Raw genomic sequence first — 70632 nt, forward strand, 5'->3', positions numbered from 1 at the left:
TAAACATGATTGATGAATACAATATTCTTGCTAAATCCTTTCGAAGAGTAAGAGACATGTCTCTTCAAGATAAACCATCATATTTTACACTCCGATTATTTAGAAATTGATTGAAAGATCAAAGAGTGTACAACACCCCGTTATCAAATGAGATAGCTGCTTTAATTGTGGGAGATTTCGCAAACACGGATGTAGACAAAGATATAATTGTGAATAAGGTATGTGGTGATTTATCAAGGCTTCATGAAACACACACTGCTTTCATCCCACTATAATATCCTAAGGAGAAGATGGTTATCAATAAAGTATTCCAATAAGGGATATTTATTGCAAGTAGAAAAATAATTTGTGTTTCCTTAAGGGAATTTATTGCATTCCTTATTCAAGAAAGACATTGTGAGTTTGGTAACATAGTACATGCACGTAGGATTTTTCAACAATTTCCGATTGTTATACCATGATTGAAGCACAACGTTTGTCTTTCATTAGGTCAAATTAGGAAATTAATTCGGTCTGAAATTTTGAATGGCCTACATGAAGCAATTAACAAAGAAGAGACTGATCCTTCTTGCGTTGGTAGACGTGTTGTTTTGCCTTCATCTTTTACTGGTGGTATGCGTTACATGTTCAACAATTGTCAAGATGTTATGGCTATCTATAGAAGATTTAATTATCCTGATTTGTTCATAACAATAACATGCAATGTCAATTGGCCTGAAATTCGTGATGTTCTTGGACCAAAAGGATTAAGTCCGTCAGATAGACCTGGTATTGTTTGCAGAGTCTTCAAACTTAAACTTGATCAAATGATGAAAGATTTCAAGAAGAATAAGTTTTTTGGTCAAACAACTGCAGGTATTCTTCAAGATGAAATAGTTTTAGTGAAATCTTTTTATAGTATTAAATTCCCATAATTAATTTGGAATATTCTTTTCTTTTTTTCAGGCATGTACACCATTGAATTTCAAAAAAGAGGTTTACCACATGCTCATATACTATTATGGTTGGATGGATAAAACAAGCTGCATAATGAAACAGACATTGATAATGTCAAATCTGCTGAATTACCTCACCCAAATTTGTATCTCAAATTGTTCAAAGTTGTTGCAAGCTACATGATACATGAACCATGTGGAGTGGCTAAATTAAATTCTCCTTGCATGAAACAAGGTAAATGTTCAAAATTCTTTCCAAAAAGGTTTACAGTTGTAACTATTATTGATTAAGACGGATATCCAATGTATAGACGTCGAAATAATGGAATTTTTGTGAAAATGGTATCCAAATGGATAATGACAATGTTGTTCCATACAGTCCCCATCTTCTTATGAGGTATCAAGCACATGTGAATAAAAAATATTGCAACAAGTCAAATTCTACCAAATATCTTTTCAAATATGTTAATAAAGGGCATGACAGGGCTATAATGAAAATTGGCAATGGTACTTCCAACGATGAAGAGAAAATGAATGTTGAAGAAATCAAGAATTATTATGATTGTAGATACTTATCTCCGTGTGAAGCTGTTTGGCGAACTTTTGGCTTTGACATATATCATAGATGGTCAACTGTACAAAGGTTCTCATTTCATTTTCCGAAGCAACAACCAATTTTGTTTAAAGATGATGATAATCTTGATCAATTGTTGGAAAAGAATGAATCTATGAAGACCATGTTTCTAGCTTGGTTTGAGGCCAACCAAAAATATGTCGATGGAAGGAATTTGACATATGCTGAATTTCCAAGCAAGTTTGTATGAATTGCTCAACAAAGACAATGGAAACCAAGGAAGCAAGGTTACAACATTGGTACACTAACCTATGTAGCACCTAGATGTGGAGAACTTTATTACATGAGGATATTGTTGACTATTCAAAAGGGTTGTGTTGACTATGCTAGCACAAGAACAGTAAACGAGCAAACATTCAATACATATGAAGAAGCTTGTTATGCGTTAGGACTATTGAAAGATGACAAAGAATTCATTGATGCAATAAAATAAGCAAGTGAATTAGGTTCTGACCATGAACACAAGCATTTGTTTGTTTCATTATTGTTCATGAACGCAATGTCCAAACCGGATGTGGTTTGGAAAGCTTCTTAGAAATTACTGTCAGACGGAATTTTATACCACAAAAGAAAATAGTTGCGATTGCCAGGTATTGAATTTTTAAAATGCTATAATTAATTACATATTTTGACTATAAATTATGAACGTGATGCATGTGGTCTTAAATAATGTTAGGTCTACAACTCGAGGAGAAACAACTACATGATCTTTGCCTATTAAAAATACAAGAGTTATTAATGGCAAATGGGCGGTCATTACAAGAATTTGTCTGTTTGCCTCAACTTGATCTTTCTCATTCATCTTTGTTTCAAAATAGGTTTATTATGGATGAACTTAACTACAACAACGATGAAATGGAAAAAGAGGATATCTCATTGTTGAAATGTCTCACTGAGCAATTAAATGTTTATGAAGAGATCATTTCATTAGTTGAGTCTGAAAAGAATGGTTTCTTCTTTCTATATGGTTATGGTGGAACTGGCAAAACTTTCATGTGGAGAGCATTATCTGCTGCAGTTAGATCTACAGGAAAGATTGTTTTGAATGTAGCATCAAGCGGAATTGCTTCTTTACTACTACCTGGAGGGAAGACAACACATTCTAGATTCTGTATTCTTATTCTAATAAATGAAGAATCAACTTGCAATATACATCAAGAAAGTCATCGTGCTAAACTTTTGATTGAAACGAGATTGATTATTTGGGATGAAGCATCGATGATGAATCAAATGTGTTTTGAGGCCTTTGACAGAACTTTGAGAGATGTTATGGGAACAGTTAATGAAGGAAATAGTCAAAAACCTTTTGGTGGGAAGGTTTTGGTTTTGGGAGGTGATTTCAGGAAGATATTGCCAGTTGTAAAAAAAGGGTTAAGATATGATGTTGTGAAGTCAACAATCAACTCTTCTCATTTGTGGCTAAGTTGTCGAGTCTTAAAACTCTCTCAAAACATAAGATTAAACAATGCAAAATCTGATGTAAGCGCAAACGGTATCAAAGAATTTGCTTATTGGATTCTCAAAATTGGAGATGGCCAAATTGGATTGAATGAAAATGGTGAGTGTGTAGTGGAAATCCCACTTGATATATTGATTGAGCCCACATAAACACCTTTGTTGTCATTGGTGAATTTTGTTTATCCTAATTTGTTGACTGACATGACGTGTTTTGGGTACTTTGAGGATGGAGCAATACTTTGTTCAACAACTGAATCAGTAGAGCAAGTGAATGATTTTATTTTATCTTTGTTAATTGGTAAAGAAATAACTTATCTTAGTTCGGATACACCTTACCAATCAAATATCAGGAAATTGAAGGTGAATGGTTCACGTCTGAGTGCTTAAATGATATAAAATGTTCAGGGATACCAAATCATCGGCTTCATTTGAAAATTGGCGTGCCTATTATGCTTTTGAGAAATATTGATCAAGCCAATGGTCTTTGTAATGGAACAAGGTTGCAAGTTCTTGATTTGAAGAAAAAATGTTATCTATGTAGCAATTCTAATAGGAACAAATATTGGTGATAAAATCTTCATTTCAAGAATGAATTTGATCTCTTCAGATTCAAGTACGCCATTCAAATTCCAGATAAGACAATTTCCAGTAGCTCTATGTTTTGCAATGACAATCAATAAAAGCCAAGGTCAATCATTGACTAAAGTTAGTTATATCTTCCACGTCCCAGTTTTCACACATGTACAGTTCTATGTAGCTATTTCTAGAGTTAGAACGAAAAAATGATTGAAAATTCTTATTCTTGATGAATATGGGAATGTAACCAACAAGACAAAAAATGTTGTTTATACTGAAATTTTTTACAATATTTGAAAGCAATGGAATGATATGATAAACCTGGAATTATAGTTTCAACTTAAATCATAATGTGAGCTTCAATTTATATTGAAAAATGACAACATGGATATGTCCCACAATTTTGACATCGCACAAACTGTTTATTATTATAATATTAATTTATGGCATAACATAATGTTTTATAGATTCTGTGAATTCTTTATGATTCATTAGGAAATAGTATTATATGGAATTATGATAATCACTAGATGTTAATATACCAAATGTAAAAAGAGTTGAGTGACATCTATTATAATTGTTACAATAATATGTGATTAAAAACTAATTTTACTTTTATAAAAAACTGTTATAATTAATATCGTTATATTAAATATGTATAATAGTACCGTTATATAATAAATCCAGTCTTTAGAAAAGTATACTACTTTTTTTATTCCTACTTCATAATAAATGTATATGCTAATTAATTAAAAATAAATGAAATTAATTTTCTAATTATAAAAGATAATTATTGTTAGTTTGAAATTAAAAATATGATAATTAAATAGAAACAAAATACATAAAATGTATACCTAACCTGGAGACCTTTTCAAACTCTTGAATTTTAAATCCATTGTTTATCTAATGTTTTTTTTATAGTTTTAGAAAACTATACTACTTTTTTTATTCCTACTTCATAATAAATGTATATGCTAAATAATTAAAATTAAATGAAATTAATTTTGTAATTGTAAAAGATGTTTATTGTTAATTTTAAATTAAAGAAATGATAATTAAATAGAAACAAAATACATAAAATGTATACCTAATCCCTGAATACCTTTTCAAACTATTGAATTTTAAACCCATTGTTTACCCAATATACTTTTTTATGGTTTTCTGTACTTCTCATTGATAGTGGAAAATAGCAATTTATTGAGTATCACTGTCATTTCCAAAAATTTAGAAAAACATATTCCTACTTCATACTAAATGTATATGCTAACTAATTAAAAATAAATTAAATTAAAATTCTAATTATAAAATATAATTTTTGTTAATTTGGAATTAAAAATATGATATATTAAAATGAATTTATGATGTGTACATGTATGTTCAAATATGCATCAATATTTTTTTTTTATGGTTTTTTGTACTTCTCATTCATAATGGAAAATAAAAATTTATTTAGTATCACTGTTGTTGGAGATCCCACAGCGACTAGAGATTAGAGCCTTTCATCGTATATAAGTGGGTGCAAACCTCATCCCATTGAGCCGGTTTTATGGGGTTGAGTTAGGCTTAAAGTCCACTTCGTAATATGGTATCAGAGCCATTTCGAGCCTATTCTAGCGAGTATTTGTTGGGCTTATCAGGCCACCCGCTATCGGGCCGCTATCGGACCACCCATAATATATAGTCCCACGCACGAGTTGGCAGTCTCGGCGTGAGGGGGGTGTGTTGGAGATCCCACATCGACTAGAGATTAGAGCCTTTCATCGTGTATAAGTGGGTGCAAACCTCACCCCATTGAGCCGGTTTTATGGGGTTGAGTTAGGCTTAAAGTCCACTTCGTAATAACTGTCATTTCCAAAAATTTAGAAAAACGTATTCCTACTTCATACTAAATGTATATGCTAACTAATTAAAAATAAATTAAATCAAAATTCTAATTATAAAATGTATTTTTTGTTAATTTAAAATTAAAAATATGATATATTAAAATGAATTTATGATGTGCACATGTATGTTCAAATATGCACCACACTCTTTATTTGGAATTCTGTTAATATTTTTTAGATACAAGATATGTGCGAATGAGTATTTAACCACAAAAATATTTATTTATTCATGAGGGTGCATTTTTTATGCATGCACTATGCTCTGCTGGATTGGATTGATGTGTTGCCTCATAAAAGTTTCTCATTTCACATTAAAACGTATACCTAAGTCCTGAAGTCTTTTTCAAACTCTTGCATTTTAAACCCATTGTTTATCCAATCTTCTTTTCTATGGTTGTTTGTACTTCTCATTCATAATGGAAAATACCAATTTATTTAGTATGACTGTTATTTCCAAAAATTACCATTCATCATTTCAATACCTAGAAATGTAACATTATTTATAAATTATATACCTTTCCACAATCATACCATTAGTTTGCATATCTAAAAATTTTCTGAACTCTAATCTACCTTTACTCTCTGTATACTTTTCTCTGGTAAACCACTTCAGTGCTTCATTAACTTTTAAACAAACAAAATCAACAAGGCACACTCAGCAAAAATCATAAGCAGGAAAACAGTAAGTGTTGAACAAGATGCTTTGATGTCTCCAAATCCAAGTGGAAAGCTTGAAGACCTTGCTGTTGTTGTTGTGTGTATGTGTGTCTAGTTGTTTGAACTTGTTAATTCACCCCTTAAGTTGATCCAAGTTCATTTGAATCTTTAACCTTTTGAAAAGATGGGTTTTATAAAAAGTTGTTGAAATTTCAACAAGTTAAAATTTTGAAACAACAGGTTGTTTTACCTTAGCAGTTTTTGAAAAGGTTTTGAAAAGCTTGACTTTGTTGTCAAGTCAATTTAACCGATTGTTTTGACAAAACAACCAATTGTTTTTCTTAAAACCTTAACATAATTCTGTTAAGTGGTTTTAATATGTTTTAAATGATTCTAACTACCTTGGCTCCTTTATTAAATGTTTTTGACCACTTAGTTGGTCTATATAAAGATGGTTTTACGCTCCTAATCTTGGAGTAAGAAAAAGAGTTTATCAAAAACATTTTTTCCAAGATTTGAAAGAGCTTTGGATCATTCTTAAGTGTGTGGAATATAATTGGGTTGTAATTCTGAACTTTAAGCTTTGTAATACCCAGGTGTATTCTATTCCCTTCTTCCTTGATTACTGTATTTCTAGTTTGTGTTGCCAATGAGTGTTGTGTGTTCTTGAGGGGTTCAAGATCAACACTCTTGGTGTGATTTGCCAAAGGTAGTGTGTTTCTTAAGGGGTTCAATTTGGTGTGTGGTGTTTGTAATATGGTTTTGATTGCATAGTGGTTTACCCAGTGGTTTTTGGGGACTGGATGTAGCTCTTGGTGTAAGAGTGAACTAGTATAAACATTTTGTGTGAATCTCTCTATCCTTACACTCTTTAAATTGATTTAAATCTGTTTTGAAAAAACTACTGATAAAAACAACCGATTGTTGCATAAAAACAACCGGTTGAATTTTTGCATCAAGCTTAAAATCAATTTTATATTTGGCTAGACAGATTTTCCACTTATTGATTCTTCATTGCCTTTCACTCTACCTTCAGAACTTTCGAAAATCTTTCAAAAACAATTCACCCTCCCTTTGTTTTAGCTCATTAATTCTAACCGTAAGTACGTTCAATAGCATCATACAACCTTCGGAGGTATGTTCTCATATTTATTCTCCATATGTTTTTTTTCTTTCCGTTTTAGGGTTAACTATTCTTTGTTTGCATTCTCATATTATGCTTATATTATCATAGTATATTTTGTTGTGGATCGGGCCTTTGCAATAATATTTAGTACGGAACTGGATTCTATATGGACCCTTGCGGATCAAAGAGGAAATATATTCAAGGTACGTTATAATATGGACCTGCACAATCCCTTGATCTCGTTCAAGGTTGCAATGAAATGTGTAAGTTGTACGCGTTAAAAGAAGGATCTCATCAAATTCTCTTTTGTTACGTGGGGATAGCTATTTTGATGTAACGATATTTGAGGTACGTTGTCCAAAAATACTGTCGTAGATTTTTTTCTAGAGATTGAAAGTTGAAGCTCACTAACGTATCATGCACTTATGCATTTTACACTAACTTTGACTGCTTCCCAGTGCACAACAAGTCATCTTATATGTTTTTATAATTGACTTTTGTTTTACATATATTAAATGAAAATGTTTTTATTGTCGTGTAGGATTTGCCTGTGACTTTCGCAGTTTATATGCGAAGAGATAGATTCCAAAAATGTCACTTTGCACGGTCCAAACGAACAGGTGCACTGCAAAGTTCTAATCTGAAATGTTCCCAAAAAGTCTGTCAAATTCAGAAGTGGATTCTGCAGGGAACACTCACTTCAGGAGAATGATAAAATTATTTTTGAAGCAGACGATGAGCATACATGACAACAATTTCGAGTTATCATTATGAAAATAATTTGATTGAAAGTTTATTATAATATATTTGGGAGTCGGGACTATTTTTAAAGTTTGATAAAAAGGATAATTTTTTAATTTTAGTTGGACTTAATGTGGGTAACCATATAGGTTGCTCAAACATTATTAATATTTATAATTATTATATTTTTGTATTATATTTTTGTTTTCTAACTTATGTTTTTTTTTTTGTGATTTGATATTTTGTTATTTTGTATAAATTTTGTATCTTTCTTATATTGTATAAATTTCTTTACTTACAAATTATATGCGATGATTGTATTAGGTGAAAGTATATATGTTGTAAATTTATTATTATTAAAACATTTCAATTTAAGGTTGTATAAAATTATTTATATAAGACACTTTAAGACATCTCTATGCATCTTTATTGTAACAAAAAAGGTTAAAATATATACCTACATAAATTACAATTATTTATTTATATATTAATAATATTTCATAAATAAAATCTTTCCCATTTCATAGAAAAAATCTTTTCCGTGCAAGGCACGGGTTAATAACCTAGTTTATATATAAACAACTTTGGTTGTTAATTCGGTGACAAAAATTAATACTTCCAGTTAGCCACCAAAATGAATTTGATCGATGGAAAATAAATAAATTTGGTCGCTAATTCAGTGACAGAAATTAGCACTTTCATTTAACCACCGAAATGAATTCGGTCACTGAAAAATAAATAAATTTTTGTCGCTAATTTGGTGATAGAAATTAGCACTTCCATTTAGCAACCGAATTTATTTCTATCGCTGAAAAATATATAGACTCGGTCGCTAATTTGATTGCGGATTTAACTATTTTTTAATTTATTCAATACAGTCACCAATTTAGCGATCACATTTTTTGTTACTTTCACTTTCGATAGCAGTTTCAGTTGCAAAACTAACTAAAATCATTAACAATTTATTTAATCACTATTTCATTCGTAGATTCGATATTGAGAATAGTTGGTGACTATTTCATTCGCAATTTGCAACGATTGTATTTCAGTCGCTAAATTGTTATTTTCTTTAGTGAAACCAATGCAAACAAAATGAGCTAAAAATAATATCTAAGGAAAAGATATGGTCGATGTAATGAGCAAAGATCAGATGAACTGAATTACAAAATTAAAATAAGTATGTACAATGAACACAATTTATTACTTCTAAAAGAAAATGAGTTAAAAATGAAAACAATGCATATGAAGAGTGCATTCATTGTATAATAAAGTTATAAATGTGTGCACAATGTCATAAAGGTTGAATTGTGCTTAAGATTTTTCAAAAATTTACAATGTATTGTCTTAAAATAAATGGTCAAACGATAATTTCACTTGATAGACGATTTGTCAAAAAAATATTATTTAAAGTTTGGTTAGTAAAGCTCTCATTGTTTTTGTTAGTGCATTATGATAATATGGAACGAACAAAGATAAAGGAAATAAATATTTACACTATGATTTTTATACTAATTTGTCTGATAGTGCATACTACGTTCAATTCTTAATCAACGTATTGAGTTTCACTATGCAGACTACTGTTGTAAGTTAAAATTTGAGTATTATTTGGAATACAGTCATTCTTGGCTAATAACTTTAGTATTATTTGGAAAAACAACAACTCCTAGCTAGAAACCTAGAACTCGACCATTCTTGACTAAACAAACTAAATATATTTTGGACCTTAACTACCCGTGTCTAACCAACTTAGTATTGTTTGGAACACAACAACTAGTGACTTAGACAAAATATTTTTTAGATAACACTCACTGATGACTTTGTACAGCAAGTGCACCGCGTTGTTAGAAGTAATAATTTGTCCCTAAGGACGAATATCGATCCCACAAGGAATAGTTGATTATTCAAGTACAATATTCGCTAAATATAAAATAGAACAATAAAAAGTTGGTTTGAAGATTGTTATAATGACAAGAATTAACAAGAAAACAAATCAAAGAGTAATTGCTTCAATTGAAAAAATAGGGTATGGGTTTCATATGTCTCACTCTTATGTATTTTGATTAGCATGTTAACATTATGTTCTTTGATTGAAATTGATGTCCGTATAAAAGTCATTTATATTGATTCCTCGCATATAAAATTCTTAAGAATGTTCCCTAAATATTGATCCCTCGCATGTTTATAAGAACAACTTAGAATCAAGGTCAGACGTTAATAACAATTAACATTTCAAGTCTATTCCTAGCACTCAAATATGTTAAGTATTGTTGTTTAGGTTAGAATCCTAAAAATACTTCCCAATCAGATTTAAGATCCTCAAACATGTCACAAATATTTAAAAGTAAAACAACAATACCAATAATCAATCAAGAACAAAATATTATATCATAGTTAAATATCACCTCAATACATAAGAGTTTGAACAGATTACTCTCAATCTTAAAGGGTAGAATTAACCACGCATACTTCTAGCACCTTTCATTCTCCCAATTGGTTACAATTCACTCAGTGGTGTTTTCCTCTCAATCTTACAGACTAGGGTTGAGCGTCTGGCCCCATATTTAACCTAATTTACTAAGGTTAGGTAGCTTCCTGTGTCGTGTTGATGGGCTTAAGTGATAAAAAATAAAAATAAAAGGTTCAATATGTTTGACGCATTCTCGCTTGAGTAAGGAATTCTCGCTTGAGTGAGAAAGACGTCGATTTTCAAAAATTGTCCTGGAGCATTCTCACTTGAGCGAGATACTCTTGTTGCAAAATTGGCTTTTTTGGCGCTTTTCTCTATTCTGGGAGTCCAGCTTTCTCTTTTTAGCTCAAATCATTCTCTTTTATTCCAAATCTTTAATCCTCCCTAAAAGCCTGCAATTAACACCAATTTGGGAATAAAATGCTCTTATTCAAATAAAGATCATAAAAAATGTAAAAAGGTATAAATTCATAAATTAGATTATTTTATATGTAAATTAACAATTAATACTCACAAGTACCTCTATTTTAATATGAAATATTACTTAAATTAGACACTTATCACTTACTCAAGGCCAAAACATCGAGTATTATTTAGAACATAGTCACTCCTGGTTACAACTAAGTATTGTTTGGAACACAATCACTCCTAGTCAAGACAAAGTGTTATTTTGAACATAGTCACTATTGGCTAAGACCGTAAGGTTTACAAAGATTGAGATCTAAAAGGTAATAGGTTCGCTTACTAGAAATAGGGGTAGTGTCTTGTGATGTACACAAGAGTTATCACTCCTATAGATCGCTAATGAACATGAATAATGTTCTTTCTCACAACAACAAGGCTTTGAAGCTTAAAATATTTTACATGTTCTTCTAGTAAGACTTTGTCAACCTTTCTTCTTCAAAAGAATCTTTTATATAAAGAGCTTGAAAAAAGAAGAGTTGTCACTCATCCTTTTATAGTCATTGTGAGGGTTTCCTTATGCTACTATTTCTTCTTGTGTATAAGCATGCTTTGAAGCTTAAAAATACATTAAATGCCTTAAACTTAGCCTTGAATGTGTGTAACTTATTTGACTACACCTCTTAAATGATGACAATGTTTCACAAGCCTGAACAAGTGACTTCTCTCCATCATTTGATCAAAGTGTAATATTCGACATATTACTGACTCCACAACACTAACATGTTGCTTGTTCTAGAAAAACTATTTGCATAAAGCAACCCTCAACAATTTCTTTGAAGATATTTTGATATGGTCAAGGCATTGTGAAACCTTATTGAAAGAAAGAATAATCATATAATCCCTACAAGCATAAAATAAACATTTATTGAAGTTTGACATGTATTATATAACTGCTTAAGGCCTACATCTCTCAGATTAATTATACTTATTGTCTTATTCAAGCAAAAATTTATTGGACTAACTTTACACATTTACTTATGTTCGAACAAAAGTTTACCAAACAAGGCATGTGCACAACACTTGTATCTATTAGACGATGTATGTGCATAACATTTGCGTCAGTCAGATGAAACACATTTTAAATAACACTTTCATCTGTCCACCTATACAACTTGCGTCTATTGAACTAGACTGAATCCATTGGTTTGACATTATCTAATACACATAAATTATGTTTTATACTTAGTTATTTAAGCAAACAATCAAAACCAAATAAAGGGCTTGTTGAACTAGGATCTAACATAACAAAATTCAAAATTTTGACTCCTAAATTTATTGGATTGTATTGGATTGTATAAGATTATTCAAAAGAAAAAATAGGTCCAAGTACTTATGAGTTTGCTTTACAATCTCACCTCATCAAAGTACATAATGTGTTTTATGTATCTCAATTGAGAAAATACATAAAAAAAATCCAGATCATATCTTAAAACCTGATGAGTTTTGTATCAAAGAGGATTTATCTTATGATAATAGGCTGATGACATCGAAGATCGTGAGGCAAGACAACTCAAAGATAGAGACGTCATAATGATTAAAGTGTTATGGATTTGTAGACTGATGATTTACATGAGAATTGGAAGACAGCAAACGAGAGAGTTTTGTTATATTTTCCTTGTTATATTTTCATTGATAAGTGAATTTTCGAAAATAACAATTTTTTATATGAAGGAAAAAGTAATATCTAGTTTTGATTTTAAAAAACTTAATAGATAAATAATAAAAACTTTATAAATGAAGTATAAACATTAATTTTTTATTTCATTAAGAATCTTATATTTATTTATGAAAAACTCATTTTCTTTAAAGTCTCTATAATTTTAAAAAAAATAGGATTCTATGTTCTTAGATTACAATCTTAAGAAGACAAGATAAAGATTATCAATTTTAATCGATCAAAGTTGTGATTTAGAAAAATTCTTACTTAAAATTTCATTATCTTTTCTTCTTTTTCATTTTCATTGTGGTTAATTTGTAAAACGAATATATTATTATAGGGTTTGATATTTAGTAGATTATCAATAACCCAGATAGATTTCTAAAAGTGTGATAAGAATACTTTTACTTGTATGTACACTACATCTAACTAAAAGATTGTATGAATATTGTGTTAATTAGATTATTATATATGTAAATAAAATAAGATTTTTTATTTTTAATTATTTATTATTATTACTATTATCGTAAAAAACACTTAAACCTATGATGTGGACTCCATGGCTGATTATAAGTTATTTTACAGCTTAGTTGTGCCTTCCACTTTTTTATGCACAAACCCACACATTTATTTCTAATTCAAATAGAAAACAATCTTGCATTTTCTACATAAATTTAAATTTTCACTATTTCTCTTAATCAAACAAAAATTTAAAGATATTTTCTATTTTGATTACAATTTGCAATTTGTTGAACTAGTATTATGGTTGCAATCAATTACACAAGGAAATAAACTTCTATCTTCAATATGATAATCTAATAAAGATTATAATTTTGAATTTATTATTTAAACTTAAAAATAAGAATAAAATGTTCATAAGTAAATAACTGTTAGCCTCTATAACAACATGCTCTATGTAACTATCTTGCATGCATGAGTTTCTTATATATTCTCTTGTATCTTGTTAGGAAGCTCGGACACTAAGTATCGGACACTGACATTTGTATGACACCTGTAAAATACGTATCCGTGAATGTCCAATTCAAAAAGTATTTGTTAGATTTCTGACAATTCTAGTACGGTTCTAACATAATTTTAAAAAGGAAAAATACATTAATTTTCTAAAAATTCAAACTTTATTGTATAAATTATTATTATAATTATAGAAATAAGAAACAAATCCTTGTAAACCAGTCATGAAAAACATTTTTCTGCTCCAAAAAATAATCTGAAACATAATTGTGCACATAAATCTTTATTGTCAATTTATATAATTCATAATTATATAATATATAGATTCGTGTCCCATGTCCTACATTTTAGAAATTTTACGTATCTTCGTGTCCGTGTCCGTGTCCGTGTCGTATCAGTGTATGTGCTATATTGGTATCCTGTAATACTTACGTTTTACAATAATATCAGCTTTAACTTTTCTCTCTCATGTGTCCCACTAATACCTAACATGGTATTCAGAGCCATTTTTTTGTTCTCTCTCTCTCATGTCTTCCGCTACCTCCATAGTCTCCATGACTTCTTCATCTTCCTCCTCTTCCCTCTATTTCTTCACCACACCGATCTCTCTAAAATTGTTTGAGAAATTTTGTTGTTGTTGAAGCAACAGGTTCTTGCCACAACAAATGACTTACTTTTGTCCAAATTTCTTGATGGGTCTCAGGTTCCTCCTTCTCTTATTCCTGTCGCTGATGGTTCTTCCACGTGGAGTAATCCTGCCTTTACCATCTACAAACAAGAAGATAACTTGCTCATGACCTGGATGATAGCATCTATGACCACATCGTTCTTCACCAAGATGGTAGGTGAGTCTTTAGTCTTATGTTGGAACGTTCTTCACATCTATTTCGCTACCAACACATGTGCCTAGATCAAGAAATTTATGTTGCATCTCAAGAATTCCTAAGAATAAATGATCTCTCACTAGCTATCTAATTTTTACTGATAAAATAAATAGTTAAAACAACTATATTCATTTTATTATGCATTCAAACTTTATAATTTATTTATTATATTTTTCATTAATTATATTTTAATTTTTTTTTAAAACTCCAGAAATATATTTTTTAATTTAATATAAATTAAAAAATTCAAATATTATGAATTCTTATAAAATAAATTATTTAAAATTCAAATTACAAAATCTTCATTGTAAAATTGTTTTTAAAAAAATCTTATAAACTATTACATTTCTGCCCAGTGTTTGAAATTTCACTGTCAAAAATAATATTTTAGAATATCGATATAATATATTCTTTTAATTTTTATTTTCTAGTTATACTAATGCTTTCAGTTTCCAATGAAATATTATTTTTCATTTTTAATTTGCACCTAAAGTAATTACATTACTATTTTATATTTACAGTAGATAAAACTAATATACTTAATGAGATATTGTTGAGTAAAATTGTCCATGACATTTTAATTGTTGCTTTAATATATCTGAAGAATCTTAAACTGTAATAATTTATGAACAACAATTTTTTTTTATTTACTAATAAAAATATATCCCTCTCACTTACAATAATTTTAGAGCAGGGAATATTATGTTTCCTCTATTAATACACAAAATATGAATCTCACTTAGAAGGGAATTGAAATATAATTTAACAGTCTGAAAACTAAACAGTAAATGTAATATCCTCTTTATTTGGTAACAACTTTTAATTAAAGCAATTAGTTTAACTGGACAAGAATGATTAAATTAGAATACTTTAATGAATTGATGTACACATTAATTAAATTTAATATATTTTATAATGAATTAAAGTTAGTTAATGAATCGTGTTAATGCTGGTTAAAAATCTTAATCCCAACATGTTTTCACCAGAATACCTTCATTTATCGGGCTGAGTTACCCCTGTAACTACACAACATAAATTATTATTGTTATTTAGATTATTAGTTGATGATCCTTCGTTACACGTGTTAACTTGCAAGATACTTCATGAAAAACGGCTGAGGAGGGCCTCCGTCAGATCCCAGCAATGCCACGTAGCGAAACATAAGAGGCCCAACTCTGGTGGGTCCCATCACGTTTATCCATTTGTCTTCTCGTCTCTTCCTAAAGTTTGTGTGATAATTTTTTATTTTAATTCTTTTGGACAGTTTCTTTCTATGAAACTCATCTCCTCTGCTCCCTCTGCTTTCCATAAAGTTGAAATCTCAACCGCGAACAAAGCCTTTCCCCTCAGTTCGTTGCCTCCTCACAACTTTCACTCTCTTCCCTCCGTGGAACCAAACCCTAACACTCTCACAAATCACTTCCCTGTTTCGAATCTCGTAAAGTGCAGAGCTCACTGCTCTTCGCCAATCTCAGATCTGTTATTTCAAAACTCGATTCATGGTGCTTCGAGTGCGGGTTTCGATTTACTTTTGTTTTTAGAGATTGGAAGTTGATCGGATTTGAGTTTTTTTTTTTTCCATTTTTTATTGGTGGTGTGGTTTGAGGTAGGTTATTCACTGTTTGTTATTGTCTTTCTTATTTATGTGTGTGCAAATTGAATGAATTAAACGGTTACGCGCCTTTTGTCTATTCACATAACCGTCTACCAACTTCTTCTCCACGCCCGAATTGGTTTCATGACTCTTATTGTCGATTTTCGTTGCCATTTTAGTGTTTTCTGTTGAGCATAGCCTCGAATTCATCGAAAACATTTTGTAAGTCTGAATTTTGTGAGTAGGCAATGTTTTGAGACGAATCTGGAGTGGGGGTTCAAGTTCGCTTTCAGTTTATCTGTGAATGCTGTGGGGTAGTGTTATTTTTTCGGTAGTTTCCACGATTGGATTCCCCGGGGTTCTGTTCTGTGATTTTGATGGGAGAAGAAGCGGTTTGTGTGCATGCATTAGATGAAGGAAGGAAGGAAAACAATGAGGAGTCAAGGACGGAACTGAAGCGTGACTATGACCAATGCGTTGGTGATACCGAACGTCACCTGTTTCCTCATAAGAAACAGGTGAAAGAAGTTTCGAACGATGAAGTGCGCTCTGAGGTTTCTAACCCCAACGTTTCTGCAGCAGAGCATGCGCTAACTTTTCAAGATATCAGTAGCCAACCAACTGAATCCACTGATGTTAACCATGCAGAGTGTGGGGAACTGACGTCTACTCTTTTGGAGAATTCAAGTTCTGATGAGACCTTGAGTGATGAAGCTGGTGATCAGAATATTACTACTACTACTACAAATAATAGTAATAATAACAACAATATTTCTCAGAGTGATAAGGACACGAGTAGTGCTGCAATGACATCCTGTGTTGTGATGGAAATCCCCAAGCATGCTAGTTCATCTGGGATCAGGAAGATTACTTTTAAGTTTAGTAAAAAGAAAGAGGACCATGGTTACCAACCACCTGCTCCTGTGCACCGTTCTGCTCTTTACGCTGATGGCAATCACATTGGTTTTCATGGGGTTGATGAATATTTGGCAAGGGACTATTGTAGTGGTGGGTCGGTAGAAAGCATGGGTTATGTTCATGATGGAGATTTGGACTCGTACGCTCACAATATGGAATTGAAAATGTCCAAGAAAGTAGTTCCCAACTGCTACCCTACAAATGTCAAAAAACTTTTATCAACTGGCATCCTTGACGGAGCTGTAGTGAAGTATATTTACAATCCTGGAAAGGTAAACCTCACATCCGTTGTCTTTTTTATACTCATGCTTGGTTTCTTCTAATGTTTTGATGTTGTCAGGTTGAACTACAGGGGATTATTGATGCTGGTGGATATTTGTGTGGCTGTACAATGTGCAATTACACTAGAGTAAGACATGTACTTCACGTTTTGGAGATTTTGTTCTGTATTTACAAAATGACTAATTTTATCATTTTCTCAGATTCTTAGTGCCTATGAGTTTGAGCAGCACGCGGGAGCCAAGACTCGACATCCAAATAATCATATTTTCTTAGAAAATGGAAGACCGATATATAGTATTATACAGGAAATAAAAACTGCTCCACTCAGTATATTAGATGAGGTTATAAAGAATGTGGCTGGTTCCTCTGTCAATGAGGAGTCTTTCCAGGTTTGGAAAGGTGAGAATCATTTCTCAGGCTTATAAATGCATTGTGGAAGCCTGGTGGTTTGGGTTTACGTTGAGTAATTGTATTTGAAAAAAGGATTTTATGTGCTGGGTGAATCCCTCCTCTATAAAAAATAAATTCACTCACCTTCATTTGAACACCTTGTTAAGTTTCTGACATTTTATTTTTTGAAGATTATGATGTATATTTCCGTCGTTTGCTTCAATGTTTTTATTTCTGCCATGTTATGGTCTTCTATATTCTTAATATCCCACTGCTGTAGTATTAAATATACTTGGATTTATGAAAGTCTTGGAGTTTTTTTTAATCAGGAGCATCTGTTTTATTTTGTTGGCCTTTGCTTGTGTTGGAGAGAACAACGGCACAACCTCTGTTGGAGTTATTCATCGTAGTCAGTACACATTGCTTCCATTTCAAAATAAGTGATTTTAGAGATTTAAGCTGTTCTAGATTATATCTCACTTTAGAAAACGAAGAAAACATCATTTTCTTTTTTCCAACTTCTTACTTCTCTTCTTGAATCAGCACCAGAAAGCATTAATGCCATAACATAGTCAATAAACTTATATTTCCTTGAAATTGAGAATATTTCTTTGAAATGGAGTGTGCACAAAAAATGTGGGTTTAATGGGTACCCTTTTTTGCCCTGTATTTTGTTAGAGCTGATAATCCATTATAGCTTATGATCTTGTCCTATAGGAAAATATTGTTACCAACCTCTCCAACTTTCCTAGAAGCTTAACGTGTTAGGTGAAATCTTATGAATTGTTTTATATCTAACACTTCTAGTTAGAAATTGGTCTTAGCGCCTAACTCGACTCCAAAAAAGCGGTTTGTGGTGAGAAATGTCCAAACTTTGTAAGGTTAAAGTCATATCTCTAATTGACGTGAGACTAAACAACCACCCATGAGACTGCAATTAAGGCAACCTTCAAAGAGGTCACAGCTAAGGCAGACTAGGTGTAATTGCAATTAAGGCGGTCTTTTTATACTGCCCCTCATGCCCAAGACTTCTTGTCTAGAGTGTGGCAAATGCAGGTGACCCAATAATGCATCTAGGATATGTTTTGGTACCATATTTGAAATTGAGCAGTTGTAAGGTGAGGGTTGCCCAAGCTTTATCATTTTTAAAAGTCATATTTCTAGTCAATGTGGGACTAAACCACCACCCTTCAAGTTGTAACTAAGGTAGTCTACAAAGAGGTCTTGCAACCAAAGCAGGCTAGGGATAACCACGATTAACATGGTGTTTTAACTGGTACAATATGCGTGAAGAATTTATTTTCTAACTTATTTTGTTAGAGCTAACCATGATAGACTTACGATCTTAATCCTATAGGAAAAAGACATTTACCTATCTCTCCAACTTCTCTATTAGTTAAGCTGTTAGGTAAGCTTATGAATTGTTTTGTCCAACAGTTTTCATTACAAAACATCCAGGAACTCAAAGGAATAAGGTCAATAACGATTTAAAATATAGAGTAACCAATGGATGTTGTACGCTGCACAACTTGCATGGGATGATCTATGAGTGCTACGAATTTAACACATATTTTCTTTGCCATGGATTCTGCAGAAAATATTCTACACAGCAACGGCAAGGTTCAGGCTTATAAAAACTGTAGCACCAAACATGTTGGCATGTCTCATACAAACATAAGGTAAATATGAAATAAACCCAAAATGATAATAATAAATCAATTGAGTATTCTCTATCTCTTATTCACCTTGTTTAGTTTGGATATTGGCAACTTTTCAATTAAGGAGTTCTATAGTGAATGGGACATATCTGATTTTTTCCACACCAAAGGTAGCTCTTGCCATCAAAATGTTTATTAGTAGTTAAAGAAACTTGTTCTAAATGTCATGACATTGATGGTTTTTGGTCTATTTGTTCAATGAACTTTCTTGATTAAGAATAACATCTTAGGCTTTGTTTTTGAGATGCCTTTATCTTACTTGGCATCACTTAAGCATGTGAACCAGTGCATTTGCTTGTATTTCTAAAATAAAGCCTTGTTAATGGTAGCCTGAAGGATAAAACAATTACTTTACTTAGTCCTAATGCTTTGACTGGCAATGATTTCAGGATATGGGTAATTAAAATTAATCAGATTTCAGAATTCTATGGGTTTTGTTAAAGGAAAACAAATTGGTTTTTGACTGGGTTTCCCTCTGGTGTTATCTATGAGTTTACGAATTTAACTGCCTTTTAGTTTTTGGAAAATTCTAATTTGAATTTTATTTGTCTGTCAAATGTTAATATGTTCAATTTTTTTTGTCATTGTGTTAATGAAATTTGGTTCAACTTAAAAAAAAGACTGACTAGACGCTTATTAAATTGTTCCAGTCAATCTGTAGATAGTACTAGCCACTTGTCGTCTTTGCACGTGCCAAGTCATCATGAGCAGCTCAAGTATATGAATCAGACAAATGACGAATGGAAACGTGTGATGAAAAAGTTTGTCCTCTCTCTTGGTTCAATTACTACACATACTTGATAATGTGCTTGAGCAATCTGCATATGTACAAGGTTATTTGGTTGATTAAATTGTAGACCTTTGCTTGATATTCAATTACTCACAGTACACATTTTCTGTAGGTCAAGCTCCTACTCTTCTAATTCTGGTGTACTTCTGAAAAGAACTGCTGATGGTTGCACTAAGAGAAGGTACTTTTGTTTTGTTTTGTGGGGGGTGTCTGTTTTTTGTTTCTTTGTTCTCTCTAACTTCTCCATGTGAATTGCAATATTTTTAGCTACTGTTGTTTGAATTGTTTTTTGCTTTTATTAGGGACAATGATTTACACAGGTTACTTTTTATGCCAAATGGGCTACCAGATGGTGCTGAGTTGGCTTATTATGTCAAGGGACAGGTGTGTGAATATTCTTATTTAAATATTTTTCGTTTTTGCATGTGAGTTGCACTTGTTTTGTGTGGTATTCAATATTCAATATATGACATGTCTGATGGTGTGCTTCAGAAATTACTTGGAGGTTACAAACAAGGAAGCGGTATAGTCTGTGGTTGTTGTGATATTGAGGTACGGTCATATATAACTGTGTGCGCAAAATGTTTTACTTTTATAAACAAATAAATGCTAATATTAACTTTTACTATCTTCGTTTGTGTGTCAACAGATAAGCCCTTCACAGTTTGAAGCCCATGCTGGAATGGCTGCTAGGCGTCAACCGTGAGTATAATATAAAAGCAGCTATATAGTCTGGTCTATTCTTCTCTGTCTTGATATAATTTGTCCTTTTGCAGTTATCGACACATATATACTTCCAATGGGTTAACACTTCATGATATAGCTCTCTCATTGGCAAATGGTCAAAACCTTACCACGGGAGACAGTGATGATATGTGTGCAGTATGTGGAGATGGAGGAGATTTGATTCTTTGTAATGGATGCCCTAGGGCCTTTCATACAGGTGGACAGATTGTGTTCTTCTTTAGTTATTAATTATTTGAAGATATTGTAATATCTTTATGTATTTTTCTTGTTTGTCATGTTAATTTCTGAAGTTTTGTTTTCATTATATTAGGAAGCATATTCACTGTTATCCTGTGTGTAATTTGGACAATGAGTGATGTTGTCTATTGTCTACATGTAAGAAAGTTCTATAATTGTATTCATATGTTGCATAGCACATATAGCTTGCATTGAATAGACAGTCTTGCTACCTTGTTTTGTTCAATACAACTAGTTTACTATTGTAGCAGATACTGCAAAATTATGATGAGAAAATAAACTGGTTGAGGTAAGGTGACAGGATTTATTAAGATTTGCCATTTTCTGGTTCAATTGCAGCCTGCTTGGGTTTACAGTGTGTTCCAGACAGTGGTTGGCGATGTCTAAATTGTGGAGATAACGCTGGTAATGGAAGAGAATCTTCTATAGTGAGGCCAATCATGATCCGGTTGACACGAGTTGATAAAACACCAGATTTTGAAATGGGTGGATGTGTTGTTTGCAGGTAAGTTATATGGTTTATCTTAAAATAATTTATCAAAACTGTCACTTATTAATAACTTTATGAGGAATATGTTCTGTAAGGAAGTGTGCAATTTTACTTTGAAGATTTTGGATTCTGGTTGAAGGTATCGAGTGGTTCAGAAGCATACAGTGTTAATGAAGATTGTGGTGATAGGCCATTGAATTGTCGTCACTGCATTTCATTTACATATATGCATTGCTTTGACCTCTAGAGACTGTATGATATTAAGATTAATGAATATTATAGTAATAAGCCATTGAATATTAAAATTTTGGTGTTAATGTTTTTTAAATGACAGTATTTGCAGAATTTAAGCAATTTGTATTGGGTTTTTTCTGGTAGAGAAAGCTCAGTTTGGTTTCATATTTGACATTTTTATGTGTACTCGTGTGTAGTGTGCACACACACATCCTATATCTTTGCTACTGTTAAGCTTTGCTTTTGTATTAATTAATTCTATACTAATGTGCAAATACTCAACAGGGAGCATGATTTCAGTGTTGCAAAATTTGATGAACGAACAGTAATAATTTGTGACCAGGTATAATTTGTACATGACTGGCATTTGTATTGAACTGTTTCTTTTTAGAAAGTTAACAATATTGCTGGTTGTTAACTAGTGTGAGAAGGAGTATCATGTTGGCTGCTTGCGGGACATTGGGCTATGTGAGTTGGAAGTAAGCACTGGGCCTTTAACAAATACTTTTATGATACTTGCATTTGTTTTTAATATTTCATCATCATATCTTACAACAGGAGCTGCCCAAGGATAAGTGGTTTTGTTGCAGTGACTGCAATCGAATATATGTAGCTCTACAGAATTCAGTTACTGCTGGAGCAGACATTATACCAGCTTCCTTGTCAGAACTAATAATCAGGAAGCATGAGGAAAAGGGATTATGTTCCTATGGTTCTCAGGATGATATTCAGTGGAGAATTTTAAGTGGAAAAAGCCGTTATCCAGAACATTTACCCTTGCTTTCGCGAGCTGCTGCTATTTTCCGAGTGAGTATTTATGGCTTCCAAGTACGCTAATTGTGATATGGTATATGCTGTTGATATTTCATATTTCATTGGTTCTATCATCTTCTCTGAGCTTACCTTTGTGAAACAGTTCAAATTATTTAAGGATAAATGATAACTGTACTGTAACTCCAGCTTTCCTGATGAGAAAATTTCCCTTTTCATGTAGGGAGCTGGTTTTCATTTGTGTTTTCATCACATGCATGACAAAAAAGTAACCTAGTCTCTGGAAACAACCTGAAATCTTGAGTTTTACTTATGTGATATGAAAGAAGTCATGTCTTGTGTATATGTTCGGAATAAAATAATTTAGGGATTGGCTTGTTTTATTGATGCAACACTTTGTCGTTTTTAGCTATGTTCAAATATCAATCCACTCAATTGGTTTTATTTGAGTGTATCTGATTGAAATTTAGTTTTGATTGTTGGAATTAACATTTCCTTCTTTCAAGTTATTAGCCATTTTTAATAAGGGTAATAAAGTAAATTATGAAGATATAGTCAACCCAGTTCATTTTAATCATGTTCCAAGCATGGAAATTGATTTGTAATCAAATGAAGTCCCATTTTACAATACATTTTGAAACATGAGAATTGATTTGTAAATCAAATCCAATCATTTTCAATTTTATAGCAAGTCCAAACACAGCCAATTGATTGTCATACTTGGTAAGACAGTGTTGGGGATTTCTCTGGATGCAGCAATTGTGTGTTTTTTTTGGGGGGATGGGGGATGTTGCTAGCAACGGAGCTTCTCTTGTTCCATCAGGTTGTGGACAAGTTGACTGTTGAGAAAGGCATGCTTTCAAATTTCGTGCATTTTGAGAATTCCCTTCTATCTAGTGCTATCTTTATTTCGAATCTACCTTTTGATTATTGTGTGTCGGGCATTCAGTGGCACTGAAATTGTCTATTATTCATATTATATGTTGTGTTATCCACTTCTCATGCTTTGGGAATATGTTTTGGCAGGAGTGTTTTGATCCCATTGTTGCAATATCTGGCCGTGATCTGATTCCTGTTATGGTCTACGGGTAAACAAATATGAATTATTTTATTACAGATCATAGTGGTTCATTCCCGCTTCCTTCTTAGTCATAATTTATTGGACTGTGGATTATTAACAGTCTAGTGTTAGTATACAGACTACCACCAGGATAAGTTTGAATTATGATGAATGTGCCAATTTCTCTTCATCACTCTCCAATTTTCCCTCATGCATATATAAAACTATTATAAGCTCTCTGAGCTTTATTTGCATTAGAACTTAGAACATGTTTTTGGGTGAATTAAATTTGTACCTACTTATCTTATTACAAACAGTTTTTTTTTTAAGTTCTTTCTAACATTTGAATTTATATTGAATTATTGATTTAAAGTCTTGGTATGACCTTTTACTGGGCACACGTAATGTGGCGATACATGTGTCAACAAGAGATTTTGTAAATGATTGTCAATCAGTGCTTGAATTGCATGGGCAGGATTCTGTCTATAATATTCATGATTTTTTAGTTCATTTCTTAGTAATATATTGTATTTTTGAATTTTGTGCAGGAGAAATATTTCTGGCCAAGAGTTTGGGGGGATGTATTGCATTGTTTTAATAGTGAAGTATGCTGCTGTCTCTTTTTTCATATTTTCCTGACAGTGCTTGTATTCGGTCGAACTGACATTGTATGTATTTTACTTGTACCAGTTCTGTTGTAGTATCTGCTGGGCTTCTGAGGATTTTTGGCCGTAATGTTGCTGAGCTTCCACTCGTTGCTACTAGCAGAGTACATCAAGGAAAAGTAAGCAGCAACTTATTCATGCATGACCCAAAATTGAAAAAGGTTGTTTGATAGTTGATGCATTTTGATAATACTTTCTTTCAAATATGATTTTTTTATTTAGGGATATTTCCAAGTGTTGTTCTCTTGCATAGAGAGGTTGCTGTCTTCTCTAAACGTAGAGAAGCTGGTGCTTCCTGCAGCAGGGGATGCAGAGTCAATTTGGACTAAGAAATTGGGCTTCCGAAAGATGAGTGAAGATCAGGTAATTCCGTCGCTCTATATTTACCTGACAAAGTACATATTACCTATGTGCTGAGAAATGAAAACTTAATACGCTCATGAGTCGACTGAACAGGTTAAAATTAAATTGTGTGAATTCTTCCTTCATGTGTTAGACTATTAGCAACCATAGATTTGATTCCTTATTTATAGACTGCCATGTGTTAGCTGTTAATTATGTGCAAAAGAGATAATTATTGTGAAGGAGGACCAACTTAACTATAATATGACCTGTTTATATGATGGAGCTTGCTAAGAAATAAAAAATATTTGTTTTATTATGTGTGTTGCCAATAGACGCCTACTATAATTTTCGGTGAAAACTTTTTTATTTATTGATTTCTTAAGTAGTAACACTTTAAGAACACATTCCATTTACTGACACTACATGAATTTGAAGAAATTGTTGCAGAGACATAATTAGCATTTACAATTAAGCTTTTATTTTCTTGGGCAGTTATCCAAACATCTCAGAGAGGTGCAGCTAACTCTCTTCAATAAAACTTCAATGCTGGAGAAGACAGTGGAGCAGACTATAGAATGAGTTTGATCTGGTGTTGTAACTAATTTTTGGTAATTTATTCATTTTTTTTAGCATATTATACACTGTAACATCGTACTGTTATGTTCTTTTTGTTTTTTCCCACGTAGTATGGATGCTCGTGGATGGGTCTGGGTGTCAGCCAGCCATGTCTCTTTCTTTTTGTAAAATGTAGGGTAAAAAGTAAGCGTGAAAAATAGGGAACATGGCCTAAAGGATAGAAGTAGAGGAGTTTCAAAGAGCTAGCATGCTGACCAATTTTTTTTATTAGCATGCATGTTCGCCATAAAATCCTACTGTATTTGATTTTCCCCCCCTCAGAAATTGTGTATCTTTTCCGGTGAATTTGAATTCATGAAAATCTCCGCACACCATAATGAAATATTAGTATTAATAGATGTATGTACTCGATTAAACACTTTCTAACTAGTTGCTTAAGCACTAAAAGTTTTTCTGCCTGCTTGGCATTGAGGTGATTGTTGCTGTGTAACTATTCTAAGTTCGAACATATCCTCTTGTGGTGTTATAATTTGGTTAATGAAACTGTATGGAGGTTTTAATTTAGTTTTAGAATCTAAGTGAATTAAAATAAAGTTTCTTAAAGTTATTTTCACTTATATTCATCTTATATTTCATGTAGTAGGTACTTACATATTTTTTTATATGTTATTATTAAAATAGAATTGTCTTTTATATATATATATATATATGTGTGTGTGTGTGTGTGTGTAAAATAATATGTAGGGATTTATTCGAAACAAAGATATTTTTAGGGTTTTTTAATTCTTAATATTTTTTAACTAACTTTTAAAAAAATTATAATTTTTAAAGATTGAAAAGGTCATTTAAAATAATTTTTCATTAAATCTAAATAATGTTCGTAAAACATTTTTTTGCTCATTTTTAACTTAATTTCCTGAAAATTAAAATTAGTGAGAGTAGATAAATAAATTGTTAAACTTTTAAAAGAATTATACGATTTTTAATAATAGTTCTAAAGGGTGCTGCGTGCATTTTTGACCTATGTGCTAACTTGAATGTTTTTTTATGCTAGGATGTTTGAACGATTCATTATTTCTTGAGTTGAATTGGAGCTTTATGGAGTATTATCTTACATTTGGGAATGAAGATGTGTCCAGAATGGTACAGTTTCAATAGAAAAGAGAAAGATTTATGGGACGTCTAGTATAAGTATTTCTTTCTCTCATTGGATGATACAAGAGTTGAGCTTCTTGTTTAATTTCGTATTCAATATATACTACATTTCTGGACAACACATTCTTTTTTGCAAGTCTTCATTTTATTTTCCTACAAATAAAATTAAATTTCTTAATGAGTGTTCATGCATATGCCCTTCAAATTGACATGGTTTCTCTTGGCTTGTGAAGAAGCAAATTGGCAAGCAGCATGTCTTTGGCGCAGTGTTGAGAATATTTCTAATCACGTCAATCACATACAAGATCCATTTTTAAATATCTTCGACCAATCACTTATTTACTCCTATCACATTTCTCTCAACTTCCTAGCTGACGAGTTTATGCATAATTTTCCTGTTATATATTGCCATAAAGTATGAAAACAACATAATTAGCCACTGCATTAATCCATCGGATTTTAACTATTAACTCTAACTTCTCTTTTTAATAAGGATAAAATTGGTTATTTATTCTTGATATTTTTGCTTTTCAAAATAAATTTCTCTAAAATGTATAAATTTTAGTAAATAGTTAGAGAAAAGTATTGATAAGCTTTGAGCAGCAGTGAATGCTTACTAAATGCTTTGTAATCTGATTGATATGATATACCTATGCTTAAGTAATTTGTCTTGCTCAAAAGATAAAAAAACAAGTACCTTCGTTCTATTTTATTTAGATTAGAAAATTAAAAGTGAAAGAATAAAAAGAAAAAGAAAAGTAAAAAGTGAAATTGTATATTATGTTGTAAATAAATACTTAAGGTATAGTCGCGCAAACTTTTTCGTTATTAGTGAAAAATGAACGTTTGAGTTCTTTTTTCGTGTTTTAGTTTTTCTAAGAGTTTTGATCTTTTGTTGTGTGCTTTCTCTTTTTCTTTATTTTTTCTTTGTCCTGATCTTTCTTTGCTTTTCTAACCTGGAATAAGTGTAACTGTTGTCAGAAGAAAAAAATATTGTCTACTTTGCCAGGGTTGAAAAATCAGCGCAGCCATCAAAGAACCTTAAGGCCGTTTGTTTTTGGTGAAAAAAAAGGTAGATATTTACGTGCATAAGTGAAACACGAAAAACATGACAATAAATAATAAAAAACATGAAAAACGACACAGTTACACGTGTTAAACTTTCTTTACGTGTTTTAGGTAAGAATCACGAAGAAACATATATATATTTATATGTTAAACTTTCTTCAAGTGTTTTAGGTAAGGATCACGAAGAAACTTTTATTTATATATATATATATATTAATAATTTACTTGTTTTTATTTTAAACTTAAATTATTATTAAATTTATTTAAAATAGGATAACAATTTAAATATAATGAATATAACTAAAATTATAAAAAAGTAATTATTATAAAATAACATAATTAATCATATTATATATAGTAAATTATAACTATAAATAATAATAAATAAATATATTTTTAATAATAATTTTTTTATATAATAATTATATTAATTATAAAAAAATAAAAATAAAAATAATAATGTTATTTAATATAAATTTTTATTTATTAAATATTTATAATTATAAATATTTAAATAATTTTTATCAAATTTTATATGATTTTTATTTTTTTAGAATTTAAAGTTTAGGGTTAATACATTATAAAAATAATATTTCAATCAATAAAATAAGTGAATTAATTTTTTTTTAAAATAAATATAAAAATAATTTTGTAAATTAATATTTGTATTAATTAATTAAAATATAATTTCAATAGTACTCATAACATTATTTACAATTTTTAAATTTTTATTTTATTTATTTTAATTTAAATAATCTCACTTTCTTTCTATTTTTTCTTAAAATTATCTTAAATTTACTCCCTCAAATTCATCCTATTCCAAACAAAACACGAAACACTTTCACTTCTCATAAGCATTACAGATTTTCTGAGATTTTATTCATATCTTATTATATTATTTTTAATTTTTTTCAAATTTTTTACTTTAATGCAAAAAGCTTTACAAGCTTTATATTTTCATATTTTTAATTTGCAGTCTTATATTTTTAAAAATGATTTAATTATTATATTAAAATAAAATAAGAAATAATTTTAAAATTATCATATCACTTCAACATGTTTAATTTTAAAATTGAAGAATAGAAGTTTTTCTTAGAAGATTCAGTCTGAAATCTATTTTACCCGCTGCAGTGGAGATCCTCTGCATCTCCAAACTGGAGTCTTAGCTACATACAGTTCCTCATCAAAATCAAACCGCTTAAACCCTAAAACATTACTTCACACAACAAAAATGTATTCCTGCATTCCTCAGCACCTTTTTCTGCACTTTCACTTCGCATCTTCCCCAAACACGAAGGTCACTCTTCACTCTCTCTCTCTCTCTCTCTATCTCTCTCTCTCTCCTCGTTCTTCTGATCATCGATGCCTGTTCGGTCGTTTCTCTTCAATGTATATATTTCCTAGACTCGCTGAGAAAACACATTTTTCAATTAACCTCTTCTGCAGGCGTTTAACTCCTCCATGCGCCATACGAGTATTCGTGCTGTTTCAACCACTGAGAACAGCATACCGGCCGCTCCAATTTTTCTACCCGAAGGACCTTGGAACCAGGTCTCTTTCTAACCACCGGCAATTTTTTCTTAGGAAGCCACGTTGTTAAGATATTAATATTTTGTTATTGTAGCTTGCAGTGGAAATATTTTACTCTGTTTTGTTTATTCGTATCTGAGTGTTTCATTTTAAACATTCGATCAGATCCCTGGTGGAGTTACTGCTGCGGATGGGTTCAAAGCTGCGGGAATATACGGAGGTTTACGTGCTAAAGGAGAAAAACCCGATCTCGCGCTTGTCACGTGCGATGTTGATGCTGTGTCTGCAGGTTCGTTTGTTGATTTTGAGAGATGCTAATTTTGCGTTTGGTGTGAACTGAACGTGATCGAATTGAATTTCTTTCAGGGTCGTTTACTACAAACGTGGTTGCGGCTGCTCCCGTGTTGTACTGCAAAAGGACGTTAGATATTTCCAATACAGTAAGGGACTTTTTTTTTTACCTAGTGTGTGCTACGTTGTTTTCTCAATAAGCAGTTTCATTGTCTATAATTATCAGTGGATAAATTCCACCATAAATAATTGTTTAAGAGGAAAAAAAGAGAATAAAAAATAAAGTTTCACTAATAAATTAAGATTTCCCTTTGCCCTTCAAATTTTTCAGAAGTTATTTAAAAGTTTCTATAAAAGCTAATACAAAAGTACAGTGATCTCTTTTATTCTCTATTTCTGTGTGTACGAATGGGTTTTTGTGTAAGAGAATGGGTGTTTGTACATACTTCGGCTAAGATTCCTGCAGTGTAACGTGTTTGCATTGTTACGCTTTTGAAATTCAACTTGATTCTTACCAATTGATCAGTTTTGCAACCTTCCAGGCTCGTGCCGTGGTGATTAATGCAGGTCAAGCAAATGCAGCTACGGTAGGTCATCAAAACCTTTTTCTGTTGTGTGCATGTGGGCTGTATTAAATAAATAGTCTACTGAAGTGTAGTTACTTAAGGGAATTCAGGAATGTTATTTAAAATTAGTGGTTGAGGCTTTTCATTTCTTCAGGGAAAAGAAGGTTACCAGGATGTAATAGAATGTGTGGAAAGCCTTGCTAAGGTATCCATCCTTTCATTGTGTTAAACTGCTTTTGGTTATGTGGTTCTTGGCCAAGGGGTTTTTTCTTAGTCTTTGCTGTAAATGTTCTTGATTGTAGCTGCTGAAAATAAAGCCAGAAGAAGTATTAGTTGAGTCGACTGGTGTAATTGGTCAACGAATAAAGAAGGTAAATGCAGAGACTGCATATTGGTTTTATATCACGTTTGCTTGTGTCCTTTGGATATTGCTTTCTGTTAAATGGACTAAGCATTCACAAAATTCTGCACAAGCCAGTTGAAAAGTTTATTGATTTATATACTTGTTTTATTTGCAGGGAGCATTTATAAACTCACTTCCCACCCTAGTGAATGCACTGTCATCTTCAGTTGAGGGGTAATTCCTGCGTTTTTGTGATTTAATATTTCTTTTAATTTTTATATTTGACATACAATCATGTCAAGAAACTCACATTTTTTCAGTGGTCATTAAATGACCTTTGGATTCATTTAGTTTTCTTTTTGGTTTCCTTCTTTCACCATTTTGGTTTATTATTCTTTGAAAAGTATATAGTTCTGAACAACACTTGCTGTGTCCCATTTTCCTTCATTCAATAATTTATTATCAAATCTTATTAGCTTACGTACAGGGCAGACTCTGCAGCAGTGGCAATCACTACAACAGATCTTGTTAGCAAGAGTGTGGCAATTGAGTCTCTGGTATTACTTGTTACTATTTGCTCACTTGTTTTAAATTGACACAACTAGTTCATATTTTATTTTAATTACTCATTTGGTTCATATGCAGACACAATCTTTACATTCTAGTCTCTATGCTTACAAACTACTCATTTTAGTCTCTCGACATACATTTTTAACTCATTATTAACACATACACTTAATTTGTTTTAGTTCCCAAAACTTTGGACACTAAGGACTAAAATGGATTAAAAAGTGTATGTGTATAACTAAAAAGAGTAAGTTTTAGTACAGAGATTAAAACATAGAATTATGCATGTGTAGGGACCAAATAAGAAATTAAACCTTGATTGTTTATTAAGCACATATACATATATATTGATAAATACACACATTTGACATTAGCATGTATAAATCATAAGATTGCCTTGTTCAATTGATTAGTTGTGGATATGTATAGGGTCGGCAGCTTTCAGCAGCCCGAAAGTTATAGGGTTAATGGGAAAAGAACCAACAATTTGACTGTTTTGGAGATTTCTACATTGATATGTATATGATAGCTTACCATAATTCAATGAGTCTCTAATTTCTAAGACAGAAACCTCAGCTCTTGGCGTTTGGGAATTAATTTGTGAGACGTGTCTGGTTAATTCCCAAATTCTATTTGCTAATTTGAAGAGTGACAAAAAGCGCAATAATCTTATTCTAATTATTGTTGTGCGTTGGTTAGGTTGGAGGAACTAAGATCAGAGTTGGTGGAATGGCAAAAGGTTCTGGAATGATCCACCCAAATATGGCTACCATGCTCGGGGTATGTCTTATTTGATGCTTCTTTCTTATTTGGAATATACAGATTATCCAGTTCATTCCTTGAACTATATCTACCCTAGGTAATAACAACTGATGCTCGGGTAAGCTATGCTGTTTGGAGAAAGATGGTGCAGGTTGCTGTAAGCCGAAGTTTCAACCAGATAACTGTATGTGTTTTTCTCACCTTTTCTGGATATAAAGAATTCAGTTAATTTATTTTCATTATTTTCCCTAAATTAAAATGCAAAAACAGATGGCTATAATTTCACAATTGAAACTAGTGTTGTATGTTGCAAAAAATTATTCGCAAAATTTAATATATTTGTCTCTTACAAGGTGATGCCATGTTATCTCCAAAGCTTTTGCCCCCATTTTTTGGATTGTAATTGTTTCTTATGTTTCTTTTTACTTTGTTCTGCCACAGGTAGATGGAGATACTAGTACTAATGACACTGTAATTGCTTTGGCTAGTGGGTTGTCTGGGCTATCCTGCATATCTTCTCTGGACAGTGATGAAGCTATTCAACTTCAGGCATGCCTAGATGCGGTAAAGTTCACCTTGTACAGTTTCATCACTATTTTTTCATCTAATATTTTTATTCTTTTCCTTTGAACAAGTTAATATAGTCATGTACTTAACTTTTGCTGGAAGCTTTTCCTTTCTAGTAGAACTGGCAAATGAAGTACTATGACCATTGTGCTGGAGGTAGTGTCACACTCCATTTGGTATTAGATATTCAATAATACGTATGGGGAAATGTTGCATAATCACCGTTCCTTTTTCCTGTAAGTACTTAAGACTGAAAATATTAAAAAAGAACTTAAGAGATTGATTATCTCTTTGCTGATCCTTGTTATTTATAGAGGAAAATTACATCAGGAATACCGTGAGCTATAAGAAAAAAAAAACTATGTCTAGGTAATTAATGCTAATAAGCAAAACAGCTTTTTAGGACAGACAGACTACTTAACCTATCTAAGCAAGTTAAGTTATATAACCAAGATAAATTATTCTAACATAAATAATAAAGTAGGTCCCTGCTCCCGTTCATTCAAGAAAAAGGCCTGCAAAAATGGCTGAATTTTCCTTTTTATGATTCTTTCTTTCCTGTAGATCTTGTTCCATTCCATGATTTACTTGAAGCATTTAATTTTTTTCTTCAAAAGTGATCTGTCAGCAAATGTGATGTTTTAATTTTTTTCCTTTTAGAACTTGTTCCATTATTTACATGAAACATGTAATTTATTCTTCAAAGTGATCTGTCAGCGAATGTGAAGTTTTGAATTGCTTGTTATTTCCAGGTAATGCAAGGTCTTGCCAAATCAATAGCTTGGGATGGAGAAGGAGCAACATGCCTCATTGAGGTATGCTTTTTTTGTTGTCAAGGATATTTGTGCAGCATCACTGTTGGTTTAATGCTGCTGTCTGTGTTCTTTTACACATCCAGTATTAATGTTTCTGTCTGTGCATGAATCTTGATTGAAAACATCTTTACTCTTTAAGAGCACTGGTGATACGTTTCATCCTGCCCTCCTTGTTTCCAAAGAACCTCATCAATTTAAAAATGTTACTAATGAATAAAAATGCAGGATTTGACTAAGCTTTTTTCACGTTGGAGACCAATATGGAAAGTGTTTCAACTTGTAAAGTTAATTACCACTTCTTCCATTGTGGATCTATGAGACTGTTTGGATAGAGCCAACTATCATTAAATGGATTTATCTTTGAGACCATATTAGGATAGAGCCAATGAATGACAGCAGTAATTAGAAAATAGACCCTAAAATTGCAAATCAATCCCCCTGATGACAGTGGCGACGACATAAGATCAGTAGTTGAACGATGAAGTGAGAGAGATAGAGATGGCAGCATCCACTATTGCAAAAGGGAGGCTAACAAGAGAAAGAGAGGCCCATTCCTTTTTCCGTACATCTGCTATTACTTTTTATAGTAAGATAAATAAGCCATGCTACTGATGTAATGCGTGGGCACTTGTCTATTTTTCTGTATGATTTGGTAGCTGTGTTTTGATTTTGACGTAGCTCTTAATGAAAATGTGGACTTATCTTGCTTTATATTGTTATTTATCATCAATTCCATCTTATTTTGCAGGTCAGTGTAACTGGAGCAAACAGTGAAGCTGAAGCTGCAAAAGTTGCACGTTCAGTTGCATCATCTTCACTTGTAAAGGCATGATGGTTGAACTAAAGAATTATTTTACCTTTTCAATCTGGCAAAGTATAGTTTTCTAACATAATGTTTCATCAGGCTGCTATTTATGGTAGAGACCCCAATTGGGGTCGGATTGCTGCTGCAGCTGGTTACTCAGGGGTTTCATTCCATCAAGATTTACTTAGGGTAGAGCTGGGAGACATTTTATTGATGGATGGTGGGGAACCACAATTATTTGACCGGTAGGACTTCTTTTGTAGGACTTCTTTTTTTGGTTATTTTTCTTGCACTGACAAATTAGTTAAAAAAAACGAACACTTTTTCCCCCAATACCAGTTAGTAAATGTACAATTTCTGATGTTGTGGAAGGGTTTCACTTTTCTTGAACGTGAATCATCCAGTCAAATTATTAATATGTTCACATAATAAAAAACTCAAGAATGAAAGCCGAGTAGAATAACATTTTAGGTTCTCATTTTTTTCCATGAAACACTAGCATTTAGGATTTTGTAGCAAGAGATCGGTGTAAGAATTGAGTTTTATCACTGCCAGCTATTATTAGTTTGTCATCCCTTTTTTTGTCAAAATAGTATTTTTAATTTAATATTCAATTTTAGTTGCTAAAATGATTCTTATAGCTAGAAAAAATCTGATTGTATCCATCCAACTAATAGCTGATCATGAACATTTTTATGAGATTTTTTTATATATAAGAGATCTTCTTTGTCAATCTGGCCATGCTTGCATGTGTGCTGTGCTTCATTATACAAATCTCTTAAAGCTTGTAATCGTGGCAGGCACGCGGCAAGTAGTTATCTCAGAAAAGCAGGGGAGACTCACGACACTGTGAGAATTCAAATATCAGTCGGTAAGTTATATCCCTAACGGTAAACTGTTTTCTTTTTTAATCAAATATGGAATTAATACCCACATATATACTGATTGATGTTCATTTCCTATTGACAGGCAATGGACCTGGACGTGGACAAGCATGGGGCTGTGATTTAAGTTATGATTACGTTAAAATAAATGCTGAGTACACAACATAACCAAATGAAAATCCTAATGAAGTTAGATATTATTTAAGACTTTTTAATATTGATTTCATTTTTAGAGATTTGATTTTGAAATATACGGTATTAGCTTGGATGATCTTTTAGATTTGATTTTGAATTTTGAACCTTTTGTTTTGTAGTTTTGACTGCTGGCCTATTTAAAAATAAAATTGGATATTATTCAGATAAAAGTATACAAAATTAAGCTCTTGCACAAAATACATCTTCACTTCCTTTAAAAATATACTCTAGAATAAGTTTTTTAGATGACTGAAGTTGGAGAGTTCCCTGCCGTCTGCAATGAGGCAATGAAGTTTCTTGGCTTCGTTTATTCATCACATTAATTTCAGTGGATGACTAGAATTGAATACCAAAATGTTGAGGCATATAATATCTCGTAATTCCTGATTGGTAAATGAAAGCAATGGCTGTGGAGCATGTGGCCTCTGAAAACAGAAGCTAAGTATGCCGATAATAGTGATGTAAAAATATCAGCCGTTTAAAGATCCTTCCAGCAATGTTAACCTAGAACCCTAATTAGTTAACAAAAAGGATATAGCATCGTACTTCTTCTTGGTCAATCTATTTCATCATACAACAAAACAGAAATGTATTCATGCAGTCTCGATACTTGATACAATCGATCGTGTTACACTCGATACTTCTCCAATAGGCCAGTGCACCTTTGTAACTGATGCTTTTAAGTAGCTAGTTGCACAGTAGGAATCATGATCAGCAACTTTAAGATCATCTACTTCAGTGGAAGCTTCAAACAACTCATCACCAGAATGCAGCCACCTGTTTCGATACTGTTTGTCTTTGCTGCTGCTGCTGCTTCTTCTAGAGTAATTGATTACCTTCTGGCTCTTCTTTCCATTTTTCTTTTCACTCTTCCTGACCCTGGCTTTCTGCTGTTTCTTGTTTTTAACAGTATGTGATGACAATGTAGGTAACGGATCATACACATCAGGGGCCCATTTCACAGTCAATTTAGTTTGAGATCCCCCCTCTTTTTCACGGCTACCCTTCATGGCAGATACAAGTTTTGGAGGAGCCTGTGGTGTATAGAACAGAAAAAATGGAAATCAATAAGAAAAAAAAAAGTGCTTATAAGAATAGATGCCAATAATATATGCCTAAGGCCATAGTGCAGCATCGACTCTATCACACAAGTCAAAATACACATCCGCTATTATGCTCCTACACACTTTCAATATATCAACCTATAAATTACACCTACCAACGTTTCCCCCCAAATAAAAACATCTAAACTTTATGAATAAAGAAGCCCCAAACCCTAGCCCAAAATCTTAAGCACAGAGAACAATTCTGTGCAGTCCTATTTTGGGTTGGAAATCTTAGATAAACTACAGTAAGCAACGTACTAAGAAGCCACAATGTTCTAGCTACCATTGCAATGAAAAATAAATAAAATCATGAAAGAGGAATTATTACGAATAGTAGTTACACAATTTGCAAAGTGCTAAATAACTAAAAATGTCTGCATAGATGCACAGCATATAATACACCAAAAAACTGATGCCATACACCGGAACACGCAAGCAACAACTCAGCTTAAACGTCACTACCCTTAAAATGAGCATACAACAGAAATCGGAACAAACCCTTCTGTTTCTTCATTGAATAAAAATACATGCTGAAATTAAAACATTAAGAACTTACTTCCAAAGATACCGAGCACGAGTAGTTATGCCGAGGAGATTGCTTAGAGAGTGATTTATCTGCCTCCTCGTCAGAAGAGCTCGAAGGCAGAATCATGTCAGGATAAGGAATCGTTGAACACTCATTCAAGCACTTAATCTCTAATTTGGTTTCTTGCGGTTCAAAATCTCGGCACAAATTCTCCTCCACGTAAAAAATATCAATACTATCCACCTCGGATGCATGTTCCAACTTTTGAGCATCTTGTACATGCAGTGACTCAATAAAGGTACCTTCAAGCTTACTTATGACGTACTCATTCACAACACTAACAGTAGCAGGCGTGGCCATCAATTGTATTAGGCACTACAAGTAACAACCAGACAAAAAAAATTGATGAATAATAATAAAAAAAAACACCACCAATAATCTACATACACAAGCATTACCAAGGAAACCATTCCAAACATACTTTGTCCTCATGAGTGCCAAGAAATCAAAGAGCTAAAAAAGGAAATTAATCAATATCATGGGGTAAATATTAGCTGTAACAATGAAGTAGCAACAATAGAATAAGGAACTATATTGATAATGGAGACGAATCAACCTGTAAAGATTTCCAGATAAATTTACCAGTCCCACAGCTTATGATGGTATGATGACTAATTCAGAAATAGTAGTGAAATTATCATTAAAATATGAAATACGTAAACACTAAGAAGATTCCATGTTTCCATCAATTCAATCGGCCCAAAACATTGTTACTATAAACATAACCAGAAACGACCAATTTAAAATTTAAACTACTATTTAAATGCAGTGAAAATGAGGTAATGATTTTATATTATATTATGTAGATATTTTCAAATGAGCATACACGAGACAATCGGAATACAAAAGCAAATAAGACGACCCTATAAGCATCACTATTTTTCCATCAGCCAGTTTTCATGAAATTCAAATCATATACCTAAATCAACGGCGTTTACAGCTGCAAAATTTTCACGGTCTTTGAAGTCAACACAACAGCAAGGGAAACAACGGTTCGATCCACAATTTCGCGAACAGGAGATCGAGGAAGAAAATATGAGAAAGGAAGAAAAACAGAAGAGAGAAAAGGGAGGAAGAAAAAGTGGTGATGTTAACTAAGACTACAACGCCGATCACTTTTCTCAAGATGTTTGAGACGACGAGTGGAGGATCCAGCGTGGAGCATGGCCAAGGAAGGAACGAAATGGCATATAAGGAGTAGTCCAAAGGGGAGCGAAGGCATCGTGGAAACCCTAATTCTTACACCGAAATCCGAAAGGCTCTGTGCGATTTCAACTGCAAGAACATTCGATTAGAGATGGATGCAGAGAGGAAGGAGATTGAAAGGTGGTTGAAAGCTTAATTGTTTGGAGAGAATTATTGTATTGTAGAGGAAAAAACGCGTAAAGATATAATGTGTTAGGAAGAAAGATGAAGCAGTATTTATAGTTGGTGCTAGCTTGGAGGGAATAGGAAAGGTCCTGTTTTGGATTGGTCAGAACAAATCTAGACCTACACGTTGCGTTTTTTTAGACCTATTACCCTGTCAAACCCCAACTTTCAATCTCTGGTACAGATAATTCAACCTTTTTATTTATTTCACAGCTTTGTCAATAACCATAGAAAAGTTAAATTATTAAATAAGTAAATTTATTGAATAATTAAACTATTTTTTTATTTATTATAAGAATATAAAATCAATATATATTAATCTCGTCATATTGTCATTTTTTTTTTCGGTTAACCAAACAAAACATTGGCAAAATTCTTACTACACCAGCACGCGATTATGTTAGATGACGAAAATGTTTATGTGAGATGAGAAAAATGACTTTAAATAAAAAATGTGGAGAAGAAAAATATTTTTGAAATTTTCTTATAATATTATTTGGATTTTTGTAACACATTCCTAAATTTTAAAAATTTAAAATATATTTATACAAATTTTATATTTTTGATTTCTATAAAATATATATTTTTATTCTAAATTTATATTTTTTAAATAAAATTTTGAGTTTTTAATTGTATCTTTTGAATTTTTAGATTTTTAAATTTAAGGATAATTTTGAAAAATTAAAAGATGATAGGGTAGAAATTTAAATTGGTATTTTGCAGGAAGGCCTAAAAGTTATTGTAATTCACTTCTGCCCCAAAACTGTTTTGAACCTCTACTACTGCAGTATACCTTATTCTAATCCCTTTATTTCTTAACAAAACACTAGCTTATTATTTTTGTTTGTACTAAGTTAAGACCAATCATGATGAGCTCCAGTTCTGAAAAGTTATCATTTGATATAGTTTATAGTGAAAAAATTATCAAACCTCGGGTTGTACAGATTAGCCCGCGGTCGGTTGAAAGAAATATGGACGGGTTGCTGATTTTCATCCGTTGTTTGTTTAGGTTCATTCTTGATAATTTGTCGTTTGCGCGGGTTAAGTGCGGGGGAGACGGATTGACCTATATAATCTGCATAATTTTAAAATATAATTTTTTTTTTATTTTTATATTTTTTTTTATGTAGTTTCATATTTTACATTTTAAAAATATTTTGTGAAAATAATATTATGAGACCATTTATTTACCTAATGTATCTAAATAAAATAAATTTAAAATTATTTCAAAAATTTTATTTCAAAAATTATTTAAAAAAAATATATATATTTTTTATGCGGACTGGTCCACAGACCTGCTGCCCAACCTTATACGGGACGGGCCAACCCGCATTGCCACCCAATATACTATTATGGCTCTTTCTTCCTATACCTCCATACTAAATGTGAAAATATCATTTTATCCCTTTTGTGCCACCCTCATACATAATTCGAAAGATGTTTTTGGATCTTGAAGTGTTCTTTAGATTTATAAAATCTGAAACTCTTTTTTGGTTTGAAATAAGCCTATGGATTATGTAATCCGGAAGTTAATAACAAACAACTTCTTCCTGCACCTCCATGACTTCTTCTCCCATCCCATACTAAAAGCACATTTACTAATATACCCTTCAGTAAAAATATTAAAAAATTAAAATAATATTTTAATATACTTTTAACCTTTAACCTACCTAACCTTCACTTTCACCTTCGTGCCTCTTCTTTCTGTTCCCTTCCAGCGGTGTCGCTCCACACCCCCATTCGAAGGTTTCTTTCTCTTCATCTCTCAAATTTCTCTAAATCCCACATTCTTTATCACTCACACATCCAAAGTGCCCTCTTCACAGGTTAATAAGTTGAATTTTCCTGATTTTGCATTGCTTTTGAAACCTGCTGCTGTGTAATCCGATATTGTAATCCGTTTGTTGTGTAATCCGGTACTCTGCATTTTTTCATAATAGGCACCGAATTATGTAATCCGGTATAGTTGAGAATGTAAAGTAATATCGGATTACTTAATCCGGTTTAGGTTATTTAAGTAATTCCGAATTAGGTAATCCGGTTTAGGTATTTTAGTAATTCCAGATTACGTAATCCGGTTTAGGTTTACATTATGTGTGTTTCGGATTATGTAATCCGGTAGTGTTCTTACAAAGTTTGCATTTTTGTGATTTTGCGTTTTTGTTATGTATTTAGTTTCCAACCCACTTGTTAAAAACTTTTATACATTTTATATTATGTACACAAATTCATGATTATATTATTTATTATTTGTAAATAATTGAAATTCAAATTGTGTTGTGGATAGATATGGCTAAAACTAGAGGTGGTGGATCTCAGGATCATGATCGCATAAGACCGACGACATCCGTCCGTAGAAGAGACCGAGGTGGTGTCGAGGAAAGGATTGATGATGATGTTCATATTGATAATGACAATGAATAAGGATTACAAAATGATGACCAAGTAGACCAGGGAGAAGGGTTTCCTGGAGGACCTTCTGATATGTCTTTACTAGTAAATTTTGCTGACCATGTTGCTGTTAAGCTTTGGGAGGGTGAGGTAAGAACGAAAAAACCTTCAATTAAATTATCTTTATTAATTATTTTTTAAATTTATTTAATTATATTTAATATATACAAAATTTATATTAGGATCGGGGAGAACTTAAATTGGTATCTCACGGTAGGAAATTACGTAAATTTGGGATGCCTCATGCTAATATTAAGCTACTTGTACAAAATTTTGGATTGTTTAGTTTGTGCAATATAAGTTATGAAGTGGGTGACAAGGGATTGATTTCAGCCTTTGTCGAAAGGTGGCATCGGGAGACAAACTTTTTCCACCTTCCCGTAGGTGAGATGACCATCACACTTGATGATGTGTCATCTCTTTTACACCTCCCCATTTTGGGTCAATTCCCAACATTTGTGCCCTTAGAGTACAACGAAGCTGCAACAATTTTAGCTGAGTTACTAGGGGTGGATGAGACTCGGGGGAAGGCTGAGATGAGGCAGTGTCGAGGCGTCCACGTACGATTGAGTTGGCTTCGAGATATATATGAGGAATTTGCGCTCAGGAGGCTTGGGAGTGTGCTGCCATGGCTTACTTGTTGCATCTGCTTGGATGCACTATTTTTGCAGAAAAAAGTGCCACCTCTATATCTATATTGTACTTATTGTTATTCAACAATCTACATATGTGTCATGGATATGCATGGGGAGCAGCAATACTTACATATCTATATGAGCAGTTGGGGGATGCATCTTATTTTAACACGAAGCAGTTGGCCAGTTATGCGACACTGGTTCAGGTATGAAACCATACAAATAATTAGCAATCACATGTTATATTCCATAATGTTTTGTATTAAATATTTTATAATTAATATGATTGAATTACGTAGGCATGGATTTATGAGCACTTCTCGGGCATGGGAAGAAGAGATATTAATCTCTCATAAGACGAGGTACACCGACGGGCAGCACGATATATTGTTGCCCATCAGATTTGCGCAGTTAATGATGTGCAGGTGCAGTTGGATGGGGTAACACATGATGACATCATCTGAACTCCGTATGAGGACCATAGATTGAGCAAACCATTTGAGACCATTTATTGATTCTCGGGTCACTTGCGATTGGGAAGCTTATCACATAGACATATGCCCGAGCGTGTTTTGCGCCAATTTGGGTACGAGCAGAGAATTTCACCATCACCGATGACGGCTGAGGCTCCAGGTGCACATGTCATTGATCAAAGGTGGTTGCAGTTTGATCACCATGTGGTGATAGGTTTGAGAGTTGCTTCTAGTCCATCTGCATGTGTTCCTGAATACATGTCTTGGTTTAGGACGGTATCACACCCATACATTCGCAGAGGTGAACTTGGAGATCGACCCAGTGTTGTACAACGTCGTCGCCTTCGTAGTCCAAATGTTGAGCAGGCAGGTCATTCATCTCAAGATGAGAGTGCACAGGCGGTAAGTTTTTTTATTGTTATGTGATTAAACAATATATTTGACAAGTTTAATTTATTTTGAAATTGGTGCAGGGTATATTTAGGCACATTGTCAGTATCCTCCAGCGCATGATAGATTGTCGTCAGGTCACTGAAGGCACTGACGCATATGAGAGTACGGAGGCAGCGCTACAGTTAACCCGGAGTGTGACAGATGACGGAGCAGTCTACACTGAGATATTTCTTTGAATAAATCCATTCTGATGAGTGGTCATGACTCTTCACCCATCCCCAACAATGAGGTAATAACACGAAACCCACAATGTCCATCAGCTTTAACATCTATTACATCCAAAATATAAGGGTGACATTTCAGATGAAATTAATCAAGCATGGGAATTGCATTGGTGTTTAACCTTTCCCTTACAAGTCTTCAAAGATGATGAACTATCATTTACAAAATGGATGCGATCTACATGCTCAAAATATGAAGGGGTGCGTTTTGTAGACCACTGAAATTTATTTGATTGACTCTTTTGAGATCCTTTTGTCTTACCTACATTAAGTGGTGCACATAATGTTGTCATGTTCGGATAGGCAATTTCACACAACTTGTTTTAATTATCACTTTGCCACAAATATCAACCTCGTCGAACCGGGATAGAATCACATCCCATTCTTGTTGAATTGACAACCGAGATGATGAATCACATTCAGATAAACCTGAAAAACTCAGTCTCGTCCACATAACATGAACTTCATTAAAAGGAATGACACTCATAGCATACCTGGCTAACTGACAAGCACATGGTAATTCATGAGTCTGTCTGAGTACACATCCACATCGTTCACTATCAATCCCCACATCATTGACCTGATCAAACTCTTCAGCAATGAGAATTAAAGCATGTTTAGATATAGAGTTAACCAACATTTTATACAATTGCACATTGAATGTGTGTCCTATCACATGTAGACAAATTTGAAATGATGCCTTGATCTCGTTGTGTTGAAGTATAATAACATGCTTAATAGCATCGCAACACGAGCACAGGTCTCCCATGCTATTTTGTAATATTCGTTTCAAAGACCAATGAGCTTATTCAACCCTGTATAAGTATAAAACATAATAAAACAATTACACGTTATACACATTCTAAACAAAGTAAAGGCATTCATATACCTGTTTGATGTTGTATTTCCCAAATGCATTAACAAATTTGTCCAACACTTGACAAACTTTTCTTTGTGCAAAATAATCCAGGTGTTCTTCACATATTCAAAAAGTAATGGCCACGGTGAACAAATATTTTCAAAAATTTTCACAAGCTCATCAAATTTACCAATCTCTGTACAATCAATGATAGTCTTCCATGAATCCATCACAACTTCCCAAGCCTCGACAAAATCTACCAACATTTTACACTTTGCTTTAACATACTTATTGATGTGAAACCGACAAAGAAGATTTATTGTTTTAGGAAACACAATATTGATGGCATTCATCAAAGCAAGATCTTTATCACAAACAATGACTTCAGGCCCCACATGCGATGTCAAAAGTGACCCTCTAAATTTTTGTAATGCCCATATGAAGTTCTTTTCTTTCTCGCTAGATAAAAATGCAAAACCAGCAGAAAAGGACAAACATGTACAAGTTACACCAACAATCTCAAGCAAAGGCAATCGATATTTGTTTGTTTTGTAAGTTGTATCCATTAAGAATACAATGTTAAATGCATTCAAGAGTTTCATAGCATCAGGATGAGTCCAAAAAATATCACTAACAATATTTGAAGACTCATGACACGTACTCCAATGAAGATAGTTGTCACGGTCTAACAACATCATTAACTGTTGTAATTCAGTTATTGGTTCTCTAACTGATCTCTTGTACGAGTATCTTGCATTGTATATTTGCTTTATTGTTGTCATATTATCCTCATTATTCTCCTTCAAAGTACGTAGAATGTTACCTGGCTTAACCATGTTTTTAGTCATATCAACAAGCATTGAATGTTCATTCGTTTTTAATCTGCCTGCATATGGATGACCAACTAAGGTATCATACATATCATGATTATGAGTACCACATATTACCTTAAGTACCCAACCTTGACCCTTTCCAACAGGTTTACCTCGCAATTTAAAGGGACATTCACATTTTCGAGTACCAGTTACACTAACCTCCAAACCATCCTTGTACTTTCTGTAACTACCCCCCCCCCCCCCTTTCACAGCCTAACGAGACATATGTCTTTCTCCCTTGCTTACCATTTGCTATGTCAGACCTAATAATGACAATAACAAAACCAAGTCCATAACCAACCCTAAAGACCCATTCAAGTAAGTCTTCTCGCGAAGGAAACACCAACACAAAATTATTCTAACAATATTACAAAATCAATTCTTCAAATTATAATGCAATAAAAATAAATGAAATGAAATTTTATTCACCTCATCTGTTGTAAAATGGATTTCATAGTCCCCTTCAAACAATCCATGTTGATGCACAAAATTCATTAATTCTTCCATACTTACACCTTCATTCATAAAACATAAATTTTCATTTTATTATAATTTCCATAAATTCACATATGCAAAACAAAAATAGCATAAGATTTTGTAATTGACAACTTAAACATGACTTCCGGATTGTATAATCCATAAGTCAAATTTTAACAACATAATGAATTCTGGATTACGTAATCCATAAGTCATTTCAGGTGACTTCCGGATTGTGTAATCCATAAGTCAAAATTTTCACAGCAAAATGACTACCGGATTATGTAATTCGTAAGTCATGTTTGATGTTCCAAATGTCTTCCAAATTGTGTAATGCGTAATTAAAATTCATATAGCAAAATGAGTACCGGATTACGTAATACGTAAGGCATATTGAAAGTTCTAAAATCACTTTCGGATTGTGTAATCCATAGTTCATTTGGTACTAGATTACACAATCCAAAAATATGACTTTGGCAGGTTCCGGATCCGATATGCACAGAAGTTATCTAATCCGAAACGCTTTACTTAAGCACTAGATTGTGTGATCCGTGGATCCACCGGATTAACTAATGCGGAAATATTTATTTAAGGCAGAAGAATGAGAATGTACCTCACCAACGGTGCCAATGCCAACACCACCTACCACCGTGCACCACCTCAACCACCTTCTCAAGCACCACCTTCAGCACCACTTCAAGGACCACCGCCACTCAAGCTCGAGGGCTGCACCCCACCACACGAAGTAACTTCCTTTTTTTCACTAGCAGACAAACAATATTTTCATTTTGATCTTTTTACTGAAGGATAATTTTGGCATTTTAAAACTTTATGGAGGTGCCCGAAGAAATCATGGAGGTGTAGGAAGAAGCTGTCTTAATAACATATCTGGAAAAAAAAAAGGTTCTGAATTACATCATCCGGAAGCTAAGCTTATGTATAAAAAAGACTTACAGATTATGTAATCTAGAAGTTAATCACAAAAGACTTTCAAATTACAGAAACTAATTCTGAATTTAAAAAAAAAATTCTAAATTATGTAATCCAAAATATTAAAAAAAATGTATTTTTAGAATATAAAAACTCATGAGAATGACGTAAGAAAGTATGGAGCCTATATTATACCTTCTTTCCTTCTTGTAAACCCTAAGAAATCAAGAAAAAAAGTAATCCAAAAAAAATGGGCTTACCGTGTCTCTTAGTATTAGGCACATACACTGAATTAAATACCTTTTTATAATAAAAAATGGTTGTTTCTGCCTGCATGATATCATTTAAAATATGTACTTGCCTCTATTTTTTTTTTTAAATGCTATAAAAGAGTGTTGTGTTTATGGTGGTATGCATTTGAAGCCCTTATCTTTTTTGAAATGCTACATATTATTTTGGTGTGCGTTTGGAATGGAAGTGATGGTGGTGTAGTGAATTGCAACCGTGGCAATAGTGTAATGATGGCGCTCACTTCTCCAGTAACTTCTTAGTGTCGTTGGGTGCAAATGCAGTCTTGTTGGGTACATCAATGAAAACAAAGTTTTATATCATTAAGGATAAATAAAATTTTTCAAATAATATTATTGAGTGCAGTATTAATTAGTCTTAATTGGTATGATACAGGAAAAATCTGCCATAAAAAATAAATTAGATTACCTCAAAATAAAAAAAAAAATATTAATAAAATAATATTTTTGCTAGTTCAATAAATATGGAATGTTATAAGACGCTCTAACCCCCTGTTTGCTATCATGGATGTACTGTTCAAGAGGAAGGATGTGAGTGGATATCCATGGTTTGGATCAAGGGATGTGCAGGAAGTGAATGAGAGGATATACCTGTGAACAATAAATATCATCTCCCCTCAAAATGAAGAGATGTAGAGGGAAAGTCATGTCAGCATCCCTTATTTCCAAATTTACCCTCATTTGAATGTATCACAATGCTTCATTTGAATGTATTAGTATTTTAAAAAATTTATTGTACAATGTTTAAAATAAATATATATATATATATATATATATATATAATATTTAAAATGAAGAAACAAATCATAATAAATTTTAAGGAAGTTTTAAGTTTGTTTATTATTTTGTAAAATATTATAAATTAGTGTAAAAAAAATATAGTTAAATAAAATATTTCATTTATATATTAGTTATTAGAGTAGATCAGGTGATATGTATTTTTCAAGTTCTAATCAGATATTTTATTAAATGTGGTTGAATTTAGTTTTTTTTTTAAAAAAAAGAATATATTATATCTAATTAAAATTGAAAATATTACCTGGGTTGGATCATGGTCATCACCAAAAGGTTATACTAAACATTTTTCATTTTATTTTATACTAAATATTTAATTTATTTAATACAAAAAAAATCCCTAAAAATATCCATCACTTAAAATAATTTTATTCTAACTTAAATTATTCATTAGAAACTGACGTATTTTTACATAATTTATTAATGAAAATTACACTTTATTATAAATATTAGTTATTAAATAAATTTAACTAACACAAATATTTAATAAAACAAAATAATAATAATTAATTATTGAACTATATCAGATTATACTACTAATACTTTTTTATCCTTATTTTTTATTATAATTTTTTATGAAATCCTTTTCTATGATTAATTAAGTTATATTTTTGTTACTGTTGTATATTTTAGATTGTTGTATTGTGAGATTTTTTAATATTAAAAAATATTAATTTTTTATTCATATAAGATGTTATTTATTTTTTAATTTTATAGTATATGTTTAATATTTAAAGAAATTATTTGAAATCCTGTTTTTATTTTGTTATAATTATATTAATATATTTTTATATATAATTATTATGTTTATGAGTTATAATTTATTTTATTATAATTTTTTATGAAATTTTTTTTTATTGTTAATTACGTTATATTTTTGTTGTTGTAGTATTTTTTATTTTTCATTTCTAGAGAGTTTTTAATATTAAAAAATAATATTTTTTATTTATATAAGATTTGATTTATTTTTCAATTTTATTACTTGAAGTTGTGTTTTTATTTAATTTGTTGAATACATATTTTTTTTCTAATTATAGTTTTTATATTATATATATTTACATTTAACATATATTTTTCTAATTATAATTTTTAAATCTACGAAATGTGTGAAAGTTTTTCATTTTTAAACAAAAACAACTCATTTTATTATTAATTTTTTTAATAGGCAAGGGTTAATCTGTAAAGTAACATTTCACATCTTTAAAAAATCTAAAATTCCCTCATAACCATCACATTATTCACAAACTCGCATAAACTTTCTTCACACATCCACCTTAACATACCTCAATCTAAACACTCTCACTTTCTTCACACTTTCCTCACACATCCTCACACATTCACTCTCTCATATCCTCACACATCCCCTCCTTAATCCAAACAGAGTCTAAGTGTGTATTTGCTGTGGGAGTGATGGAGATTGAAAATGAATGAGTGTCACCTTATTTAATTCTATGAAAGGGAGAAATTAAAAATAAAAATAAATAGAAAGTTGAGAATATTTAGGATTATCAGTAAAATGCGATAAAAACACCATAAACCCTTCATACAATAATATTAATAAAATTATTATTAATAATAATTTTGTATATATATATAACATAAATAATTTAAAGAATTATAAATAATATTAAAATAATCTAAATAAATTAAATTAAAAAATAAAATTAATTTAAATTAATAAAATAAAATGTAATAGAATTAATTTAAATTAATAAAATTCTACTTATATTTATAATTATATTTAATTATTTATTTTAATTTATATTTATTTTTTTATAAATAAAATTTTAAATTATTTTAATTAATTAAAATAAACACAAAAATAATAATTTTTTATATCTAAAAATAAATTTGTGATCTTACAATTTATCATATTTAAAATACTCTTATAAACATCACATCTCAATAAACTTTATTCACCCATCTACTTTAACATACCATAATCCAAATACACTTTTTTTTTCACTCTCACCTCAACTTTTCCCTCTTCCAATCCACTCAACTTTACACTCTCCAATCCAATCCACTCAACTTAAATCAACTTAACACTCTAATCCCTAAAACCTAAAAGTGCAAGAAAAAATAATCTAACACTATAAAAGAAAATAAAACAGAGACCTCTGGCAACAAAAACCTGAAAATTTTAATAAGCCCACTAAGCAACCCATTTACATTTAAAAAATACCTTAAACATATACATAAATTAATGACAATAGCAAAAATAGTGCTAAAAATAATATAAATAAATTTAAGGATTTGAAGAGCCAATAGCAAAAATAGAACTAGTAATACTCATGACAAACACAAACCGACAATTCACCAAACAAAAAATCTAATTAAGTACTAACAATCAAATCGACACCGCCAAACACACATTCCTCACCGAATCATCTTCAATGCAACAAAAGGAAATCAAATTAAATTCATGCATATACACAATTATTCAAAGTTAAGCTTCCATTAAAAACAGTTCAGATCATTACATCTACACACTAAAAACCAAAAAAACAGGGATCCCCATGAAACCCTAGATCCTCATCCTCAACACAGCCGCTTAAAAAACCTAAGAACTGGTAAATTTGGTAACAGCCTTAGTGCCTTCAGAAACAGCGTGTTTGGCAAGTTCACCAGGGAGCACAAGGCGCACAGCAGTCTGGATCTCCCTTGAGGTGATTGTAGGTTTCTTGTTGTATCTCGCCAAACGAGAAGCTTCCTGTGCGAGTTTCTCGAAGTTGTCATTGATGAAACTGTTCATGATTCCCATGGCCTTGCTGGAAATGCCGATATCAGGATGAACCTGCTTGAGGACCTTGAAGATGTAGATCTTATAGGTCTCAACACTCTTCTTCACGCGCTTCTTCTTCTTGTCGCTACCGCCCTCCTTCGATATCTTCTTCTCTGCCTTTGGCTTCTTCTCCGCCGGAGCCTTTTCTGCCGGCTTCTTCTCTGCAGGCTTCTTCTCGGCCTTTGCGGGCGCCATCGGTGAAATGATAGACTAAAAACAAAGTTGTTGCGATTTCGAGGGTGGAAGAGGGAGCGAATTGTGATGCAATGAGTGAGGGGAAGGAAGAGTGAAAATATATATAGGGATAAGAAATGGGTTCTTATTGGAGGAAAGGGTTTCACGAGGATCGGTTACGTGTCCTGGTAGATGTTTGTTTTTAGTTTGGTTAGTTAACGGCTGAGATCTCACGGTATCTTTCCATATTCTTGTGTTTTGGGTTCGGGATACAAACTTAGGGCTCCAAAGGCCAGCCCGAATAAAGCCCAGGTACAAAACACAAAACGATAAGGAAGGTTTGTTTTGTTTTTATTTAATTTTTATAGAGATTTCAAAAAATAAATTATTAGTTTTCTAAAAAATTAACCAAAATTTGCAATGTATATGTATATTCTTCAACATCATTAAACCATGAAATTAAATTAAAACTCTATCTAGTAATTCAAATAACTATAAGTATTATTTTTAAATGACTTTAATAGATTTTCAATATGTAATAAAATTATTTATAAATATTATTTTATCTATAGTCAGACATAGTTTCAAAATTTTATTTTTTTAATAACTTAATTAATTATATATATATATATGAGTGTGTGTATATATGTGCATATTTATATAGTGTGTGTGTGATGAATAATAATTAAAATCTTTTTGGTACAATAGTAAAAAGTTTTAAACCCCTCTTGCATGAATCCTTGTAGATGAGAAAAAGAGAATACATTTCAATGTAAAAAAATATACAATATTAATTTACACTTGCATTAATGAATCTGGTATGTACTCATAGTAAATTTTACTTGTTTTCATCTATAAGAGAATTCTCAATATAAGACTCCCATAGATGTCTTAAATTTTAGACTTGATCCTATAACAAACATTATTGTTTATTAGAATCTATTAACATGGTATGGTAAAGATCTTAATCTAAGACCTGAATATTACATAAAATAAATGAATCTAAAATAAAATATTTAATTATATAACTACCAAGTTAGTTTCTTAATTTAAAAATTAAATTTAAATTTGATTTTATTTTATTGTTGAAAAAATTTGTAAGAGATAATAAAAAATGCAGTTTGTTAGAACTCAATAAAATAATATCTGTTGAATTAAATTCATTCTTTTATTCTTCTTATTATGCAATCAATCACAATCAAAAAAATTATTACTAAATTCACAAAGGATCTAGAAAAATAAGAAAAATGCATTGTTCATGATCATTTTTCCCAGGCCATGCCTAAATTACAAAAAAGCATAATAGGGGTAAGGTATGCAAAAAAAAATTTCAGTTTCGTAAAAAAAAAACATTTTTTTTTCCTTTCATTCTTTCCCTGTCCAACCCTGACCATTTCTGAGTCTCCTCCCTTCGGCGATTCCAACTTTACACTTCCTTCTTCAGAACAAAAATAAAAATACTGTTAGTTTTTCCTCTCTATCTCTTTGTATTATCTTTTGGTTTTTTAGTAACCTAAGAAAATGAAAGAGGGAACTTAACTGGAATCCCCTGCACTTTGATGTTTGTGTGGGAAAATCTCGAAATACATGGGAATATGTGTGCACTGGGTTATTTCTTATTTTAAACAGTTTTGGGCAGCTAGTGATTACTTTCTTTTGGGTCGAGCTTTGAGTTGAATTCAATGTTGATTTGATAAACAGCATTGAGCAGCGTAGAATTTAGGTTTTTAATCTTGCGGATCTTGACTAATTGTCTATTCCCTTGTCTTTTGGTGAAAAATCTTTTGTTGATATAAATTCCAGTGTTTAATGTGTTAGATTTTTCAGAATCACAATGTGTCCTCTGCTTCCTTCAATTTGCTCCTTATTTGGCTGTAGTTATTTCAAATGCTTCTAGAATTGAATTATGCATTAGTTGTGATGGTAGTCTTTCACAATAAGTTTGTACTTAAACAGGTAGCTATAAGTTTAACTATTTCTAGAGTTCTGTTAGATTAGAACTGGTGTTGAATTTGCAATTAACCAGTTGTGTATTCAGATTTTAACTCCAATAATCATTATTTCCATTTTGTTCAGTTGAAAATGAAGTTTCTTGATTGGTACTTGAAGATTGGGATTGTATCTGCTTTGGTTGGGGCTTCTATGGAGGTGTTCATGATCAAAACTGGCTTCTGTGTGAGAACTTTCCTTTCTTATTCTCTAACTTCTCTTGCCCTGCATTACCATTTTCTTGATTTTCCATTTTATAAGATGGTTTCTAAAATTTATTATAATTTTGCATTATTGTTAATATGATATGACCTTTTTAGGAGGTGTAAGGTTGGCTTGCTGGTAAAAATGGAAGGGAGAGTGAGATAGGTTGTGGGTTTGAATACTCCTCTAATAAACATATTAACAACTACCATTTTGCAGATTAAAATAAGAAAAAGAAAAAGATGTGGCCTTTTGAGTTGTCTAGTTCTAGCATGTTGTTGATTTTGGTTTGTTAGATTAGTATATTGATTTTTCATTCTAATTTAGTGAGTATTGATTTTTGTGAAGCATCATGTTCTTCCAATGAGAATGAAATTTAGAAAATAACGTGTACTCTGTTATACATGTCTTTCACATTATTTGTTTTGGCCAAGTTGCCCAATAAACACAATATTTTGCATATCAAGAGAGTTTAATAATTGTTTTCCTAAGTATTGCGATAACCCCCATGATTGTTTTTCATTAAAGGATTTTGACTTTATAAAATTTTGATTTTGTTTCAATTTTTCCTTGCCTTTTATTGTATTTGTACAGATGACAAAGTAACTGTTTTGGAGTCAGAAAAGCGTGCCTGGGAGAATTCGCCGGAGGCTCAGGCAGTTAGACAAGCTCTCAACCCCTGGAGACATACTGACTCAGAAGAAACAAAAAAGTCTTGACTCAAGTATGAAGCATTTTCTTAAAATCCACCAGTCATTTTTTGAGAACTCAAGATTTATGACAATATACTGGAATAAAATGATAACAATTGGACTAGCTATTATGTTATGAAACTGGATCTGGTATTGTCCATCCAACAACATTGATTGCTACATCTTGCCAGCTAGACCCTAAATCATGGCAACTTTGGGATGCCTCTCACAACCTTCAATTTTGTTATCTGGTTTTGAGTTTTTTACATATTTTACTTGACTCTGGAAGAAGTTTTCGTTGTTTTCTTGGTAATATGATACACATACAGCACCAAGACGAGTGCAAGTTTGTAACATCATTCTCAACCAAAAGAAACTTAATTTGCTTCGATGCCTGACATTTACCTCTTATATGCAAGCCTTTTGGTATAATCCTACTCTTCTACAATTTCAATTGACCTGTGCTTTTAGCCAATCTATACTTCATCTCCTGCAGGAAAAGGAGAAACACATTTCGGGGCTGCTTATTATGGCCCTATCACATAGCTTCCACAATGTTTCCAGTGACTGTCATATATAATCATGGTCATTCACTAATTTCTTTTCTTCTTCATGACTGTCACCTTCTTTGTCTATTCTTTTTGAAACACATATTAGCTTTATTTTCATTATGAATCTATGATAGCAATAACAAGTAGGAAAAGTAGGAAATATCGTTGGGTAGAGAGTAGAGAAGAAAGAGGCTGTTATAATAAACTTCTCAAATATCAGTTACAGGAGAAGAAAAAAAAAGAATCAAGTTCCTGTTGTAGTTAAAACTTAAAATTAACTTATAATTTGCACTTCAACCTTTTTCTAAATTCTCTTATCTTACTTTATAAATTGTTAAATTGAGTTAAGAGAAGTTTGATTTATTTTATTTCTTCTATAGGTGTATTTGAGAACTTTATCCAAATTGGCTTATAGAGTGTGCCAAGTGCTTAAGTATCAGTGTTTTATTCTATATGGTGGTTCCTTATTAAAATAACTGGGTGTTTCATTTCACTCATTCGAGTCCGAATTACATTTCTCCCCTCCCTCCCCCTTTTTATTAAAATGTCATTGTTTGTTTTCGTTAATCTTTCTTGAGGTTGAATGCTGTGGTTTACTTTATGTATGTTTAAACACGGTTCTCTTTTCACAGTTTGCTTATTAGTTCTGTATGAAGAAATTTTTCCTCCTCAGTTTAATTCCTTTTGTTTGTATTCTAAAGTAGTTTGCGGCAACCCATATATGTGTTTCATGTTACAAGTCTAAACTGATGTCGTTCTGAAACTTATTGCACATAAAGGCGCTAAATTTAAGTGACGCCAGCTTTAAAAAAAAATTGTTAGTTTAGAAATATAGTAATTTTAACGGATGAGATTGATGCAGTTCGTTCAAAAAAAATTGCAGAGGATCTGTGATGTGTAGCACAAGGTCTCCAAATGTAAAGTCTCTGCAAGCACTTGCAGAGTTGCATGTCTAGCAACCATCTGGCCTCTGGCTGATGACTCACTGAAATTTAGACTGATTCGTACCTCATCAGTGACGTGCCATGTGTTTTGCTTAAGCTCAAATCGAAAATTTGATCGGTTCTTCATTTTTTTACTTTGTCAAATTTTGTCACGTGGATCTAGACTGATGCATGGTGGATAATTGAATTATTCTATTCGCATTTTTATATGCAGTTTATTGTTGTAAAAAAGGGGGAAATGTCAAACTGTGCATTGTAATAGGATTCAGCTAATAAAACTAACTTTACTATTTTCAATATCAAACTGTGGGTTGTTTATACATGAATTGAGATGGAAAAAAATATTTACAAAGTATAAATATTTTTTTAATTCTTTTAACTTTAATTGGAACATGAATAAAACTAGGGTATGTTTAGATTTCAGTTGCAAGACTCAAACTAATTTTCAGTGTTCATTAAACATCGTGTTAACATATTTAGTACCTTTTTTTTCAAAAGCAATATAAAAGTAAAATTCACCTCAAACTTCAATTCACTTAAAAGCTATAATATTTTTTCCAACTCTAGCTGGATTCAAGTTAGCTTAAAATTGATAGGAAATAAAGTAAGTGTTTTTAAATAGAAAAATGTGTTGTTTAAATTAATATAACCAAGAGTAAAATTTCTTTTTTATTTGTTTGATTTTATTAAAAAAATGAGGGAAATTATTTAATTTCCAATTCAATAGAAATTTTTTAATGCTATCAGTCAATTGGCAATTAGTTTCGACTTAATTTTAAAGTAATTATAATGAAAATTAACAAATTTAATATATATATATATATAATTGAAAAAACACTGTAAATTAGGGCCTTTTAATTAAATTAGGGAAAAGAAATGAGAATGTAATACATAGATGTTAAGGTACCACGAACAATTCTTGAACTAGTTTTATAAAGAAATGTGAGGATGCTTACTGGTTGTCTTTAATTTATAACATATTGTTCATGTATTTGAATTATATTCTAAATGTAATACATGTCTTTTGTTGGTTGCATGATTGGTTTGTCTTTGCAAAAAATAAAAAATAAAAAATAATCTATTTTGATAATATATGATAGATGATCAACATTTAAAGTAACTAAAAAAATCTATCTGATGCCTAACTCTTAGCTACTTGTTTGACACCATTTTGAAATAAGTATAGGACTCCCACACAGTTTGTGATTTCCAATATTGCAATTCAATCTGTTCGACACCATATACAGTTTTGAATGTATTCATCAATGCTTTTGTGTATAAAATTAAATTTTGCCTCGGCAATGTTTTACTGTTAATTGCAGATAACTCTGCAGTAGCAGGCTCAAATGCATGCGTGGAATGTGATTGCCTATCTAGTAGTCGGGAAGAATTACGCAGAACGTCAAATTTTACTGCAATTTGTTCATATTTGCGTCATAAGCAATAAAAAAATTCATCTTTGATTCAACGCGATTTTAGGGAGAACCAATGGAAATAAGTACATAAAAGCAAGGTGCAACAAGTGTTGTAAAAATCCTTTATAAGATGTAAGATTATGGTCCAATATTCGGTAGATTGAACTATAATATAAAACTTTGATATTAATAAATGAAAAAATCATTCACTCAAAATTAAGGACATGTGTAGAATATGCATGTTGCCAGCCCTGAGACCAATGCACACGCGACAGGGATAGAAAGCTTTTGATTTCGTCATAATCGTAATTATAGTAAGAGTCTTCACAACCAAACAAGGCGTAGCATCAACACTGCCTACCGCCTCAAGCTCTCCACAACGTAGTCAGCATACAGGGTCCTTCACACAAAATAAGAAAAAAATTATTAACCTCTATCAAATTTAGCACATGAAAAAATGAGGAAAGTAATTTTATAATAACTAGGAGATCATTTTAATAATTTTATTACAAAAAATACTATTTCAAAATATGAATCGGAACTGATGTCAAAACAGTTTATTGATGATATCAGATTAGTATTGCTTACATGGAATGCTTGACCGCTTCATAGGCAGATGAGGCAGGAAGAAAGTCGTTTACTGCAACTTCCTTGTTTTCATTCTTCTTGTCTAATTCCTTTATGAAGGGAAACATAAAGAACAGTTTGACAAATATGGAGGCCAAATGATACTTTTGCATTTCGCTGTTATATAGATGCCAACATATAATAAGTACTGCACAAACACATAATGAAATTTTTTGAAAGGATACAATCTTCAAAAAAGCGACGGATTTCAGCTAAACGGTGGGGAGGAAGGTCCTTGATATCATTGTAATGACGATACTCGGGATCATCAGCACATACGGCAATTATCTTGTCATCTTTCTCACCCTGAATTTCATTAGAATTAGTGGTTGTTCAGTAAACAAAAGAAAATTCCTCGGGGGAAAGACATAGACTCTTGCTATGAGGAAAAAGGGAGTGTCTGATATACCTGGTCAATCATAGGCATGAGTCCAATAGCTTTAGCCCGAAGAAAGCAACCTGGAAGAACCGGCTCCTGCAACCAAGTACAACCAAAGCTTAGTTTCACAGAAGCAATAAAGACATAAAACAAGGCGTGCCTAATAATTTATTGCTATACTAAAGATGTTAAAATGTAGGATGGTTCTCAATTCTGTAATACGAAGTCGTTGGACAAGGAAGACCAATTCATTGATTCTTTAAGAAAAAGGCAGAGTAATAGAGGATAAAGTATTTCCTAATCCTCTTCCCGAATTATTACAACAAAAATGTATTCTGGAATTGTATTACAATACAAATATAGAATAATTTTATTAAGGTTCCCACTTTGAGATCACCTTGACCTAGCTAAATTTTAGACTAAGATTAACTTTTAAAATGATAAAAGATCATTTCGTAAGACAATGGAATCATGCAAATTAAAGAAATTCCATTGAAGAGAATTTAGTTAAAATGTTGACCTCCTCACTTTAACCACCAACATGTGTATTTGTTATTTGAGCAGTTGAACGAAGATTATTGACTTGTTACACAATCGATTTTAAAAAATATTGTTATTAAAAATCAGTAATATTGTTACACAGTCAAGTTGTCAAGTGCAAGAACTCAATTGCAAAACATTGATAAAGTGCAGTCAAAATGGGCGGAAAATTTGTTCAAACCACGGCGTTAATTGGAACTCGGTGAATCACTAGGCAATTCTCATAATTACATGCTTACACACTTTTAAGAAGTGACATTATGAACAAGATGAAATTACCTGCATGATAACCAAGACATCAATTGGGTCACTGTCCTCACAAATAGTACGGGGGATAAACCCATAGTTGTGAGGATAGACAACTGACGAGTAAAGTATACGATCAACCTGCACACAAATACATGTTCAGCAATGCCCTGTAGCAACGAGTGTAACAAGGGAAGAAAAAGCTAGGCAACCATGATTACCTTGATAAGTCCAGTTTTTTTGTCAAGTTCATATTTCACCTTGCTTCCTTTCCCAATTTCAACCACCTGAAAGATTCAGCCATATATCATAATCATTCAAATCTATAACTGAATAAAAAAATCATGTTTGATGCCATTTGTAGAAAAAAAAAATCTTAACAATTTAAACTCACAACATGATATGTTGAAACATTATAGGTCATGCACACAATTTTGAAAGAGTTCCGACTTCTCATTCAATAGTGTCAAAGACGAACAAGACAGAGAAAAAGAAAGGAAAAACAATATAATACAGGGCTAAATTTTTGGCACTTTACCACCAGATAGTCCCACAATGCTAGTTTGCCTAAATCTTAGTACAGGTGTAAACAAATAAAGTCAGGATCCCGTACAAATAATCAAACAATGCCCTTCCAGTAAGTCAGTCATGTAACAAGATGATTATTTCAATTAATAAGACAGACTAATTGCATAAAGCCGAGATGGAAACAGAATCGGAATTATCCAATATGTTTCCTGTTCAACCATCAGTCTACAAACCACCAATACTTGGGTACTTGATACCTATTTGAATTCCAATTTACACACACACACAGAGCAAGCATTGTTTCCCACATCTTTGGGAATGGTCATTTGGTCTCAATAAACAATCATGCATATTATATCTGTGCATTACATCCATTAGTACACCAAATCCCAGCTAAGTAATCATAAAAATTTCTTTAATGTTTAGGATTGTAAGTATTTTAGTTCATATACTTACACAGTTGAAGATCTTTGGAGCTTCGGGTCCTGCATTGTGGGGAAAACAGTTAGTACAGAGAATAAAAGCAAAGGAGCAATGCATTAGGATCAAACCACAATCATGTAACAAGTTTACAATTTTTGAACAATATTGCTTACCTATCTCAAGATCATGCCATGGATGTGCAGCAACAGTCCTCCGGGTCAAGGATGAAAGAATCCTCTCATTAAGAGGAGGGTGTGGGGTGTGCTGGTAGGCGGAAACCTTGTTTGGGGTCTCAATTGGTGGAGCCATTTCTTCAGCCTGGAACGAGATAATAAACATTATATTTTGCATTACATAGTATTTTTACATAACTTACCAACCATTAAAAACCCAAATTTGACCTTTGACATTTCAAGAAACACCCCGAGAGCAGACTCCGAAAATTAACACCATAAAAAGTCAACAATCAAACCATTTCACGCGTTAACTACGGCGAGAATTAGCAAAGCATACTTTTTTATTTCAAATGTGATATTTAGAGACAACTAGTTTTCCCATTTCCAATCTCACCGGCAAAACAAAAAAAAAAAAAGAAATCAGTTCGTCCAAAGCCGGCGTTCATCACGGTTTCATTTCAACACCTCAGTGAAAAAAAAAAACGTTTTTCCATAACAAACACACTTGGCATTTTCCGATTCAGAAGCCATTTTTGCTTTTCCCTGCCGTTACAAGCTAAACGGCAGAGCATGAACAACACACGCCGGCAGGGAAAACCAAAACGGCCACAGATCTGAGGCATTCGAAACCGTACAAATTACTTCACAAATCATTCTTCGAAAAAAAAAATACCAACCAAGCAGAAGCTACTCAGAAACGTGGACTTTACGAAACCGTGCTTCTAGCAGCTATTGAGAACCCTAACGAATTAAGAACTTATTTAGAAAATAAAAGATTTCAGCAGCAACAGAAGCTGGTAAACGACAGTGAAACCCTAGTGGTGGAAGTGTGGAAAAAGGGAGAACGGGAACTCACCGAGAAGTGAAGGAGGTGAAGAGAAAAACGAAGGAAATGAAGGCTGTGAACGGAAAATAGATCTGGAGAAAAAGACGAAGAAGTGTGAGAACGGTGAATGCTTGTTGAGTGTGCAAAGAATGGGATGCGAGGGCGCTTATGTAGAGGAGGAGGAGGATGTGAGGTCTACGCAACGCGTTCCCGCTCTCTTTGCTGTTTCACAGACACACAGCCACTTCAACTTTTCACAATCAAATATTGAAAACAAGAAAAAATAAATTAAATAAAAAAAATAAGGAGAAAGAATCAACGAATATCTGTTTGGTAAGGTGCCCAAAAGAATAATTCTGTCATAAAATTCAAACAAAAAACAAAAGAAAAAAAAAAGAATAATTAAAATTTAAGAGTTCTGTTAATTATATTAACCATCATTGCTTACATTATCCAGATTAATCAGAAGCTTAGATTTTCGCGTTCTTAAATTAGAAACAACGTGGGATTTAAATTTACTAATCTCACACTTTTATATTTTGAGATATACAAAACTGCTCCAACTTGATCCGTCTAAAAACTAATATAACTCGTAACATAGCGTTATCTATGTATTAAATAGTCAATAAATAAATTAAAATTTAGACATAGTTAACTTTAATTATTACTTGTAATTTATTTGTTTTAAAATACAGCTTTATTTATAACAATTAATTATGGAATTAAGACAAATAATTGATAACGAAAATCACAAGAATTAAAATAATTTGATAACTCTTAATTGAGGATTAAAAAGGATTAGGCCATTTCCAACTCAGCATGGATAAGCATCTCTTACCCGTTATCCGTATATTCTGTTGAGACTGCAAAATCGCGTTCGTGGCTAATGCTAAATCATATGCTGACTGGGTCTGCCGTGTACGTGACGTGGACCCACCGTTGACTAAGACGGCGTTCCTAACGGTCGTGCGGTGCAATATGAACCTATTACCTACGCTACATTCTCTTCTGACAGCGAAGAAGTTTGTTACAGTTAACTAAACGGATCTTCCCCCACGGCGATTGGGGATCTGGTTTCAGAGTTTAATTAGTGGATATATATCAATGTAAAAATACTATTAATTAATTAGAAATCTTATTAATGTGTTTTCTTAAAATAATTGTAATAAAATTTATGTCTACTATGAATTAATAAATACTAAGTTTGTTGATATCATTAACAGTAATTAAGTTCATAAAATTAAAATATTTAATGACATTACTCGTAATTTAACAAAACTATTGTCGAACAGTATAACATGTTTTCAATAACCCAACAAATATGATATACATTTTGTGAGAGATGAGTAAATATTTGATACTTTATAAGTTCCTTTTCTTATAAGACCAAATTATTTAATTCACAATAAATATTAGTTAGCTTGATTAATAATATTAAATTTATTTTATATAAAAAAAATCATAAAATTATCGCTAATATTAGTGAAATGATTTTTTACTTTTCAAATACTATTATTAATTTAAATTTCTCTAATATATTTTATAATTAATTTTAATTTAACTAACGCAACCTTATTTAACATTATTGTTTTAAAAATATTTGTAAGTTTAAACTTAAACATTACCTCCGATAAATATAATCAAGGGTAATAAAAAATATTTTTATAAAATTAATTAAACAAAATGAAATTACTTAAACACGTTTTCGTCCTTGAAAATAGTCATGTTTTACTTTTGTTTCTAGAACAAAAACTTGCTTGACTTTAGGTCCCGTAACAAAAATATTTTGGTCATTGATTTTTTTATTTTTTAAAAAATAAGGATTAAAATTAAAAGAAAAAAAAAGTGTGGGATCAAAAGTCAGAGTAACTTTTATTAGGAATCAAAACATATTTAAATTTAATTAAGTTTATTAATCCGTAAGAAATTAGTTTTGTGGCGTAAACTTGAGTGTGAAGATGGTTAAAAAATAGAATTAAAAAATAATAATAACACATTAATGTATTTCCTTTTTTTAGTTGTTGAAACAAAATAGTCATAGCTAAGGACGTTTTGTCAAAGTTATTAATACAAGAGTATTATGAATTGAGTATTACAAAAACATATAAATTATATATTTATTATTCTATTATACATTCAACATATATTTATATCACATCATTTAACTATTTACAATAAAAAATTAAGCTACATGGTAAAATCCTCAGCGCTAGTATCAAAATAGAATCATAAATATAAACAAAATCAAAAGAGGAGTTCATTATTCAACTAAACATATAATAGTTAATATTAATATATGAATATTTATACATTAGATCTACTAAAAGTTATTTATCTCATCAACAAAAAAAATATACAATAATAGTTTAGAAACCAAAAATAAATTAAAATTGTATTTTGGAGACCAAAAATATATTTAAAAGAAACTAAACAAACTATTAATTAAAATCCCCATTTTTGAGGTGAAATAACTACCTATTCATCTGCTTAGTAGCGATATGTGATCTTCATATGCATCTTTAAACTAAAAGTTGTTCAATTGTCTATATATATGTTAATGATAATTGATAGATGGTAACTTGAGATTTCACGTAATAGTATAATGATCTTAAATTAATTTGTCTTGTAATTACAACTGTTATTAGCACATTTGATAGGTAGATATTTTTTGCTAACTTTTTTTAATATTTGGTAGTGTAAATTGATTTCTTTTGAAAGCAATGTCACCTCTACAACAAAAATAATAAATGTGAGATTCCTTTATTCCTTATTCATCAAGAACCAGAAAAAGAGAAAAAGGGTAACATTCCTTGGCACCGTCCACACAAGATGCGACCTTGCACTATGTAGAGTGAATCAAAGGAAGTGGCGTAGAAGCAATCAAAATGTGTCCCTCCTAAAGCAACAAGGGGGCATTTAGGTGCATGAATTTAAAAAAATAAAAAATAAAAAATCCTATACCAAATATTATCAATAATTAAAGAAATCGTATGAGTATTAAAAAAATAACAAATATTAATAATATTATATGTCAAAAACAAAACATGAAGCCAATTAAAAAAACTTCTTACGCGAAGATTTTTGTTACTAGAGTCATAATATAAAATAAAGTCATAAGATTAAAATATAAGTATTCAAACTTTTTCATTGGAATATATTTACATAATATTATTTCCCATTTTAAAAATATATTTTTACTAATAATTAAACAAAATATTAAAAAAGATATGAGTTCATTTTAAAAAATAATGTAAAAAGTAAAATTACAAAAAAATACACTATTATATAATAGAGATCTCACATCTACTAGAGATAAAAATATTGCATAATATATAAATTGATGCAAACTTCAGCTAATTTTTTATTTTTTTTATCAACTAGCTAATTTTTGTAAAGTTGAGTTAAACTTAAAGTTTATTTTTTAAAATATTATCAGAGTCACTTAGAATTTATCCCAACAAAAATTTGTTGACCTTCATCCGTTGAACTACCCATAAATAGACATAGTCCAACAAGTCTCAGTGTAAGTGAGTAGATACCTTTACCTTATGAACCAGATTTATAAATTTCAGTTAAATTTAAAGTTTATTTTTTAATGTTATAAATAAGTCTATAATAAAAACATTAATCCAGCAAAATCTATAAAAAAAGATACATTAAGATATTATAAAAGAATGTAACTTAGTAAAATTGATAAAGAATTGATTAAGAAATTACATAATAATGAGTGTATAACGAGGAATCTTCTAATTCATATTTATTTTTTGAGAATATATGAATGTGAATTAAGTATACTTTATTGGATTCAGAATGGATGGTGGCATCTCATTATGGCTTCCTTTGGCAACATTACAGCTACTTCCATTTCAATTCTGATTAATTTAGCTTTAATAAACTATTCGCAACTATGATTCGAAATTCCTTTGCCTAACTTAAAAAAAAGAATGGGAAAAGAAAACACGAGATTTGAATGTTGATCGTGTTTTTGACGAGAACAAATTTTGAATAAGTTGGTTGTTTAGAAATGAATTAAGAAGAAGACTAGGTCGATCAAAATGAGTTCTCCAATCTCCGAGGTTGTCGTTTTGTGTCTTACGTGTATCTTAATGTTGTTGTTGTTTTTTGTATGAAGCGAAGAAATAAAAGTGTGTAGGGAAAATGAATGGTAGATGGAAAGTGGTGCCCACAACGTATCGGCTGAAGCATCGTGTCCTTGAATGGAGGAACGTTGTTTTAGAGAAATAATAATAAAAGTATAGAAGAAGTCTGCATTAAAGCTACGCGTCAACAACACCTTTTAATTCGCAATTAAAGGTAAATTCACAATTAACTAGTCTTCAATCAATACCTGCTAAAAAAAATCATTACTCTTTTTTGTTTGCTATTACGATTATATGATTTTAATTTCTTAAATTACTATTTGATAATGAAATTTTATTAAAAAACATATTTTAAATGTAACTCAATGGTTTATAAGGTTTTTATTTTATATATTGTGAATGTTCTTTATGTAGTGAATGTGAAAATTTAAAAACTCTTTATCCTCTTTTGTATTTTAACTGAGTAACATAACTTTTTTACGAACTATGATTATTTGTACAGGAACATTATTATTATTATTATTATTATTATTATTATTATTATTATTATTATTATTATTTAAGTTTTATAAAATAATACATGATAAATAATGAGATGATTAAGCATTAAAATAATTTGTGCCCTTAATCTAAGTAGTTTAGATAAAAGTTTATTAAATTATTAAAAATAGGTTCGATTTCAATTCGTGTTTATTATTATATTTATTTATCAATTAATATAAAGACTAGAAATATTTCTAAAGACACACTTATATATCAGATAAATGCTAGACAAAATATATTAGATAAGAAGGAGAAAAAATAGTACATATCAAATAACACAAAAGATATTAATCTTGTAAAGGCATTTCTATTCTCATACAAATGTTTGATGTAATTTACATGTCAAGTTGAACTATTTCATACCATGTGGTATTAAAAATGAGTGTGATAAACTTTCTCCAATCCATTATCTTTTTTTGATATTTTGCATTGTCTTTCTTTTATAATTGTTCTCATTCTTGTCTTGTTACGTTAAATTTATTATTTTTTTCCTTTATCCGTTCATGTTCTTGTTCTTATGTCACAGTATATAATATAGTATCTGTCTCAATTTTATTTTCTACTTCTCTTGTTATAATTTTCTTATTAATATTTTGTGAATTTGTTGTTTAAATAATTAACTTGAGTTTTTCATAAACTTTCATAATTTGAAAAGAATGAAAAGTTTTTTATATATTTTTTTATCTTTAATATGTTGAACATTTATTTTGCTACATGACTCTTATCTTTCAAGGTACACAAAAAAAATCATGTAAGTGATGTTGCAATGTTAGATGAATTCATGAAAAAGTAAGTTAGTTGAATTGAGGAAGAGAAACGTGGAGGAGATGGATGCCTTGACTAGAAAACTCTAAAGTAAGAGAGAGGTTGAAATAAAATCATAACACTTTACCAGTTTTCAGCATGGAACATCACTAGGAAAATATGAAAATGCAAACTTATTCATGACCAATTCTAGCCTCTCTGCCTCAACACATACCTATAGTGGAAGTCAGCATTTAATAAGAAGATTGATTCACAATACCATAATTTCGCTCACACTTCCCTGACTATGAGAGAGTCTCACTAACACCTTTTTTTGTGTGGATGAGATCATAGATTCACATGGATCACTTTATTTTTGAGTTTTATTTATAGTTTTTATTTAAGTGGTTGAATTGTCACACGGAAAGATAAAAAAAAACACAAGATAAGGTGAATCACCTGTATTTTTGTATTTTTTAAGTGGGAAATAATTATGCATATAATATGAATGAAATGTATTACTCAAAATTAATTAGTAGTGACATTAAATACTATTTAGTGATAATTAGTTTGAATTCAATCAAACAGGGTGAAAGAAGCATAACACGGAATACTACACTGAATCCAAGATCTTATGGGAAGAACTAGATTATTTGCAACCCATACCTGTTTGCACATGTAGTAACAAATGTTCTTGCAAACTTTCCAAAGTCATTCTTGAACGGAGAGAATCAGAAAGAGTCAAATGGTGAATCCTCTATTCAAACTTTTGAGAAAGGTAATGAATTTTTGTTCAAACTATTGAGAAAGGTAAAGTCTACACAAACTATTGGATCTTGGACACTGGTGCCACAAACCATGTTTCATGTGATATTACTCTTTTCCTAAGTCATCACGAGATAAAGTCAATAAGAATACGATTGCCTAATAATACTTATGTTATAGCAAGACATACAGGAACTGTGTTTTTGTCAAAAGAATTCATGATACACAATGTTTTCTACATACCAAAATTTACTCTGAACATTCTTTTTGTACATAGTCTTGCATTTTCTTTAAACTACCAGTTAACTTTCTCTCGTGATACATGTGATATACAGAAAATGAGTACATATAGGATGATTGGACAAGTTAGGATTCATAATGGTCTGTATCAGATTCAATGTACATCAAAGGCAAATTTTGTTCTGTCTATGCAAATCGAGAATCTGTTCCAGCATCTTAATAACATTGACGTGTGGCACTGCAAACTTTACCACCCTTCAAGCAAAGTTCTTGAGTGTTTGAGTAAGAAATATGATGATATACATTTTGACAAAAACAATGTTTGTACTCCTTGTCATTTGGCTAAACAACGCAAACTTCCTTTTCCTTTAAGCAATAGTATATGTAAAGAAGCTTTCGATATCATTTATGTTGACATTTAGGGTCCCTTTAGTGTTTAGTCTATACATGGTCACATGTACTTTCTTACTATGGTTGATGGTTTTACAAGATTCACTTGGGCACATCTTATGAAGAATAAATTTGAAACTAGAAATCTGTTAATGAGTTTGTTGATTTTGTTCAAAATCAATTTGGTAAAAATATAAAAGTTACAAGAACCGATAGTGGGCAAGAGTTTTATTGGAAAGAGTTATATGATAAACATGACATTATACATCAAACAACATGCATAAAAACTCCACAACAAAACTATGTGGTTGAGAGAAAGCATCAACATATTTTAAATGTAACAAGAAGTCTTATATTTCAATCAAAAAGACATAAAGTGTTTTGGAATTATGCTATTTCTCATTCTATGTACCTCATTAACAGATTACCTTCTCCTGTTATTCAAAATAAAAGTCCACATGAAATGTTGTATATATTTGTGCCTGATTTTGATAATTTGCGCATCTTTGGTTGTCTGTGCTTTACATCTACTCTTGAAAACAATAGAAATAAATTGGATCCTAGAGCCAAGAAATGCATCTTTCTGGGTTTCAAAAATGGAACCAAAGGTTATGTGGTTATTTACACTTACACTGGAGAAATATCTGTTTCTAGAAATGTTGTATTTTTTTAGCATATTTTTTGCAAAGTTCTTGTTAATGACTCGTAGAACAACATTGAGAGTGATAGAAGCTTCTTTGATCACATACTCGATAATGACTATATGAGGAAAAAGGAAATTGCTCTCAGTGGTGAAACAATGGCAAAACCAAATCCTGACCTCAGAAGATCCACAAGAACTCGCATGATGCCTCCTTACTTGGAAGATTATCATCACCAACTCACAGTATCTTCACAAGAAAAGGTTAGATATCCTTTAAACTCAGCTTTGTCCTATAAAAGATTGCCAGATGCTCAACATAATTACACTCTTTCTATATATTTACAAAATGAACCGAGGACTTTTGAGGAGGATGTGAAGTCACATAAATGGAAAGAAGCCATGAATGATGAAATCAAGGCGCTAGAAAGAAACCACACATGGAATATTGTTGATCTCTCTGTAGGAAAGAAACCCATTAGATGTAAGTGGGTGTATAAAATCAAATGAAAAACTGATAAAAGCATAGAGAAATACAAAACATTATTGGTTGCAAAAGGATATACAAGCGCGGGTATCGACTTTCTTGATACCTATTCACCTATTGCCAAACTGACCAACATACGTGTTATCCTTGTGCTAGCTGCTATCAAGGACTGGTTCTTGGAGCAACTTGATGTAGATAACGCTTTTTTACATGGAGTTTTGAATGAATAAGTCTATATGGAGGTCCCACTTGGAGTCGACACAAAGAAAGCTAATCAGGTCTGTCATTTGGGTAAATCGTTTATGGTCTAAAACAGGCAAGTCGAAAATGGTACGAGAAACTAACTTCACATCTGTTCACAATTGGCTTTACTCAATCTAAGGCTGACCATTCTTTGTTCATTAAAAAAACTGAAAAATCATTCATTGCTCTTCTTATTTATGTTGACGATATTGTTTTAGTTGGAAACGATTTAAATGATATTACCACTGGAAAGGAATCTTTGAATGCAGTTTTTCATATTAAAGATCTAGGAAAGTTGAAGTATTTTATGGGATTAGAGATTTCTCGTTCATAGGAAGGAATCCACTTGTAAGTAAAAGGAAATATGCTTTCGACATTTTGAAAGATACTGGCATGCTTGGAGCCAAACCAGTCACGACACCCATGCAAAAACAAAGTGATAGGTTGTTTAACCAAGAAGATGAAACACATGATATCACTACCTAGAAAAGGACAATTGGACGCTTGTTATATCTCGTTAACACATGACTAGATATCTGCTTTGTCGTGCAGTTCCTCAATCAGTATGTTCAGAGGCCATTTACGTATCATCATCAAGCCATACAATGAGCTCTCCAAATTAGAGACAAGATCCCTTAATATGTAGATTCCAATGATTGCATTTGATTGTGGCAATCCTTGAAATTATTGTAATTATCAATCAATGGTTATCAGCATTGATTGTTACCTTATTTGTTGTAGTGTCGTGATACTAGGTATTAATTGTAGGATTATATATTGTTAGGTTTTTACTATATACGTGCATTGTAATCAACAAAATAAAGAAGATATTCTTTTACCTTTTCATTACCCTATTTCTCACCTGGTATCAGAGTTGTAAAGCTCTGAAGGCTTTTTTGATCCAATTCAAATCATGGCATCCGCTGCAGATTCAAAATCCCAAAATTGTCTTCCATTCACTGCATCTATCAAGTTGGACAGAGACAACTATCCTTTATGGAAATCCTTGGTGATTTCTATAGTCAAAGGTTGCAGGCTCGATGGGCACATGCTAGGGACAAAGGAATGTCTTGAAGAATTGATAGTTTCTGCAGACTCAAGCAAGAAACCAAATCCCGCATTTGGAGATTGGCAGGCTCATGATTCACAACTCCTTCGATGGTTGATGAATTCAATGACTGTTGAAATCACAACACAATTGTTGCACTGTGAAACCTTAAAACAACTTTGGGATGAAGCCCAAAGCCTAGCTGGTGCACACACAAGATCTCAAATCATCTACCTTAAATCTGAGTTTCACAGCATCAGGAAAGGAGAAATGAAGATGGAGGAATATTTGGTCAAGATGAAGAATCTCGTTGACAGACTTAAACTTGCAGGGAGCCCTATTTCCAACTCAGATCTAATCATTCAAACCCTAAATGGTTTAGATTTTGAATACAACCCTGTGGTGGTCAAACTATCTGATCAAACTAATCTCACTTGGGTTGATCTGCAGGACCAATTACTGACCTTTGAAAGTAGACTTGATCAACTGAATGGTCTTACCAAACTCCCTCTTGATGCATCAACAAATGTTGCTAATAAAACTGATTACAAAGGTAACAAATTCAACACAAACAACAACTGAAGAGGCTCTAACTTCAGAAGTTGGAGAGGAGGCAGAGGAAGAGGAAGAATGTTTAAACCAACATGCCAAGTTTGCAACAAGGTTGGGCACACAGCTGTAAACTGTTGGTACAGGTTTGATAAGTCTTATTCTAACTCAAATTATTCAGCAGACACTAACAAACAAGGAGCACACAATGCTTTCCTAGCCTCACAAAGCGCTGCTCAAGATTATGATTGGTACTTTGACAATGGTGCAAACAATCATGTGACACACCAAACTGAAAAAATTGAGGATCTAGCAGAACATCATGGTAAGAACTCGTTAATAGTTGGAAGTGGTGAGAAATTGCAGATTGTTGCCACAGGTTCCTCAAAACTAAACTCACTCAACTTACATGATGTCTTATATGTGCCCAACATTACCAAAAATCTATTAAGTGTGTCAAAATTAACTGTTGACAATAACATTCTTGTTGAGTTTGATGCAAATTGTTTCATTGTGAAGGACAAGTTAACAGGGAAGGCAATTCTAAAAGGGACACTTAAAGATGGCTTGTATCAGCTCTCAAGGACTGAAAGGGACTTGTGCGCTTATGTGTCTGTCTAGGAGAGTTGGCATAAAAGGCTTGGTCATCCAAATAATACAGTCCTAGATAGAGTCTTGAAAAGTTGTAATGTGAAACTATCACCTAGAGATCATTTTAACTTTTGTGAGGCTTGTCAATATGGCAAAATGCATTTTTTACCCTTCAAAGCATCTTCCTCTCATGCTAAGGAAATCCTTGAATTAGTTCATACTGATGTTTAGGGTCCTGCACCAATAATATCTTCTTTTGGTTTCAAATATTATGTTCACTTCATTGATGATTTTAGTAGATTTACTTGGATTTATCCTCTGAAACAGAAATAAGATATTGTACAAGCTTTTATTTAGTTTTAAAACATGGCAAAAAATTTGTTTAACAAGAGAATTAAGACAATCCAATGTGATGGTGGTGGTGAATACAAAGTTGTGCAAAACTGTGCAGTAGAAGCAGGGATACAATTCGAATGTCATGTCCTTACACATCACAACAAAATGGTAGGGCTGAGAGAAAACACAGGCACATTGCTGAATTTGGCTTGACATTGTTAGCACAAGCCAAAATGCCCTTACATTTTTGGTGGGAAGCTTTCTCCACAACAGTTTATCTCATAAACAGATTGCCCTCTCTAGTCACTCAAAATGAAAGCCTTTACTCATTGCTTTTTCAAAAGAAACCTGACTACAATTCCTTAAAACCCTTTGGGTGTGCTTGTTATCCCTATCTTAAACCTTATAATCAACACAAACTACAATTCCACACAACTAGATGTGTGTTCTTAGGGTATAGCAACTCTCACAAAGGATACAAATGCATAAATTCTCATGGAAGAATCTTCACTTCAAGACATGTTGTTTTCAATGAAGAACATTTTTCATTCCATGATGGGTTTCTCAATAAAAGAAGTCCCTTGAAAACACTAACTGAGAGTTCATCTCTCCCTTTTTCTTTGCCTACTGCAGGTAACCCACACATTGGAGCAACCACACTTCCAGATGATAACAATCTTGGTGATGATGACCAAGAATCAACCAATCCAATTGAGAGTGTTGCAGTTAATTTTAGCAGAGATCAGGCTGCAAATAATTCAACAAGGAACAGTCCAATTTCTGAAAATAATTCACCAAGCAACATTCAAATTCCTGATCTCACAGAAACATATGCTAGAGATCACCAAGATCTTGTTGAACCAAAGAAGCCATATGTTGGGTTTGTTGAAACTACCACATATGAGAACGAACCAGAAAATGTCACAGAAGCACTCACAAGACCACATTGGAAAGAAGCTATGGAAAAAGAGTATCAGGCACTCATGTCAAATCAAACTTGGCTCTTGGTACCGTATTAAGGCCAAGAAAACATCATTGATTCTAAATGGGTCTTCAAGACCAAGTACAAAGCATATGGGACAATTGAAAGGAGAAAG

The 70632-nt window shown here is 31.9% G+C and overlaps 10 protein-coding genes and 1 long non-coding RNA gene across 13 annotated transcripts; 7 read left to right on the forward strand and 4 right to left on the reverse strand.

The window, feature by feature from the left end:
* Window positions 1-1285: 1285 nt before the first annotated feature.
* On the forward strand, window positions 1286-1759 carry LOC137829329 (uncharacterized). The gene has a single exon (XM_068636138.1). The coding sequence runs from the start codon at window positions 1286-1288 to the stop codon at window positions 1757-1759; it is 474 nt and encodes a 157-aa protein (XP_068492239.1).
* Window positions 1760-2307: 548 nt separating this feature from the next.
* Window positions 2308-3177, forward strand: LOC137829330 (uncharacterized). Its single transcript, XM_068636139.1, has one exon. It carries the CDS (start codon window positions 2308-2310, stop codon window positions 3175-3177), a length of 870 nt encoding a protein of 289 aa, XP_068492240.1.
* A 12507-nt stretch (window positions 3178-15684) lies between these two features.
* LOC137829496 (uncharacterized) lies at window positions 15685-26546 on the forward strand. Of its 2 annotated transcripts, XM_068636302.1 has the most exons (20): window positions 15685-17239; window positions 17308-17376; window positions 17450-17648; window positions 19234-19318; window positions 20008-20118; window positions 20260-20328; window positions 20450-20531; window positions 20640-20699; window positions 20797-20849; window positions 20924-21090; window positions 21471-21636; window positions 22141-22198; window positions 22278-22334; window positions 22414-22662; window positions 23653-23714; window positions 24235-24291; window positions 24377-24470; window positions 24574-24714; window positions 25189-25304; window positions 26327-26546. In XM_068636302.1, the coding sequence occupies exons 1-19, from the start codon at window positions 16427-16429 to the stop codon at window positions 25273-25275; spliced, it is 2679 nt and encodes an 892-aa protein (XP_068492403.1). In that variant the 5' UTR covers window positions 15685-16426; the 3' UTR covers window positions 25276-25304; window positions 26327-26546. The 2 variants fall into 2 exon arrangements, with proteins under 2 accessions (XP_068492403.1, XP_068492402.1); XM_068636301.1 differs by lacking the exon at window positions 26327-26546 and having other exon boundaries at window positions 25189-25674.
* A 2017-nt stretch (window positions 26547-28563) lies between these two features.
* Window positions 28564-34990, forward strand: LOC137829497 (arginine biosynthesis bifunctional protein ArgJ, chloroplastic). The gene is made up of 17 exons (XM_068636303.1): window positions 28564-28792; window positions 28942-29046; window positions 29191-29314; window positions 29392-29465; window positions 29859-29903; window positions 30037-30087; window positions 30185-30253; window positions 30401-30459; window positions 30713-30782; window positions 31492-31572; window positions 31652-31738; window positions 31996-32118; window positions 32874-32936; window positions 33685-33762; window positions 33841-33986; window positions 34542-34612; window positions 34711-34990. Exons 1-17 carry the CDS (start codon window positions 28727-28729, stop codon window positions 34791-34793), a joined length of 1395 nt encoding a protein of 464 aa, XP_068492404.1. The 5' UTR covers window positions 28564-28726; the 3' UTR covers window positions 34794-34990.
* Window positions 34991-35162: 172 nt separating this feature from the next.
* On the reverse strand, window positions 35163-38020 carry LOC137829498 (uncharacterized). The gene is made up of 3 exons (XM_068636305.1): window positions 37432-38020; window positions 36483-36827; window positions 35163-35854 (listed from the first exon to the last, which is right to left on the reverse strand). Exons 2-3 carry the CDS (start codon window positions 36810-36812, stop codon window positions 35414-35416), a joined length of 771 nt encoding a protein of 256 aa, XP_068492406.1. The 5' UTR covers window positions 36813-36827; window positions 37432-38020; the 3' UTR covers window positions 35163-35413.
* Window positions 38021-40172: 2152 nt separating this feature from the next.
* LOC137829331 (protein MAIN-LIKE 1-like) lies at window positions 40173-41433 on the forward strand. The gene is made up of 5 exons (XM_068636140.1): window positions 40173-40251; window positions 40309-40424; window positions 40517-40952; window positions 41006-41175; window positions 41395-41433. The coding sequence occupies exons 1-5, from the start codon at window positions 40173-40175 to the stop codon at window positions 41431-41433; spliced, it is 840 nt and encodes a 279-aa protein (XP_068492241.1).
* Window positions 41434-42405: 972 nt separating this feature from the next.
* LOC137829332 (protein FAR1-RELATED SEQUENCE 5-like) lies at window positions 42406-43811 on the reverse strand. Its single transcript, XM_068636141.1, has 2 exons — window positions 43166-43811; window positions 42406-42707 (listed from the first exon to the last, which is right to left on the reverse strand). The coding sequence occupies exons 1-2, from the start codon at window positions 43809-43811 to the stop codon at window positions 42406-42408; spliced, it is 948 nt and encodes a 315-aa protein (XP_068492242.1).
* Window positions 43812-48799: 4988 nt separating this feature from the next.
* On the reverse strand, window positions 48800-49426 carry LOC137829499 (probable histone H2B.3). The gene has a single exon (XM_068636306.1). The coding sequence runs from the start codon at window positions 49338-49340 to the stop codon at window positions 48924-48926; it is 417 nt and encodes a 138-aa protein (XP_068492407.1). The 5' UTR covers window positions 49341-49426; the 3' UTR covers window positions 48800-48923.
* Window positions 49427-49614: 188 nt separating this feature from the next.
* Window positions 49615-52636, forward strand: LOC137829500 (uncharacterized). The gene is made up of 3 exons (XM_068636307.1): window positions 49615-49631; window positions 51396-51492; window positions 52107-52636. Exons 2-3 carry the CDS (start codon window positions 51402-51404, stop codon window positions 52229-52231), a joined length of 216 nt encoding a protein of 71 aa, XP_068492408.1. The 5' UTR covers window positions 49615-49631; window positions 51396-51401; the 3' UTR covers window positions 52232-52636.
* A 61-nt stretch (window positions 52637-52697) lies between these two features.
* LOC137829501 (uncharacterized) lies at window positions 52698-54051 on the forward strand. The gene is made up of 2 exons (XR_011084024.1): window positions 52698-52789; window positions 53639-54051. It is a non-coding gene; the product is annotated as an uncharacterized lncRNA (long non-coding RNA).
* A 1171-nt stretch (window positions 54052-55222) lies between these two features.
* Window positions 55223-59121, reverse strand: LOC137829502 (soluble inorganic pyrophosphatase 4). 2 transcript variants are annotated; one of them, XM_068636309.1, is made up of 10 exons: window positions 58890-59076; window positions 58711-58774; window positions 58031-58175; window positions 57891-57919; window positions 57128-57193; window positions 56940-57047; window positions 56151-56216; window positions 55927-56047; window positions 55703-55784; window positions 55223-55514 (listed from the first exon to the last, which is right to left on the reverse strand). In XM_068636309.1, the coding sequence occupies exons 3-10, from the start codon at window positions 58164-58166 to the stop codon at window positions 55472-55474; spliced, it is 651 nt and encodes a 216-aa protein (XP_068492410.1). In that variant the 5' UTR covers window positions 58167-58175; window positions 58711-58774; window positions 58890-59076; the 3' UTR covers window positions 55223-55471. The 2 variants fall into 2 exon arrangements, with proteins under 2 accessions (XP_068492410.1, XP_068492409.1); XM_068636308.1 differs by lacking the exon at window positions 58711-58774 and having other exon boundaries at window positions 58890-59121.
* Between the last annotated feature and the right edge of the window lie 11511 nt (window positions 59122-70632).

This window comes from Phaseolus vulgaris, chromosome 7 (assembly GCF_000499845.2).
Source record: "Phaseolus vulgaris cultivar G19833 chromosome 7, P. vulgaris v2.0, whole genome shotgun sequence".
NCBI classification, from domain to species: Eukaryota; Viridiplantae; Streptophyta; class Magnoliopsida; order Fabales; family Fabaceae; genus Phaseolus; species Phaseolus vulgaris.

Coding starts and splice junctions, on each gene's coding strand:
- LOC137829329 (XM_068636138.1), top strand. CDS start 1,286: ATGGATAATGACAATGTTGTTCCATACAGTCCCCATCTTCTTATGAGG.
- LOC137829330 (XM_068636139.1), top strand. CDS start 2,308: ATGGCAAATGGGCGGTCATTACAAGAATTTGTCTGTTTGCCTCAACTT.
- LOC137829496 (XM_068636302.1), top strand. CDS start 16,427: ATGGGAGAAGAAGCGGTTTGTGTGCATGCATTAGATGAAGGAAGGAAG. Junction 17,240..17,307: donor ATATTTACAATCCTGGAAAG/GTAAACCTCACA, acceptor TGATGTTGTCAG/GTTGAACTACAGGGGATTAT. Junction 22,663..23,652: donor GAGCTGCTGCTATTTTCCGA/GTGAGTATTTAT, acceptor ATGTTTTGGCAG/GAGTGTTTTGATCCCATTGT.
- LOC137829497 (XM_068636303.1), top strand. CDS start 28,727: ATGTATTCCTGCATTCCTCAGCACCTTTTTCTGCACTTTCACTTCGCA. Junction 29,315..29,391: donor TGTTGATGCTGTGTCTGCAG/GTTCGTTTGTTG, acceptor AATTTCTTTCAG/GGTCGTTTACTACAAACGTG. Junction 32,119..32,873: donor TTCAGGCATGCCTAGATGCG/GTAAAGTTCACC, acceptor TGTTATTTCCAG/GTAATGCAAGGTCTTGCCAA.
- LOC137829498 (XM_068636305.1), bottom strand. CDS start 36,812: ATGGCCACGCCTGCTACTGTTAGTGTTGTGAATGAGTACGTCATAAGT. Junction 35,855..36,482: donor CGTGCTCGGTATCTTTGGAA/GTAAGTTCTTAA, acceptor TATACACCACAG/GCTCCTCCAAAACTTGTATC.
- LOC137829331 (XM_068636140.1), top strand. CDS start 40,173: ATGGCTAAAACTAGAGGTGGTGGATCTCAGGATCATGATCGCATAAGA. Junction 40,252..40,308: donor CGTCCGTAGAAGAGACCGAG/GTGGTGTCGAGG, acceptor ACAATGAATAAG/GATTACAAAATGATGACCAA. Junction 40,953..41,005: donor TGCGCTCAGGAGGCTTGGGA/GTGTGCTGCCAT, acceptor CTATTTTTGCAG/AAAAAAGTGCCACCTCTATA.
- LOC137829332 (XM_068636141.1), bottom strand. CDS start 43,811: ATGGTTAAGCCAGGTAACATTCTACGTACTTTGAAGGAGAATAATGAG. Junction 42,708..43,165: donor CATTGATTGTACAGAGATTG/GTAAATTTGATG, acceptor TCATTGCTGAAG/AGTTTGATCAGGTCAATGAT.
- LOC137829499 (XM_068636306.1), bottom strand. CDS start 49,340: ATGGCGCCCGCAAAGGCCGAGAAGAAGCCTGCAGAGAAGAAGCCGGCA.
- LOC137829500 (XM_068636307.1), top strand. CDS start 51,402: ATGAAGTTTCTTGATTGGTACTTGAAGATTGGGATTGTATCTGCTTTG. Junction 51,493..52,106: donor CATGATCAAAACTGGCTTCT/GTGTGAGAACTT, acceptor GTATTTGTACAG/ATGACAAAGTAACTGTTTTG.
- LOC137829502 (XM_068636308.1), bottom strand. CDS start 58,166: ATGGCTCCACCAATTGAGACCCCAAACAAGGTTTCCGCCTACCAGCAC. Junction 57,048..57,127: donor AAAAAACTGGACTTATCAAG/GTAATCATGGTT, acceptor ATTTGTGTGCAG/GTTGATCGTATACTTTACTC. Junction 56,048..56,150: donor TCATGCCTATGATTGACCAG/GTATATCAGACA, acceptor AATGAAATTCAG/GGTGAGAAAGATGACAAGAT.